This window comes from Pogonomyrmex barbatus, unplaced genomic scaffold (assembly GCF_055798465.1).
Source record: "Pogonomyrmex barbatus isolate J1 unplaced genomic scaffold, ASM5579846v1 scaffold3, whole genome shotgun sequence".
In the NCBI taxonomy this organism is placed as follows: domain Eukaryota; kingdom Metazoa; phylum Arthropoda; class Insecta; order Hymenoptera; family Formicidae; genus Pogonomyrmex; species Pogonomyrmex barbatus.
This window is the reverse complement of record NW_028297127.1, coordinates 7,872,060-7,944,148: the sequence shown is the minus strand read 5'-3', so window position 1 is coordinate 7,944,148 and position 72,089 is coordinate 7,872,060. Positions and strand designations below refer to the sequence as shown.

Sequence of the window (72,089 nt, the reverse complement as noted above, 5' to 3'; positions counted from 1 at the left end):
AAATTCAGTTTCGTAATAAACCTTTGTTAATTCAATTAAGAAGGAATTTCTTAATTTTACTCGCTTATTTTCCCATGAAGTTACGATTGCAATAACTTGGCGATCTCGAGCGCGGAGAGGGTGACGATTTTTCCGCATTGCGGAATTATTTGCCAACATGACGCACGACGTGTCGCCTATTTCTGGCCGATTGTTTCAACGATACGACGTATAACAACTTTTGGCCTGTTCGGATTGTTGTGACGGATTCATCCGCGATAGTTAAAACGATGCGAATAGACGGGGCGACGCGCCGAAAGTGTGTTGTCGTGTAAATTTCAATCAGCACCTCATCTGCATGTAGCGAAATATTTTTGACAAGGCGTTGCATTTTTTGACATCTGTCTCTAGACAATACACCCCTGACTCACGATCCTCGAACTATAATTCAATTCGAGAATGTTTCTCGATATAAACGATCATTGCGCTTTACACTTCATTTACGATTGTTTATCGCGTGCAATTTATGTATCACAAGATACAAAGTTATAGTTTGATATATATATATATATATATATATAAAATACAAACGTGAAGATTTATTTTCTAGATGTTTCATAATTCCTATCCGCAATATGAAACCACTTATTTAAATCACTGAAAAAAAACTTGAAGAAAAAAGAAAATTCCGAAAGTGTCCATATAATTGTATAATAAATAAGAGGAATTCATAATTAATTAAACTGATTTTCTTAGATTATTATTAATAGAGTCAATAATTCCTGTCCCCTTGATTGTAATTGATTACCCACCGGTTTGACCTAGTTTCTCCTGACAATTAGGCGATTAAATGCCAAGATATAGTAATTGAATACGACAACTACCTTGCCAGTTAAGTCGCTAATTATAGAGAGGCAGTATGATCGATCGATCTCTCTCTTTAGTGAGAGAGATTTATAGAAGAAGGATTTTTGATAATTTCACTTATTTTTGAATTTTCTCTTACAAAACAATTGTGCAATAATTGCCGCAATAATTTATTTTACTAAAAAAAATATATATATATATATTTGATTTGCCGTTTTTACTCTCCTGAAATCTTCTATCTCCGCTTTCCAACTCTCGCGATTTTCCACGCGTTTTCAAATTTCTACGTCGTGCGACTCTCGCTCGCCTTCCTCTTTCTCCCTACGTCTCTCTCTCTCTCGTCATCCCCGACGTTCCCTTATCAGCGCTCCCTCCGCACCACCTGTATCTTCGGTCTCCTTCCCACTTTGTCTCCTCCCGTACCGTTCTCTCGTTTCTCGCGGAACGCGATCGACGACGGCGACGAAAACGCGGCACCTACCTTCGCGCTGATATACGTGGAGCACGCGGGTTCTCCTCGGGTGGCGAAACACACTGGACCCTCGGAAAAGCGAAAGCACCGGAGAGCGGCAGAAGGCAACCGTCTTCGGCCCCCTCCCTCACCCGGAACCGCCGAAATTGTTCTGTCCCGTCGGCACCTTCCTCCGCCGCGGTTATTTTCGATCCCCGAGATGCTCTCTTTCTCTCCCTCTTCGATGCTCGTGATATTCGACGGATTTCCTGGCAATCGCGGGGAAAACTTCATCCGCACGTTTTCCTGCATCCGTCGTTTCCCGCATGTGGATTGCGAAAATCTCGTCGCAATCTACTTGAGGCTGATTCGGCGAAAGCGCACTGCCAATCGGGCAATCGAACGCGGTTTATTTTTAACAAAGACATCGCGAAAAACGAGCTTGAGAAATTCTTCTTCTCTTTATTTTTTTTACGCAAAACGCTCAACCGACCGACGTCGAGAATTTTATCGGAATTGTCGCGAAACAAATTTTGTAAGGTGACCGTGTATTATTTGCCTCGACCTAATTATTTAATTAATTTCATCGATTCTTGGTGAACATTTCGAAAATTACAAAATTATTTGAATATTTGAAATTTTCTGCATTCCATATTCTCAACATGATACATTTCTTTTTTATGTGCTAGTATCGTGCTTCAAAATAAATATAAAAAAATTTGAAGCACTTGGAGAACATCAGAGCATAAATCATTCATGAATAATTGAGCTTCAACATTTCCGCGAGTAATAAAAATGACAGATCTGCGTAAACTTTTGTATTTTACGAGCGAGTAAAATTTGAAAACTTGAGGACAACTTCCATAACTCAAAATCATCCATTAACAATCTTTTTAAAAATATTAATATTAATATTAATGTGTATATTATAACATATAATTATTAATAATTAATAATTAACATTGTGCGTAAGTGTATCAACTTTTTATACGCGCATTTACATACATCTTTAACGATCTTCATACATTCGTTCGTCGAAAGATCAAATGTCGAATAATTATCCTGGGATAAGTGTTTCTTATCCCGCACGGGATATTTAACGGGACAAAGGGGAAATTGTCCGTCTATCTACCTTTGATAACTCGAAGAAGTTACATCCGTCGAATATCCGACGCAACATCGTCGAGAATTCTACGCCGCAGAGAATTGAAGGCATGCCGACGCTCGCAGCCGATAAATCGTTCGCTTTGTGTAACGTATCTCTCGTTAACGAAAAACAAAAATAAATCAGTCCGAAGTGGTTCGACGCGTTGTGCCTCCTCTTGTTTCCACAATTTTGTTCTGGTTTGTTCCGAGAAGAGATGTGATCACAATTCTCACGTTTGCGCCCGGCGTTCGTCGATGCTGTCGTCGAAAGATGCGCAGGATCGTTGCTGTAATACACGGTATTATCAGTAGATAATCTATGTTTATCAGCAGACACATAATATTAATCGCGAAATATAATTTTATCCGTGATTTGGAATGCAAAGCATTGTTGATAATAGTGGGGAGATTTTTCGAAGTAGGCTTGATACAGTAGAGATGAAGATATTTCGAAAAGAAATAATTGCGAAGATTAATATATTCTCTTTCTAAGAGATATATTAAAAGATTTAATAAATAATCAATATATTGTAAACCGAGAATACATTTAATATGTATGAAAATAGAATATACCGACAATACCGTTGAGACAAGATTGTTGACACTTAATAATTATTGTTTTTTTCATTTATATATAAATTCAAGATCTTTATCGAATTGATAAAGAGACACCTATCTCAAATAATCAAGATTCAAATCCCGACTGAGATGATATTTCTCGCAATAATAATTTCTTGTGAGGTGAAGGGAGTTAATCGATATCATTAATTTGATTATTGATTTATTGAAGGGGAAAATTTTAGCTTTGGCTTTAAGCCGCTAAATTTCAAATTCGTTAAAGATAACAACGTTTGGTTGACGACATAAGCAATTATTTTGAATTTATATATAAATTCAAAAATAAAAAAGAGATTATTAAGCGCTAAAAATTCTACCTTACTGAGTATTGATATTCTATTTTCATGCTAAAAGATTTAATATATTTTGAAAAAAATTACATTTATTTCACAATTATTTATAAAAACAAATATTTATTAAAATAAAAAAAGAAGAACAGAGAGAAAAGGAAACAGATAAAATGATGTATTCTCAAAGAAAATACAAGATGAACGTTGATTTGTTGTCTTGTGTGCCATATTAAAATATCCAATAATATTTTAAACTTTATCTTTGAAAAACAGGTGTTCGCAACGAGTGCCGACAATTTCCATTTGAGAACGGAAGCGATTCGGAGTGTGACTTCGACTTAATTAATTTAATCAGAGACTAATTCAATCAATAGAAAAATTTGTAGCTATATAATTTAATGCTCTTCACTTTCTTTATAATAAATTTAATAATCTTATCTATATCAACAAAAACTTTTTCATTACATATATTCTCTCGTTTCTTCTTCGTCGATGTTCTTTTTTTCATCTATTTCGTAGATAATTGAGATAATTGTACCCCTCGATTTGGACAACTCAATTCGTTATTATACGATTCATTATTATGTCGATATTATACGAAAGCCACTAATGAAATCACGCTGTTCGATTGTTAGCAACTTATTCGTGCCATCTCGATCTCTGCATTACCGTCTCGAAAAAGAGATCTGCGTTTACAACCAATCATGCGCGGATTTGTAATCTCATCCCTAAACACAATTTTTTAGAAATGTCCTAATATTGGAAAAATCATACATTAATTGCAGAATGAAAATTATGTGGGATCACATATCTCGCAAAGGAGCGTTTCTAAGTTATTTTATTGATATTGACTTTAGTTTTCACGAAGAATCGATGATAGAATCTGTCATGTTTGATTATCGATGCGTAAGAGTGAAAAGCAACGCGTTTTTATAAAGAAACAAATTATTTGTGATGTCATTATTATCATCGTTATCTTTTTCAGTAATGAATCGGTAATAATGTTAAATCTTTTTTTTAGTAACAGAATAATGATAACGCAGTTATATTTTTTGGACAATGATAACAAATCGTTACTTTTAACATTTTTTAGCATCTATTTTGCAGTTATTACGTTCTCTGGATATATTTTTTCTTTATGTCTTGAATTAAAATGTGAATTAGTTAAATTAAATTTCTTTTGAAATTACTTAAATATTATTTTATTACCTACTTTTTCTTTTGAACTCGAGAAATGAATATTATCCGAAGACAATAAGAATCAATTCTTGCAACTCTCTGATTTATAAGTAATGTTTGTGCTCTATCAAGTTTACCAATATTCTAAAGATATATTATGTCGTTTAATATATATGAAAATAAAAACAAAATTAAGGCCAATTAAATTGCATGTTTTTGCGGAATTTACACAAGCTTGCCTTTATTAGATTCATTTCAATGAAATCATGCTTAACTTGATTGACGATTAATTTATCCGATAGAGTTGTTTAAAACAAAACAATCTAATTAATTCCCAATTCAATCTTTTTTCCTAGATGTATATAAAAAAAATTAACGCAACTTACGCTAACAAAATAGCGCAGATATTTGTTAGATTTTTTATTGATTAAATCAATTGGAGTTTATGCTCAAAGTCGCCCTCAGTTCGATAATGAAGTTCGATCCGCTCGCGGATTAAATAAATTCAACCTATCCGTCGATATACGTCCGTCCGGACGACCGTGGAATGCCGCCTTCATTGTCCACGGCGGTTTTAACCCGAGTCGAAGAGATGGAGATGGAGATGGAGATAGATGAAAGAGGAAGAGAGAGGAAGCGAAGAGACTCGCGATAGCGGGAAGAACCGTCGCCGCCAACGCGCGTTTGCCGGGCAGTTCCATTTTTCTCCTGAGGGAAGCTGGGCAGGGCTCGCATTTCCCGCCGTTGGGAAGAATGGAAAATCAATAATCTCGCTATCGCCCTTACCGACTCTCGCGCGCGGGGCTACGGCGTCCGAGTCTCGGCGTTGCTTCCCTGCTTCTCCCCTCCACACCGCGCGCGCCACCGCCGCACCATTTTGACGCGCGCTCCAGAAATCTCTCGGAGGTCGCTCCCTCTCGCTCCCACTCGCGTCGGCGCCCATCGCGCATCTCCTTCGCTCTTTCGTGCGCGCGCGCGTGGATATCGTTTCCTTCGACGAAATGTGCAGTGCTGCCAGTCCAACGTCGCACGCGCTCGCCATTGAGGACAACCGCCATTATAGATTCCGTTGTGAGTGACCGAGTCCGTTGGCGATTGCGAATCTTCCCACGGAAAACTCCGATTTGCGCTCCCCGAAACATCACGCGCCGATAGTGCACTTGTCGCATATTCGAAAACAGGGATAGAGATACAATACCGAGGGGAAAGAAAAGGGGGGGAGAGAGACGAAAGTGGGCAAGAAGCCGTGATATAGACAGGTCGTGTACGGACGAACGACTGCCCACGGCCGGGAAAAGACGCGCGATGAAAACGTACAGCAGGAAAAAGGGCGACAGCCCGAGCAACGTAATCATCCATGTGAACGAGCTGTGCCGGCTCTGCCTTGCCAAGGAGGAGGAAATGGTGCCGATCTACGAGGATGAGACCGTGCCGATGCCGCTACGGATTCTCTCCTGTGTCAACATCGAGGTGGGTCGGAAGGTTGAGGGAAGCCACGCGTAACGTCGGCGAGCCGCGACGTATTCGTTACCGTCGTCATCGCGAGTCGCGAGCACGTACGACTCGCGACGGGGCAATAGTAATCAGCGGCCGGGGGGGCCGCTCATCGAAAAATAGGAATCTAGTTTATCTCTCTGCGCGCCGCGCCGCACAGCGTCCGTCCTCTCGCATTATCTCCCTCCTTCGCGTCCTCTGATGTGGCGCACAAACACCAATTACATGTGAATGCGCGCGCGCGCGCGCGCGCGCGCGCGAGCAAATGCGTCAAATCCAGTTGCCTCGACGTATACGTATGTGTGAGGTAATGAGGTGGTGTGTGCGTGACGTCATCAGCGGTACAACGTTGCGCAAAGCAACTACCGGCTTTACCGAGTTATCGACGAGTTGAATGCGATAGGTACGACGCCTTTTACTGCGCGCCGCCTTTCGTCGTCTCTCATTACAGAGACCTAGAATCGCGCGGAGGCGTCTCGGTTTACCCTACGAATTTATAGAGATCTGTAATGCTATGTCGGACGTGTAGCGTCCCTGTGACATGTTTCCTTCGACACAGTCGCAGGCGAGCTCCGAGGAATTTGATGATTTTCTGGCTAAAGTCGTTTCCGGATCGTTATCTAGGATGGACAAGTTTTTATTTCGCATCATTGCGCATTTCTGCCTTCACTGTCCAATTTCGATTTTGTTTAGTTAATTTTCGACATTCTACTACTGTTGCGCCTATTGCGTCCAGCGGTCTGTTTTGATCCAGTTAAGATCACGATCAGTATAAGGAGTGAGATGATTTTTTGCTGGCGCCTGCTTCTCTCGATCGTGGAGAACATCCCAGCTTCCGCATTTCAATTTGTATTATTGAATTGTTGAGGAAAATACTAGATGGATTTTGAATAATTGATGTTATTTTTTTAATTTTGAAGATTTATGTTTATCTTTGCTCACATTATGCTAGAAAAACACAATAGATTTGAAATACATTAAAGGTTTTTGTATTTTTTTTGTTAGATTTTACTAACATTATACCGCAGAAATGTTAAAATGATTTTGAATAGATTTTTTTAATTTCATATGCTTTTATACTAATTCTTACACTGTGTTACGGAAATGCTGAATAGATTTTAAATACTTGACATTAGAGATTTTTTAATATTAGATACTTTATATCTATTACTTTTATATTAGTCTTTGCTTTTTGCATTGCGTTATTGCATTTACTGTAGTACTAGTGTAAAACATCTATGCAAATATATGTATATAAATGATAAAATTTATATATTAATGTCAATTAAACTATCCATTATGTTCGAATTTAATCAAAGTTAACAAAATAAATAAATGTATTTAAATAGGAAGTAAGTAATTCAAATATTACTTGGTTAGATGAGATTTAAACACCATATATTAATATTTTAATTTTTGAATTGGTCAAGTAAATTCAAGCAGCATTTAACTTTTGTTATAACTATGTGACGTTTATTTATTATCTTTAGAATATAACAATAAAAAATTAATAAACTTGAAAGTCTGATATTTTTGATCTTTCAGGTTTATGAACAGGATGGCCTACCTAACATGATATGTCATCCCTGTAAATATCAATTGGAAAAGTCTTATCAGTTTAGAAAGAAATGTCAGGCCGCAGATGCCAAGCTCAGGAAACATATGAAGTTGATACAGCAATTAACTGGACAGGATGAAGAAGGCGAGAACCAGGATAGCAAAGATGAATCCATGGAATCCAATACTGGAAAATCTAAGCAAGTTAAGCAGCTATTAGCAGATCTAGTTTCGACAAAAGGTGAAATGGCAGATGGAAATCCCATTGAAGTAACGGAAGAGGAACTCGTTGGTGGTTATATTCTGGGTATGTTTTTTTATTATTGACGAGTAACATTGAAAAATGTTTATAAACATTTAATTGATATACGTGTATCGTCGTTATATGAATACACAGGAATGAATTCCGAAAATCCAGAGATGGAGGAAAATGTCTCCGAGGACCCACAGAACATCACACTGATGCCTGCTGAAGAACGAACAGCAAAAGCGCGATGCACAATAAGAACGTCGCGCATTAAGCAGGAACAGGAATCCGACGAAGATGCGGATGACGTGCAAAGAACGATCACAAACGTTGATCACAAAAACGTTTACATGATGGAGGTCACCAGCAATAATCCCGCTACGGCTGAATCGTTGAAGTTACAGCCTATGGGTGACACAATAGGTGAGAAATGATATCTGAAACAAAGGAAGAACGTGACTAGAATCGAAAATATGCGTTTTGTAAATATGCATTGCAGTTGATGCTAATCCAGAACTGAAAGTCTTTAAATGCGACAAATGCCCGAAAGCGTTTACACGGAGGATAATGTTAAAGAGCCATCAATCGGTGCATTCCACGCAGAGAGGGTACACGTGTCAAGCATGCGAAAAATGGTTCCCGACAAGATCCGCATTGGTTAGACACGAACGTACACATACAGGTTGATATTATTTTGCATTAATACAATCGTAAGAAAATGCAATTTCTTTTTGATTAAATTTATCATTATTTGTCGACACAAAATCCATTTTAATAGCAAAAACTATAACTAATTGATTTATCATTAAAAAATATGTAATTTGCGTCTCTATCTTTTATTTACAGGTGAAAAACCGTTTGGTTGCAACATTTGCCACCGTGCTTTCGCGCAGAAGGAGATTTTATTCCGACATTTAATGACGCATTCTGGCCAAAAACCATTCCAATGTCAGAACTGCGAAAAGAGCTTCACGCAGCGAGAAGCACTCAAAGTACACATGCGTCGGCATCAGAAATTAAATCCAAATGATATCCAATTGCATCATTGCCAGCTTTGTCCGAAAGCGTTCTGTCATGCATCCGGCCTCAGCAGGCACTTAGTTACTCACACTGGTAGAACATACAAGTGTGTCGAGTGCGAGAAAACTTTTACTGATAAGAGTTCATTGCTGAGGCATAGTCGTATCCATGCGCCCAAGAAAATTATAGCAAATTGAGCAACGTTATCGTTGCTCAGTTTGTTGTGATTCTCCTGAGATCTTGTGGATACAAAAGGATCCTTTGAAACAGAACGTACATCAGAAGATTAAACTTGTATTGTCGATATTGATGAGAAAATTTTAACAGCGATTTTCGAAAATTTATATAATTATTTCATTGACATAATTTAGTTAACTTTATCTGTAATTTGTATATTTAATATCAAAGAAGATTAAGTATATGTTTGTTTAGTCACTTTTATATAAATGTTATCAAATATTTGTACAATTTGAAAAATTACATAATTTGTGTATAATATACAGGGTGTAACATAAAAAGCGCCCACGAATTATATAGTGTTATTCCTTGTAAAAATCTGAGTCGAAATGTTCTGAATTATTTTCTTCTATTTTGCTTAATGAAACAGTTATTACTGAGTGAATCTGATTCAATCACCGCTGTCCTTTAGACATCATAGACGTCAAGTAACAGCATGCCTGGCAGTATGCGTGAGCATATGTCACGCCTGTCTAAAAGACGGCGGTGATTGGATCAGATTCACTCAGTAATAACTGTTTCATTAAGCAAAATAGAAAAAAATGATTCATGATATTTCGACTATATATACATACATGCATTATATATACAAATGGAACTTTAAAATATAAAATTATAAGTCAAGATTTAAAAAAATTTAGGACAGTATTCATAGTTTGTTTTTATATTTAAAATTATCTTAAGTAAGATTATATAGCCATCTTATCGATTAGAATGTAATGTTAAGATGATCTTAAACATAAGAACTGAAATTATGAATCACCCTTAAAAGAACTGAAATTATGAATCACCCTTGGAATTTTAATATGAAATTTTGAACGCAAATTGATTTCAAATAAACAACGACAAAACAAATGCAGCATATAACAATAAATTCAAGTACATATACATCAATAACGACTTATACAAGAGTGACTATAATAAACCTAATACTAGTTTTAACTTCTGAACATTTATTAAATTTATGAAATCTATGAAGTCTAAAGATTATAATCTATTCTTTTTTATATTAAGTGCAATTTGAATTAAACATTTGTAACGTATTAAAAATGTCACGTAGCCGAATATATGTTTAACAATGCTTGACATAATAATAAATACATTAGCATAATTTAGTTTTTTTGCATAAGGCAGCAATGATTATATTCTTATATTTCCATCTATAAATATTATATTCTTATATAATTTTGATATTTTAAGATCATATCATGTATTTCCTGCAATGTACGTGACTATTAATAATGTATATAAAGTTCTAAATAAAAAGATATCAATGGATTTATGTCATTCATGTACACAAAATACTATTTTATTATGACTATCGATAACTGTATGATAACTGTTCATATATAACCGTTCAATTTTCTAAAAAATCATTTTGTTTTATGTGCGTGCGTGCGTGTATATTAGTATGTAAGTGATAGAAAAAAACCTCTTGAAACAACAAAATTACTCTAAAAAAAAGTTGAGATATTGCGAAGTCTTACGTATATGGAAATAAGAGAGAGAAAGTTATGTTGATGTGTATCTTCTATGTTTTATTTAAATTTATTTTACTGGATACGCGCAATCTATAGTACTTTACATTGTAAAAGTATTGCTATAATGTAACAAAAATGCACGGCAAGGTGGAAATATGAGAGCTATTTGATTATAGAGATTACTCTACATGTTACAATTGTTTATACATTTTGTTATATCGTTGAATACTAAAGAGTGATCGTGCAAATGCATATAAAAATTGTCTATTACGCTCGCGAACTACACAGCCAGTCGCAGCGTCTTGTGCGACAGAGCTCATGTCGTTTGTCGGGGAAACCTTCACAGAAATGCAATATTGGTCCGTCAAGTGCAGATTATGTGTCGCTAAAACGTATAGGAAGATCGAGGATTAAATATGCCTTGCTTATGTAATGATGCGGTAGTACACAAAACGACAGGGAATGTTTTTATTAAAAAATCCGCTTTATTTTTTGTCTTTTTTCTTTCACGATATTGTGCACTATTACATATTACCGATATAATTAACAAATCGCACACATCAATTCTGGCAAAGAGCGACTAAAATCTTTTTACATTACTGTTTTGTTTCTTTAGATCCGACAATGTCGGACAGTCGGTACCAAAAAAAACAATGAAAAATTCTACAATATTTTCGAGCTCCGTCACACGATCTGTGCTGGACCTCTACCGGGATTAAATTTTCAATGGTTTCGTTTTCTTTAATCTGCCGCAATTGTTCTATTTAATTAAAATAATAGCAAAGGGGGAAATGACTGTACACTTTGTGGAACGAACAAACACGTTTGCATAGTTAAGAATATTACACCGTAGTATTCGCGTACTATAAAACGATGAAGTCTAATTTCATAACGAAGCTGTTCACAATTCGACTAATGATCTTTAAATATCCTAAAATATTTAACAATGGTTTATCTATCCGATAATGCATCCGGCTCGGTATTATATCGCAGCTATCACTCGCAAAACTCGTAAACCTGACACGAATGCGCGTAACGCACAAACGTCATTTCCTTCTTTGCTACACGTACATGCCAAGAGAGGACATGTTATTTTCATCAATTTACAGTTCTCTCCTCAACGATTAATAATTCTAATGGAGATACGTACACGAAAGATCGATTGACATTTCGATAAGCGTCACTAGCGAAATAAAACACAAACTTATGTAAATCTGTGGTATGTATCCGTATTCCGATTATAAAACTCAGCTAATTAAATTGAAGTATCGAACTTCCATGTACGTGGCGAGGGACTACTACTGATACATTTAAAAACCTATGAAATTGCAGTACATTTACATTGCAATGTAAATGTATTGCAGTACATTACATTTCCCAAATCTGTAAACACGCATACGCGCATATATCATATAACGCTTGTTTATACAATTTTTTTTTAGATGAAAATTTGTCACTGATTGATGAAGTTTCTTTTTCCCTTACTTTTTTATGTAAGCAAAAAGCATCAACATGCATCAGCGACAAAATGATTGATTGGCTGTTACTAAACAGGATTGCATTATCAGTTGACAAAAGCTTTCGGGTATCTGGACATGGAAAACTTGGACGAGTTCCATGGTCAACTCAGTTCGCTTTTTTTCCTCACGTGATGCATATTATATCTAGATATTTGTTGTGCCGTTTTGTTAAGAAATGCCACCACACGAAGAACCGAAAAGAATGAAGAAAGAAATGACTGTTCATACATAGAAGTTATGAACGAGATTTGTACTATGCCTGTCGTCACATATATATGTGTGTATATATATATATATTATAATGCAAGTATTTTACGGCAAAAAACAGAACTAGAAAGAGAACTGCCCATACCTAGTTTTCTCTATTGCTAAGTATTGGCGTGAAAAATCTATGGTCTCGATGGTGGCTGCGGCATGGAGATCGAAGTACCTCAAACGATATTCTTTTTTGTTTTTAATTTGTAATACACGCTTACTTCTCTGAGAGAAAGATAGAGAGGAGGAGAGTTAGAGAAAGAGAAAGAGATGTTCTATCGGATATCTAAAACCGAGAAACGCCAAGAGACCAAATTAAAATTCATCCTCTCATCAATCGAGAATCAATTTTTTTGGTTGCTCCCATGTGAAACCATCTCGTCCGAAGTGACCGTATGTACTGGTTTGTTGATAAATAGGATTGCGAAGATTCAACTCCCTAAAAAAAAATTATATGCCTTAATTCATTTACCTCTTCTTGTGTGTTTAGCTTATCAATAAATTTTCATTTATTGTAATATAAAAGCAAAATTATTATAAAATATTAAAATTATTTAACAAATATACGCACTTGACAATTTTTCCGGGTCGCAAATCAAAATTTTTGTTCACTATATCTAAGAGTTCGTTTTGAGAGCGCGTAGATGTACCATAATCGAAAACTGTGATTGATAATGGTTCCGCCACTCCAATGGCATAAGACACCTAATATAAAAAATAAATTTTTTTATATACAAAGATAAAATTTTGCATTATCGAAAAATGATTACAGAAAAGAATTGCTCCATTTATGAGGATAAGAGTACTTAGATATTTGTAAATCTTACCTGTACAAGACAACGTCTGCAAAGTCCAGCTTTTACAAGAGATTTGGCAACCCATCTTGCGGCATATGCAGCCGATCTATCAACTTTTGTAAAATCTTTACCGGAAAATGCACCACCACCATGTGCTCCCCAACCACCATATGTATCTACGATGATCTTTCGTCCAGTAAGACCAGCATCACTCTGAACATTTTAATAACAGTACGTCAAAGCAATTTATAAAATATACTTCTTATTTAAGATTTATGAATAATTTTATCGATTATGTCACGTAATTTGAGGTTTTAATGATACCTGTGGTCCACCGATAATAAAAAGTCCGCAAGGATTCACATGGAAGACTGTTCTTTCATCTAAATATCTCGCTGGTATCACTTCTTTGATGACTTTCTCCATGACCGCCTTACGTAGCTCATCTAGACCGATTTTTTCGCTATGTTGCAGCGACACCACAACAGTATGAACTCTTATAGGTACACAAGCTCCATGGTCCATGATATATTCGCATGTTACCTATCGGATATATAATTACATATGTTTTTTTATAAATTATGTTAATTTTTTGAATCATAAATATTGTAAGATGATTAAGTTTCATAGGTCATTCTCAGTTAGATTTTTAACATCATAGCATTCAAGAGTAGCAAATACAAAAAATACATCATTGAATGACTATTATTGTTTCTTTTTTCATAGATCTCTGAGCACGAAAAATATCGAAATTAAGTAGATTGGAAATATTTCAATTCTTCAATACACAAATTTCTTAGATCAATAGTATTCTTTCTTTGTTAACTTGTTAAACACACGTTTTACTGATTAAACAAGAATTTTAATTCTATATAGATATATAGAATATAGAAATCAAACCTGTGTTTTTGAATCTGGACGAGCCCACCATAATTCTCCGCTTCGTCTTAGCTCGGCAATTTTCTGATTCAATTTGTGCGCCAATACAACTGTTAATGGCATACATTCATCGGTTTCATCGGTCGCATATCCAAACATTAGACCCTGATGAAAAAATTTTAATTATTCCTAATTTTAAGTCTAAATTTTAAGCCATCTCAAATTTATAAAATATAAGCTTCGAGAATCAAACAAACTTTATACATATAATTTCAAATACGTGAATAAATCATTTGTAATTATATGTCGGAATAGTAAAAATAAAATTTTTTTATAAAATAAAAGAAAGCTTAATTGAAAGTAAAAAGGCTCTTGTGAAGACAGTAAATCGTATAATCATGAAATTAAATAAAGAATTATAATTATATATAATTATTATAAAGAAATATAAAGCAGTAAATCTAACATGCAGTAAAAGGTGCCACACAGAACATAATAATATTATAAATACGGTAGAAGGAATATTATTAACAATAACGATAAAAAAGCTTAATTTACAAACTAGTTTAATTATATAATTATGTAACATGATGAAAGTTATGATTTTACTCAGTAACCATCAATCTCATTTGATATTATTATATAAAAACAACTTATATTTTCAACTAAGGGTTAAAATCTCAGTACTAAAATCGTGGTTATTCTACTGGGGAAGTTATTGATCTACAGCAGAGTAAAATATATACATTTTCAAATCCACATCACATTCATGTACAAAATATACATAGCTTTATACATTCATTCGATTTCTCTACACACCTAGTATGCCAGATTCAGCTAAAAAATTAAATAATATCTTTGTAGCAACACATTCAAACTATCGTGCAGTATACGAAAGACACTTAATATGTCGCACTTCCACCTCTATAGTGAAGAAATAAGAAAAAGGCTAGCAGATTTATAAGTAAAATAAAGAACAACAAATGATAAATGTTATTTATACAGCTACAATAAAAAGATGTATTTAGTAGAGCAGGTGATAAATGGTCAAAATAGAGAAAATAGGAGACAAAGAGAAGAAAATAATTCAACGATGGCAGTGCTAATTGACCTGATCTCCTGCTCCCACTTCCTCGTCGCTACGGTTTTCATGAACGCCTGCCGCGATATTTGGTGATTGAGCATCGAGCGCCAACAGAACATTGCACAGCTTGTAGTCAAAACCTGTAGAAATCATTAGCGTGGTGAGACAAAGATATTCACTGCTACTTCGTGTATCGACATCCTTCTTGCATGAGATTCCATCATTGAATTTTTATCAGACTGTCGATCCCACTAGTCCTGGCTTGATTAGAATTAACACCATGGCTTGTATTTTGCATGTACGAGTTCGGACCGTGAAGACCGTACGAAATATAAGAAAAAGTTTTAATCAGATAATCCATGTTATATTTTTGTTATAGTTTAGAGAATAAAGTTATATAAGAAAAGAATTTTATGATTTTATATGTATATCCGAACATAATACATACAGTCTTACTTCCTAAATATTGCAACTAATATCAGTTGCAGTTTGTTGAAAATATATTCCAGTGCTTCATTGTAAATTCAATTCCAAGATATTTCTGCTAAATAAAAAAATCTGTCACGCAGGAATTCTTCCTGCATTGTTTTTTCAAGAAACGTTCGGCGATACTATCTTATATAACAACGGTGTTTAGATTCTTGTGCAGGTGCTTGCATTCTCCTCGCGCACACGCACGCATACAAACGTAGGTGTAACACACACTTGTGACATACAGAATAGCAAAACAAATTCGAGAACATCTGTACTTTCAAGGAAGATAGGAAAAAGGGGAGGAATATAAGAAACAAAAGCTTAGGATAGATCATTGACATTGAATTTTTTTGGCTGTTCTGTGGCACGGGCTGAGAATGGGTTATGTACCTGATCACCTGCACCCACGTCCATCTCTTGTCTGTCCACATGGACACCATCCGCGATATTTGGGGATTGTTGTTCGATCGCCACCAAAAGGTTCAACGTACGCCAATCGAATCCTGCCACGATACGCTTTACGTTACAGACTTTACGCATTTCTTTGTGTGATCTTTTTTTGACCGGAAGATAATGAGCAGGATATTGATTATTCGGTCGATCGATCGATCGAGACATAGAAAATTCAAGCCAAACACTTTAATGCACATACACAAGATAGAACATTTATTCTAACAACTATTAATATTCAATATAAAAAAAAGAAAACAGAAGTTGTAAACAAAAGTTGCAAACAATGTTTGACGCTTGAATTTGCCATGGTTCGATCGTGTATTCGATTTGACAAAGGAGAATCATATGAAGCGAATTTTTTGAGGACGAGGGAGCTGATTGTGTTTCAGCCACAGAGCATGCATGTGTTATTGTATGAGTAATGATGATTCGTTGGTTTGTCGTGAGAGTAGAGATTTTAATCTTTCTCGCGCAAACAATAGAATTAACATCCAACAAAGTGTCAGAAAAAATTTTAAGAGTGACGTGCATCTGAAATTAAGGACAGATGTAACGCGAATATCGCGTTGAATCATTGCTGTACCTTTTGAAGAATCGTCGTAGCCAATGTGTTTTACTGTATCTCGAACAATTTTTTGGTAGTCCACTACAGCTTTTGACGTAATTTCCCCGCACAGAAGTATCATTCCAGTTTTTGTTACGGTTTCTATAATAAATAAAAAAAGAAATTCAATAATTTACACATCTTGATGTATATATATATATATATTTTTTTTTTTAAACAATATATTTAGTACATAATAAAATAGTATAATTGATTTCAGATATTGATATTTAAAATCAATGTCAAGACAGTTACATATAATATGTATTTAGAAAAACTATTTTTTTTTTAATCATAATTTTCAAAAACTGCCCATTTCAACAATATATTTGTGAATGCAATAAATGCAGAAGTCAAAAGTTCCGGCCTAAAACTAGTTCAGGGCCGAACAAACTAATTTATAAATAGACGCCATAATACATATTCAAGTGCTTGAAGAAATCAGCACCGTCTTGGCGAAACTTACCGCATGCTACTTTAGCGTCGGGATCTTGTTTCAGGTGTGCATCCAAAATGGCGTCGCTTATTTGATCACACATTTTGTCTGAAAAAATAAAATAAAAAGGATATAAATGAATGATATAAAAATGAATCATTGATCACAATTAAAGAATTATTACAGCTTTAAAGAATTCATAATTTTAGAATGTTAATTTTAATTGATCTATTTAATTGATTTAATTGATCTATTTAAATCTTATATAACTAGTTATAATATTTAAAGTATATTTTATAAAATTTTTAAATATCTTTTATCTAATCTAAAAAATTATTTAAACAAATTATATAATAATAAAAAAAATAAAATTCAAAATTTTACAAAAATTTAATAGAGGATAGCAAACATCAATTTTATTATATAAAAGAATTAATTTATATATATAGTAATTTTTATTTTATCTGTATTGTATTATAAATAGTATTATAAGAAAGGTAGCAAATCGCTACCTTTAGGTAGCAAATCCAAAATTAGTTCACCTAAATTGTTCACGGGACTCGTATGAACTTTCTTTCTTTATCTTTGATATAATTAGCGCCATGATCTAGAGAGGGAAATTGAATTGTTAACCATGAAGATAATTGTAAATATAAAACAAAACAAATTATTTTCAAAAAAGTAATTAAAAAAATGTAATATTTATAATTAAATTAAAATTTTCAAAAAGAATTAAATGTATATCGTTCTAAAATACCGGTAAGTTGTTGTGATAACTATTTTGAATTGTCCATCAGAAAAAAAAGTTATATAAACATTTGTTAGATATATGCAATAAATGTAACAAATGCATTTTTAATGCTTGTGTGTGTAAATAATTTTTCCTTTAAATAAAACTATTCTAAAGTATTTCATAAAGTAAATAGAATGCGACAACTTTATTATTTCGAATTGATATAAAAAATTTTTGTATCATTTTTAAATGTTAATTTGTCATTTTGCATGTTGCAAAATTTGTTTAAGTTGAAATGATTTCGTTAACGATTTATCACAGAGCAAAAGTCATTTGCGTGATTTCTCTCTTTCTAACATCATATTCGAAGATGACTATTATAAATATGCTGAATCGTGATGTTAGAAAGGAACTAAAAAAGAAGAGTAGAAAAATTAATATAAAAGCAAGAAACTTGATAAAGGATGGGGAAGATAAAAACGCCAAATATTGCTCGATGATCAAACACAAACGTTTTGTAATCACTGGCGGTCATTTCAGAGATTTCTGTCGAAAAGTGAGGGAAAAGAGAGATAGAAAAGAGAAGATATTATATACCAAAAAGAATTGATTCATAAAATGAAAATAGAACTTATTATTGATATATCCGAGATATAAAACGATCCATTTATACTATTTAATAGATATTCTTAAGATAACTATATAAAATATTTTTTTTGTATTTGATGTGAAATAATTTTTTCGTTTATTCCTCAAATTTGAAATATAAATATAACTATTGTCAATTATTTGTAATCGCTCGATTAGGACGTATCAATACTTCTAGTTATTAATTAAATAAAAAACAAAAAAAAATTTATATCTAATGAATATTAAAATGTATACTTTGATGTATTCTTCTTAAAAACAGTCCAAATGTATTTAAAAAGTAATATTAATAATGCAATATAATTAATAATTAAAATAGTCATATAACCAGTTAAAAATAAAAATAAAAATTAAGAAATTATACATTACAGATCAGATGATTTTATCCGATTTGTATTCTGATTCGATTGTATTGTTTTAAAAGTAAATTTTAATAGGAGCATTTTTCACTTTTAGCGCGTATGTTCTTTTCATATATGCTTTTGTAACTATCATCTTTACCATGAATCTATAATTATATACGCGATAAAGTTATTATTATTATTCATTGTCGGTCGAATGCTGCAATTTCAAGCGATATTTCTTACGAGGTTAATTCTAAGACTATTCTAACTAGCTAAGAAAGCCACGTAAAAAAAAAAAAAAAGAGCAGAGCCTGTAAGAGAGTCTGTAGAAAAGGAGATCTTGAAGTCAGTTTTGCTTATAATTACAACTTCTTCTTTCTCTTTCTTCTCCCTGTCTTTCTTTTGTAGAATTGTAACAGAATTTAAACGCTCGATGCGAATCGATTGGAATTTGACCATTAAAATTAATCGATCCTAAAAGAAGAAACATCAACAAACATTCGAGCGGCATCGACAAGAGAGCCGGTTACGCCATCTGTGTCGCGAATAGAACCATCTAGAAGTTCTAGAGGAAAATGGCGAACGGTTTTTCGCGCATGACAAACGAGCGTGCTGATGATGCATTGTTTTCGGATTCGCAGAAATAACAGTAGTAAACTATGAAGAAGCAAATTTATAGAACGATTGCATTCATCTTCCTCACTGCTTCTGACTTAGCCATTTCCTTTTTCTAGTTCACAGTCCTGTCTATAACATAGAGAGCGATAAATCTTGGTTAATTTGCATTAGTTAAATGTTAAATGATATACTTTCTATGTAGATTAATACGCGCGCGTGTGTGCCTATCTACATAATGTAATGATTCAGCATGATATACAGCATTGATCCAATTGCGTCTATATGTCAACATTCAACAGAACAATCTCGAAAGAATGTAAGGTCGCTACTTCTGATTCCGTTAGACTTTGAGAAGACAATAATCCTATTTTCGTCTCCATTAAAACTTTCTTTCCAATTTCCGTTAAAGTTCAAACATATATATCTACTTTAAATATGAAGTTACTATAATACTTTTAATATGAAGTTACTATATAAAATACTTTAATTATAAAACTTTAATTATGTAGATGTAGACTGCGTTCCGATATTCATTGCCAGTATTTAAAATATATGATTATGTATAATCATATAATCATATATATATATATATATATATATATATACATATACATATATATATAAAGCCTGTTCTTTAATTGAACTTTTTGCACAGGTCATCTTTTATTTTTTTTTCAACATAGATTTTCAATACTGGCAATGGCTGGAGATCGGAGAGCGTAATTCTAGTAAAGATTCTAAATTTATTCCTTGTATGCTATATCACGTTGTACTTTTTGCACTTAAGATGAAATAACAGATCTATTTTTTTTACAGAACTTCTTACACGAGTCGTCTTTTCTCTTTCTCTTTTTTTTCCCAAGAAAAAAGAGAAAAAATAAACTATACAAAAAGTTCAGCTAAAAAGAACAAATCTAAGATAGATCGAAGAGAAAAAGAAAAAAAGAATGAATGAAAAATATAACTAGTGAACAGAAAGACGATGAATAGAAGGCCCAGCTACAAGATATAACTTGTTGAGACAACGATAATCCCGCTTCTGGTGAGAAATCGCCTTCCTGCGGCAAGGAAGTTTACCGCATTTCATGCGTGCATTTCGGAGCAATGCTTCGGGTCTCTCTCGAAATGAGATCACACGACATGAGAAACAGAGGATGGAGCTGAATGCCACTTGACGTTAGTTCAATCAGAATGCTAACCGGTGTCCACCCTCGGCCGACAGTGCCATCGGCCATTGTTGCGAGCGGTTCGCGCCGATCGCGCTGCGATCGGCGCGAGCACATGGCGGCGGCGCGGCCATCGTGGTCTCCGCAAGGCGCGCGGCCAGGTCACCGTGTCGGCCGAGAACTCACAAACTCACTGGGACAATGACGAAGAGAAAAAACAAGAATTAGAAAACAAGAATTAGACAACGAGAATGTGATCACCACGATTCCATGCTATCTGTTGACTCGAGAGCGGCACGCACGAAGGCGCCGCGTATCTCGCCGTCCTTTTCTAGAACGCAATCTCAGCCGTTCATCCCGGTTGAGAAACAATCCGCGTGGTATCAGCAGAACGTAGGCGGGAAGAGGCAATCGAAGGCGATCGAATTTTCTAGAACAATTGGTGTCGATTAGAATCGTTTTGAAGGAGAGAACCGAGAGTGATTACAGAGGCGATCTTCTTCCATGGCGACGTACGCGGAACGTCGATGATGCTCGTGGTGATGATGATGGTGGTAGTGGTAGGAAAGCCGCAAAGTACAGGGGGGCGTAGGGCGAGGAGAGAGAGGGAGGAAGAGAGAGAAGGAGGGAGAGATCAGAGCTTTTTCGACCGATAATGCAGGGTCACCCGCTAAAGCCCGGCAAGGGGGTTGGGTGGTCTTCTCGGGGCTGCTCACCTGGATGTCCCTCGCCGACCGATTCCGACGTGAACAGGAACGTGGTGTCCTGCTGCAACTCAGGCGGCGCGTGACCGTTCGCGTAGCCGTTCATATGGTGTGCGGTCTCCGGCATCTTCCTACGTTTCGGGGTCGTCGCCGCCGTTGTCTCGAAGGCAGGTTCTCGCTACTCAGGATCGCTCGCTTCGCACAGATTCCACCGCGCTGTTGAGCTCCACAAGCGGTTTATGGCCGATCGCACCACGGCGAACAGACTTCTCCACGTGCCTTCTCCTTCTCCTCCTCCTTCTCGTCGTCGATGCGTTTTCTTTCACGTTTACGCGCGCTCCGCTCCGAATTACTATCTCCGTGCGGTCGATGCGGCGCAATCGGGCACAGATCGCGTCTCTCTTGCAGAGGGTTTGTACCTGTGGCTCCTTCGAGGGTGGACGCGAGCGGACGAGCGACGGCGTGCACGCGAGAGGGAGAACGGATCAGATCGGATCGGGAGAGAGCACGAGCCCCACACAGGCACACGGCACACCGCGTAATGATCGAGACAAATGGGCGAAACGACGCGCCGCGGCACGTAGCGGGAAGTGAAAGAGACTTTCCGCGGCCTGCCCCCCTCTATTTATAACCTCGGACGGTTGCCTGCGCGTTCGCTTCACACCACGATCATGTGATTCCCTTGGCCGTTCGGCGCGGAATTCGATTCGCACGAAGCCCGCGTGTGCTTGTGTCTCGTCGCCGGCCGCTCTCTCTCTCTCTCTCTCTCCCTCTCTCTCTCTCTTTCTCTCCCTCTCTCTCTCTCTCTCCCTCTCTTTCTCTCTCTCTCTTTCTCTCTGCTTCGGTCGCCTTTGTCAACTCCACGTATTCCTGTAAAATAAAGCGCTGTTTGAGACAGGATCGGAAAATGATTCGAACGGGAGCATTCCGTTGTGAAATTGTACCGTGTCCTTTTTCACACACACACACACACACACACACACACACACACACACACACACACACACACAATTTCGGAAATGAAATACTTTCTACAAAAACAGTTTCTGTCAGATGCAATTTTTTAATGAATTTTAATAACAAAATGTATATTCTGATGCTATGTACGCGATTTCAACAAGACGAATTTATCTTTTTCATAAATAAAATATATTATATATTATAATATATTATATGAATTTTAAATATATTATATGAATGAACAAATAAATAAATTGCATTGTTACAAAATTGTGTGACAACTGTGCTGATATTAATATTTTTTTAATATTAATGATTTATATATTTCGTTATAACTTCATATATTTTATATATATATAAAATACCTAAATTATTAGAAAATTTCGAATTCAGAAGATTTAAATATAAATTATATAATATTAACAATCTTATAAGTTATATTTCTCGTTAAAAAAACAATTATTTCTTTAAAGTAAAAAGGATGCATTTCATTTCACGCACGCATACATAATTTTACAACAAATTTAATTATATTATTATTAAAAAGTTATGTTATTTAACAATTCGATTTAAACAAAATTTTCGAAATTATGTGAATTTGAAAAAAACTTTAATTTAATTCAATTTGTTATAAAAAATCTTTGATTCCTTACATCCTTGCATATTTTTAATATTACCTTGTATCGAAAAATTTATTTAATTCTGTGATAAATATTCTTGATTTCTTGTAGGCATCATATTCATAAATAAATAAATTTATTATTTTTCAATTATGTTAATGTGTTTTTGAAGTATTTTATTATTTTAATGTATTTTTAATTTATAATCACTAGCATTATTTGCAATTTGCTTTAATTAAATAAATGTATTTTCACATGATTTACTGTATTATTAACTAAATGTATTTTCGCCTATTTTAACTCTCAAATATCAAAAATTTGAAATTTCTAATAATAAACAAATATCTGACGATAGTTCAAAGGTGATGACATTAGAATAAATATATGATTTATTTATTTTGACACGCTAACAGTTTTTCTGGTTTATCAACATGACACTATGATCTCCTCGACGAATATATATCACTTAGGATTCACTCTGTCATATTTTACGCTCGAAGTTTTTAATATTGCGTCATGCGAGATGATCAGTAACAGAACGTTGCGAACAGAAAGTTGCGAAATAAAAAAAAAAATCGTTCGTATTAAATGCTAAGTAGAACCGTTCTGGTCCAGGATTTTACTTTATATGTATGCGAATATTGTGGAATCGAAGGTACATTTTACAGCACCTTAATATCTAAAATAAAAGACCAATGTGTCTAGTTTGGATACTTACCGATAATATCAAATGCTTATTAGCACGTGATTCTAAGCCACGTGTGCCGCTATCTCTGAGAGTCCCAGCTCCAAAAGCGTCGAATTTCGCGTTGTCTGTTGTATCGTAGTCGTGTTCTCCTGACACAGCTGGAAATCTAATTCGTCCAAGACACAACGGAGCCGCGATTGCGAAACTCGATGCGAAACAAGATCGGGAGAGACAATCGTTATCGTCACTCGTTAGAATTGCACTATGCCACCGCGTGCGAATCGGTTAGACTTTTATATATCGCTCGGTGATCGAGAAACATTTGGAATGGAGTGGGATCGGCGAATACAGTTGTGTTATGGATGTTGTGAATGACATGTCAGTTTTGTAGGAAATTTTTACACAAATCTTTATGATCTTATTTGCTTTCTCATGGTGATGTGAACATAATTTGGGGCTTACGATATAGAATTCCAGTTCTTATGGTATAGAATTGGATTATATAGCGTAGACGAATAAAAAATATATTGAGATAAAATAAAATAAATATAAATATATTGCTAAATATATTGAGAGATTGTTCGAGGTTCGTAGTATTCAAGATCGCATTTGGCCAAGAATTTGCAAAGTAAAATAATTTTTTAATCAAGCGAGTTTGAATAAAAAAAGATCTACGAAGCAATTTTAAATTAAAGAATCTATAGAAACAAGAATCCATCTAAACAAAAATTTAGAAAGCGAGATTATAATCAAAAATTTGTGAAAAGCTGATAATGAATAATAAAAAAAAAGATGTGCAAAATTCCATATTTAAAAAAGCATGCATAAATTCGCAAAAGTAAAAACTTTAAAATCAGCAGTTCAAACATTTGTGGGCGAGTATAATATTTGATTTGTAAAATATTTTTTTGCAGTTTGTGTGTGTGTGTGTGTGTGTGTGTGTGTGTGTGTGTGTGTGTGTGTATGTGTGTGTGTTTATATTTAACCTTCTTATCATACATTTGTTTTTTCAACAATTCGACTCGCGGGCAAAATAATGAAATACATGAATAACATGTCGTAATTATAATCGAAATTGTCATCATTCAACACTATAAGTGATACGTTAATGATGTTAAACTTGTTGATCATTTCATACGTCACACATGACTTGTAAGTGATGTTATGAATCAGGTTAATGAATGCGAAGTGATTGCGCGATTGATACTTAAGTTTACGCGCGATACTGATTATCATCTATTTCTGATAGGCGATATAAATAGAAATAATCTTTCCTTCCAGCCATTTCCTTTGATAAACAACGCCCGTTAATTATAAATATAATAATCTAATTGATGTATTATCTATAAATTCGTCCAAATTTAAGAAAATTTTAAAGATGATCGTAATTTCTTCCCGCATCTTTCTTTCTCTGTCATATGAATGAGTATAAAAACATCGTACTCTTTTAAAGATAACCCAAAGCATCTATAAAGTTCAGAAGCTCGTAAATTAACGTAATAATTTATATGCATTTATGAGTTATTTATCACAATTGCAAATTGTTTGATAACTTGATAATAAATAGCTACATTTGTAAATATTTGATAACTATTGTTTTCCATAATGCTATACTAAGCTTAATAAAGCTTTATAAATTCAAAATTAACTATTAATATGATTCAAGCTATGCAAAAAATTGCAACTTTTTGAATACTTAAAGCACGTTGTAATCGTTCTAGAATACATCTTGAATAGATTTTATTTGTGATAATATTAAAATTTGTATGGATTGATAAAATTTGTATGGATAAAATTTGTATGGATTGATTTGATTTCAATTTTATGAAAGACACTAATTATTTGATAATTAAACAACTTACATATATTGTTTTTTTGTTGAAAAGCTTCGGCGGCCGATAGAAAGGAAATTTTTATCTCATTTACATTACACAAGTGACATTGAGCCATCCGATGATAATTCGATAATTCTTGAATAACTACGGAGATTTAACAAGGAATAAACCTGAGAGGTATGCGCATTTTATTTCTCGCCGATGGCGTCAAAGGTTATAAAAAAAATACACACATATATATATATATATATATATATATATATATATACACACCCTGTTTATCGGCATCCTTTTACAAACAATTCTTCTTTGTCGTTAATCTCATAAAAATAATACGCCAAGGTTAATAAGTCGCGATTTTGTAACAACATTGCACACGTGGTGTTGTAATAACGTCGCACTCATTATATCTTTTCTGTATTTTAATGCAAAATAATCTTCGGAGGAGGTGGGATATAATCAGCGTGATGAAATTCTTCATTTTTTTTTGTCATTTCAATGTAAAATGATGATCGAAGCCTAATTCATTAACAATGGTTTAGTTAGTCGGTATCACGTTGTGCATGGAATTGTTTTTATATGTTGTATTTTGCAGTTTCAGATAATTTTTTTATCAAAATAAAATATATTATTCTGTAGCTAGTAGCTATAATAAAAACAAGTCGTAAAACCAGTGACCGGTGAATCAGTGTTAATATTTTTAATGAAAAGTGTTAAGAAGTGTTGTTTTTTAATCTTAAGTTTAGTTTTTCATCTTACAGGGACACTGTTTCATAAAAAAAAAAAAGATAATTGATGCAGTTCTGTCGTTTTTAATCTTGCCGACATACAAATTTTAAATTTTAAATATAAAAGGAAAGTTCAGAAAAAGATTTCTTAAACACTAAACACATATGTCAAAAGATATTTCTCACAATATCCTTTTAAATATCAGAATTTATTATATAAAGTTTTTATTATATAAAGTTTGAAAATGTTAATCCCATCACATTATTTAATGATGACGTAAGATATTCATTGGTACAGTCCTTGGTGTTATAATATTGAAAATAAATTATTTGGCATTGGCATAATATCGGTAAATTAACATTTAAAAGGTGACGTAATATCAGCAACAATAGATAGTGATAATTAAAACTGCTGATTAGCTTGAAAATTATATGTGCACACGTGCGATAAATGTAATAAAGTTGAACTCATTAATTCTTCTATTCAATGTTGACATTTGAGAGGCTCAAAGAGCCTTTAAAAAGACAATCTTAGAAAATTTTTGTTGCAAAACTTATAATAATCAACAAGAAATTGATTTTTTGATGTGAAACAAACTACATTTATATTATTAGAATATCATTAAAAAAATTATCTTTATTTAATTTCCTAATGACACAATAATTAGTATAGATTATGTAAATAATCTCAATTTAAAACTAATAATAATTTGATTTCTTTTTAATACATTTTGTGTATTTGTAAAATCTTTAACAGCAAAACATATAATTTGAATGTGAATATTAAAAATAATAGGATAAAATATGATAATCAATCACTTGAAATAAAATTACATAAATACATAAATTATCATTTTTAATGGACATTATTAATAAATTAATAACAAATGTCTTTATTTATTCAATTCCAATTAAAAATTCAATGACATTGAATTTAGATATTCACAATGAAATTCGTAATTGGAAATTTTGAAACATTCATAATTTATACTAATTAATGAATGAATAAGCTACTTTAGGAAAATTTCGATAATTTTGACATGTCAAATTGCAAAAGTTTAATTTTAACAATTTGATTATGAAATATCATTATGTTTAAAATATCTAAAATATCGAAATTTTTAAGCAAATTATCAATTCAATAGTCGGTAGTCATCAATAGTAAAAATTTTTGCGAAAATTTTCAAAGCAGATTGTTGAAGAGAGAAAAAGAAAAAAAAGAAGTATAATTTTGTGTTTGTAAAAAAAATAATTCTGAAAAAAAGAAGAAAATGTAATGGCATATATGAATAATTAAATTCATTACTATCAAATTTACATCATAAGATAAAATCAACTAAACAATTAAAATCATTATAATGCTTGATCAAATATGAGATGTGAGAGTTTCAGAATTATAGTTTAATACTATTTTTTATTGTAAAATTTTTATTGACATTCCTATTAACATTTACATAAAGTTTCTTTTTATTTCAAGATGGTTAATGAAATTTTTTATTTGGCTTTTTGATATGTAATAAAATAAAATATTAATAATTTAAAATAAAATATTTTTTTGTGATAATAATTTCTACGTAATACATTTGACAAGAATTTGTTCGCATTTTCACATTCGCAAAGAATATTTCAGAATCTGCTGATAAAGAAACTGCTATTAATATTTCGATGAATTTAATGATAATACTTGGCTGCAATGTATAATTCGCAGAAAGTTGTTTGTCCAGATTACTTGTAAAATAACTCGCAAGATTAATGGTAAGTTTGACGCGAGCTTCCTGATTGAATATCGCATTTCACTGTCAACTCATGATAGATGAAATAAATGAGTGAAATGTATTTATTGCAAGATGTTTGGCACACATACATGTCTTGATAATTCCATTATCGGTACTATTTTATATTCGTTATTATACTACATTATATGCAACACGTCTCGAAACTACCAAATGCTCTTTTCATAAAAGTCAGAGCGTATTATTTCTAATTATAATTATTCTAAGTTACAAGCGACTGTAAATTAAGAATTTCTCGTAAATTAAACTTGAAAGTTGTTAAAAGAAGAGTAAAATTACATTCCACAATTAATTTCAGAAGAGAAAAGATATATTAAAAAGATTTTTATGTAAAATATTTACAAAAGAGAAAAAAATTTTTTAATTGTAATAATGATGACATTAATGATGACAAAAAATCCTTGATTTGTATCACAGTACATATAATAAAAAGCTAGATAGCTAGCAAGATAACTTTTAAAGTAATAAAACTTCCGCGTCTATTATTTTAATGAACATTATTACAATTTATCTCATTATTTATTCGCAAATACAAGTTTTTACCTTGTTCATCAAGGATTTTTATGGAAAATTACGTTTATAAATGTTTCTTGATCATAAATTAGATTAATATCATTTGTTTAATATCATTTGGGTTCATTGAACGCGCGTGTGTAGCGCGTAGCCATTGGTGGATGCTAATTAACGTAATTTTTTATCGCGTTATTACGCATAGATACATCAAAGTCGAGTAGTTGATAAAGTAATCCTTTGTACTCGTATCATTGTTACATGTGATCAACGTAAATGTTATATACATTACTAATGTTTATATTCCGGGCTAACTAGTTCCGTTGACGTTTCTTTTTTTACAGAAATAACAAACGAGGATTTGCGTTTATATTTTGTTTGTGTTTGCATGTCGCGATGTAAAAATGAGCGTATTTTGTGTTACGATATGTAACAGGAAAATATGTTTAGTCAACATAGTTTAGTGTTAAAATAAATTTTAAGATTTAATCGTTTCATTTCACATTATATTTATATATATATATATATATATATTTATAATATAATATAATTAATGTAAATAATAATTAAAATAATTTTTCTATAAACATAGAAACAACGGTTTTCACTGAAGTATTCGAAAAATTCGACTGAGACATTAAATTTGAAAATTTTGTTAGGCCATCAAAATAATTATTTAGGACGCTTAAACAAAATTTTTTTATTTTAACAACCAATTTAAACATGTGTAATTAGTTGAATGGCGCAACAAAATTATTTTAGGATCTATTAATTTCATTTTTAGATATCACAGCCAGACTATTTTTTCGTACGTTTATTATGTACGTTTATATGCAGATATGAAAGACAAGTTTTGTTAATTTTTTTAATAAAAATTGCACATGAAGCTGATTTTTTCTCTCATGATCATCTGGAGGTCAATTTGATCTACGTTTTAATTTATTTATATTTTATATTTAAACTTTTCATCTTTATTTATAATAATTATAAATTGAAAGATTTTAAACATAAAATAATAATTTTTAGAAGTAAAAGATCTATATTTTAGAAAATATTTCTTTATTTAACGTTTTGATTAAATATAAGTAGTTTATAAATCTAGGTCAGTTTCACTCTTACATGAGCACTTACGAATTAACAATGTTTTATATAAACTCTTAAATATTTTCAGAAATATATTACGCTGTCATTGGTGTTCATATCTGTTAAATATATGGCTTTGATCGCAATGAATATGTACATATTTTATGTATATATTTTATGTATATATTATATGTATATGTTTTATGTAAATTCTCCATTGCTCATTGATTCAAGAAGCGTGTTTTGTAATTGGATTGATTATTTCACGAGTAAGACTCGAAGAGGAAGAGTGAAAAACATATACGATATAATTATGCGACTAAACAAATGTCATTTTTTTGGCTCGTGTCTAATTCTGTAAATTATTCGATGAGCCAAGGGGTAACGCCTAACTGAAGAAATAATCAAGAAAGGCATCTTGTTCTATCATTCTATCTTGTTCTATTAGCTCGCATGACCGGTTTTACTGATTTAGTAATCACATCAACTTGCATGATATCAATAGCGATTCCGCGAATTTATAACGTTTTTTACGGAAGATTTCTTTGATCCCGAGTGAACTCGATTTCAACAGTAGAATGAGATTTCGATAAAATCTCGTTTTCGTCCCCTCGATAGCGAAAAATCTGAAGATCATCGCTTTCGTGACTTATTACGATATTGACCACAATATTGATACTCCCTTTGCATAAAAGTTACGCATTCTACTGTAGCCTTGTACTCGTTGTAGCCTTGCAACAATTACATTATATCTATAATAATAAATTTACAATAACATTATGAGCTAATTACATTGTCACTATCTATCATGTGAGTATCATGTGACGTGCGTGTCAGCGATACGTATAATAGTTATGGAGTTCGTGCGCAACATTGAGTCACATTTCGTTTAGCCGCATAATTTGACCCATTCGAGAAGTATTATATAACAATCAACACGTGGCTTTTATGTAATTTTTTTTTCGTACATTCTACATAATTTTTATAATTTTTCCTTTTACATCTGAATGGAACAAAACATGTGAGGAGATAGTAGCCTTTGTAGAATTGCAATGTAAAGAATAAACAGTTTTAGTATCTCCTATTTTCGTCCAAACCGCGCATCGAACAATGGGCTTTGTTATTATGATTAACTTGTTTAACAATAGAAAGATTTGAAAGTAAAAGATTTGTAAACTTATATTAATACTACTGATAAGTATATCTGCTCTTATCTTATTTAAGCATAAATTATATAGGTTTTTTAGAATAAAATAGTTCTATTAACATTAACATCAGCTCTATTTAAATCTATTGAACATTCAACATTGTATGAGAATTATAGCAATATTATTATTAAAATATCAAGCTATTAATATCTTTTATTTTTACAAAATTACTAAAAATTTAAGCACAATATTGATACCCCCTTCGCAAAAGTTACGCATTCTATTGTCGTTGTAGCCTTGCAACAATTACATTATATCTATAATAATAAATTTACAATAACATCATGAGTTAATTATATTGTCATTATCTATTATGTGAGTATCATGTGACGTGTATGTCAGCGATACGTATAATAGCTAGGTATAGTAGTCGAAAAACATTTTTAGGAAGTTTTAAATTTTGAAAAATGTCCGATTTAATATTTCAATACTATACTATTTTTGGTAAAATGCAAAATTCTTTTTTATAATAAATTTTAAATTATTAAAATTGCAGAACTTATGATTTAATTAATTTAATTTGCAATTTAAAATGTCCATAAAAATTTTAAGGATAACCCTATGAGAGCTTTGATCTGTCACAGATTGTAACGAAAATGCTGCGCGATAATTCGTTATCTTTGGAATAGAATTTCAAAGAGATAAAATGAAGAGATTTATCGTTACTGGTCATTAATTACTATGATGGTTTCTTTATAAAGTTATGATAATTCGATGACGCCAATAAAAGTAAACGTTACAAGAAATTTAAAAAAAAATCGTTAATATAATTGCAATTGCAAACGTGGTTTCACAACCGTTTAATTCTTGCGATTTTATCCTACCAATCAGATCAATTCGGATATTCACGTCTGCAATTTCCATATATATATATATATATACCAGAGACGCAGAATAATTTTCGACACTTCATATTTCAAGCGAATCTCACAAATTACGAATTCAATATCGCGCTCCGAAATAGCGATGTAGACTACGTCGTATACATAGGGCACGATAAGTAAAGCGTCTCAGATTAATCGCCACTTCTCTCTTCACCTACAGACGTCCCTAAAGAAGTCAGATTACGAAATAATCGATTTCTTTCGTCTTGCACTGTCGTCATGTAAAAATCCCGTTGGTTCTATCGGGCCGCGATATTAACTTTGTTGGATCAAAAGTTCGGCGACCCTTGACACCAGCTTAGAAGACAACATTCGACAATCCGCGCTTTTGGAGACAATCTGGAGATGAAAGAGGGACGGACCGAGAGAGAGAGAGAGAGAGAGGAGGGGGGGAGGAAGATAAAGAGAGAGATCTTACTGCCTCAACCTTGACCTCTAACAACCTCCTTTTTCCACCAACCCTCCTTGAAAGAGAAAGAGAGAGAGAGAGAGAGAGAGAGAGAGAGAGAGAGAGAGAGAGAGAGAGAGAGAGAGAGATTCTCTTCTCCCCTCTATCTCTCCTTCTCTCTTTCCCTGTCTTCCCTAACTCACATCCTCCGGTTCCAATTCCTTATATACGTCTTACCTACGCGGAAAAAACCAACGATCGATGCTCAACAAGAGGCGCACACCACTGCTAAAAATAGAAGTCTCCTAAATGTTGAAGCAGACCCCTCTCGTTCGTGCTCCCGTCCTTAAATTACACTCGGCTGAAGACTGAGAATTCGGGTATTGCGCAAAAAGAGAATTGCGATGGAGCCCTAGAGAGAAATACATTAATCCTTTATCGCGATACTGTCTCGTTCAAACTGTCTGATTCCAATTCAAAGTGTATCGCGCATCTTATCTATAATAAATACAAAACAATAATATCTTAACTAGTGCAAAATGATTGATTACAAACTTTAAACTTTAAATACATAAATAAATATAATATTATGTATTACAAAATCAATGTATAATTAAAATTTTTGTTTATTTACTCAAATAACTTTGAAATTTATTAAATTGTGTGTGTGTGTGTGTGTGTGTGTGTGTGTGTGTGTGTGTGTATGTCTGTGTGTGTAAAATTAATGATAAAAAATGATGTTTCTCTTTTATTGCTAGGAAAATTAAATTTGTATTTTTTTAAGAAACGATATTACGTTTCTATTTTTATATTTTTCAATGCTGAATTCAAAATATGTTGTGCATTATTTTATGCCATATACCCAAACAATAATTTTATGAAAGTTTTTGAAAAATAGTACTGTTATAAAAAAAAGAATTCACATTTTAATTTAATATCTAATTTGTCACTTAAATAAAATGAGATTAAATATATAATTACTTATTCTTCTCACGCGCACAAGTTTGCCGATAATAATCATAAATTATATGCATATTTTTCATAAAATACTTGTTTCAGATAGAAATTTAGAAAAAATATTTGTAATTGTATACTTTATTCAAAGTTCAATTAATAAAATCTAATTTGGTTAATTAATTTATAATCATTAATAAATAAAAATTAATCTTAGATAGATACGTGATTATAACGCTAAATTATTATTAAATAATTTTAAACTCTGATGTTAATTTTTTCTTAAATACTTTACTTTAAAATTTAACTAAAAATTTAACTTCAAAAACAATTTTATAGGTTCATTCAAATCTTATCATAATATATCTTACATAACTAAATCATTTGTCATAATATCACATAAATAAGTACAACAAATAAATTTATTTAATAACATGTTCAAGGATTTAAAAATCTGCTTTATCCAATACATATTAGAATGTTCATACTAGAATTTTAAGTCATTAAATCGTTTTATATATTTCTAAATCACTCACTCAACAAAAACGACGAAATAGAGATCTATCTTTTTTTCATTTTCATGATATCAACAATTCTCGTTTTTTCTTAAGAAAGATAAAAAGAAGTTTCCGCTGATGAATCTTACTTTCGTATTTTTTTTTTTTGGATTATGTCTTGCTTTTCTACAAATGTTTGTAAATGTAATTCGTAGAAGTGATATTAATGATATTGATTTATATGACGTAGTATATGTAAGTATCTATGGTATATTGAGTATCAGTCTGTGGATTCGTTGAATTCAAATGATTATATGGATCAATCATCCTTACGAGGAATGATCCATATAATGAAGAATGTTAGAAAATTTCTTTTTCCTTTACGAACAAAAATTTATATAAAAATTTTTTTATATAAGATAGAAAACGTAAAACAAACTTTCTCTAGCCATCTATTGAATCTTGTATTAAATTGAATAAACTTGTATTAAAGAACAAATAAATATAAGGATAATAAAATAATAATAAATGTAATAATTAAACTACGAACAAATATCAAGAAAATAATGTATACATATGTTTTCTATATTGAAATAGTTAAGAATTCCATAAATTATTAAACCTAATCATATTGAGAGAGAAAAAGATAAACAAATTCTTATATGACTAGTTGCTGTAAAAATATGAGGAAATAATCCTAAAAAGTTTCTAAAAAAAAATAAAAATTATTAGACTTAAAAAAATAATAAATTAAGTTTGAAAAAGAGTATGAGATTAACACTTTAAATTCATTAAATAAATATTTAATAATTGATGATCATAAAAAGGTGAAGTGGGAATGTTCAAATCAGAAATTATGAGGTAAATAAAGAAAAATTAATATTATTCTTAATCAATTTAAAGAAAAATTTATTGATGTAGAAGGATCAAATACTGAAAATAAATTTATTATCATATTTATAAAAAAATTAATTTTTTTAAATTTATTAAATATATTTAAAAGTTATTATCATTATCATATTCTCTTATTTCTGTATATAATATATGATATCTTGTTATAATTTCTATAATATATTTTATCTATAATATATTTTATTAAATATTGACAGCACATGATTTTACTTGTGACTGTCGCAATCTCGCGGCAAGTTATGTAAGCGATTCATACACGTCTAATCAATCAAGAAATGCAACAGAAGATAAGTGATAGTGTATCGTACGATTCGTACATTTCCAATAAATTTGTGATAAATTATTGATAATAATTTAATTCAATAGGAATCAATTGATTATAATACAATTGTATTAATACGATTGTATTACAATCAATTGACTCCTATTGAATACAATAAAAAACTGATATATTATTTTAATAAGTCAATTAATTGTATTACAATCAATTGACTTAATAGAATAATATATCAGTTTTTTATGAAAAGTGATCTCATTGATACTTTGATACTTTTGTTTGAGATATAATCTCATGGATATTTCATGGATATTATTTAGATTAACATAACATATTAATTTCATCAAATAACAAGATATTAAATATAATAATAATAATAATAATAATAATAATAATAATAATAATAATAAATCTTTAATATGTTTTTATGTTTTTAATGGCTCTGTTAGTTAAATAATTATTTCTGTTATTTTTCTATTTTATTTACTTTAAATTAATTAAAAAAAATTCTTATTTTATGTCACATTAAATTTTACTTTCTGTTTACGCCATGTTTCTCTGATTATATATTTTTTCCGATTAAGCTAATACGACTCTAATACAATTGTGTGATAACTACTTTATATACGAGAATAGACAGCAAATAGATTATACAAGCTAATAAATGCGATGCTAATTGCACATAAATTATATTTGAGAAAAGAATAATTGTAAATTTGAGGTGCTCATTACAAATCTTTCATCGTTAGAGTGCTACGCGTTATCTGTTTTTATTGCATAATTGGCAAATCAAGAAACTGAACACCTTGAGCACTGCAGTATGTAGATGCATTCGGGACTGTGTATGCCAACGCTTAAATGCATTTTCTTTCTTTTAAAAAAGACAATCTGATACAGATAATCTTCTCTAAAATTCTCAGTGTTTGTCCAAACAGCAAAATACGTATAATTTCGATGTATTATATTGCAAATACTTATTCATTTTCAGTTATTATTCAGTTCTTCAGTTATTATTCAAGTTTCAAAAGAATTTTAATGTTGACTTTTCGTTTCACAGTCTGCTTACGATTTCAATGAAAGATCGCAGACGAATTAAATTTAACATACTCTAATTGTTTTCAAAAATCTATTAATATTGTGAAATATATGTGAAATATATGTATATGACAAATCCTTCCTATCAATTCTATTGCTTTTCTCCGTTGACAAATGGCTTTGCAAATTTTGTTTTCAATCATATAGTCTGCTGTAGAGTTAAAAAATATAATTTTTTATTCAATAATCTCAATTTCGAATTTTTTTATTTTTTATTTTTATATACTTTAGTTTTTATAGTTTAATAGTTTAATAAAAATGCTTTAATGAAGATTCTATCTACTAGTTTATTCATTCAATTTTTTCTTTATATGAGCTATATGCATCATTTATATAATAGTTATATTTAAAATAAATATCTTATTTAAGTGCATTTTAATAAGTATACATACTTTAAAAAAGAATGGATCTTGCAGCTCATTCCATATGCTTTGTTGACACACGGTGCACGTTGCACATTAAAATGAACTGTGATGCGATTTAGCGTTTAATTGTAAGCTAACAATAAGACAAAAGAAGATATTTTTTATTATACGTAGAGATATTTGATTTTTTTGATCAAATAGATAATAAAAAATATAAAACAGATTTTTTTGAAACATAAAAGATGCAGACATAATAGATGTATCTTTAAAGCAAAAAATATATAAATTTTTATTTGTAAATTACGATATTTTTTCTCTTTAGAAAAATGTGCTAAAAATCATACATACAAACAATAGTATTTATGCTAAAAAGATTAACTTTTCATTCATTTTTACAGAAAAATGTATAAAATTATAATATATTGTGTAATTAGTCACTGTCAATAGTTAATTTTAATTTTAAATAATTTAATTGTATACACGTATTATTGAATATATCAGAAGAATGTCATTGAATATATCACTTGACATTTACATTATTATAAATCTTTATCCATGCTTTTGCATAACAGATATATCTTTCAGCTATGATGATCCTGATTATATGAGCACTAAACTCTCTAATCGCTTAATTAAAAAAAAACGCATGATCAAAGTATTATATGCAAATAATGTTGAAACGAAAGAAGTTTGCCTTGTTTCATTGAATTCAACTTGATTTTGAAACGATCATGGTTCATTGTTTTTTATTTCCAAGGAAAAAAAAATTTCCAAAGAACCACACACCACACACAACACACACACAACACACACACACACACACACACACACACACACACACACACACACACACACACAAATGAATTATAAAATTATTTATATCTTTAATTAAAATTTAACTTTTAATAAATAAATAATGAATAAAGATTGTTTTAATATAATTATAATTTAGAAAAAATTAAATTAATAAAATATTAAATTAATTTCTAAGTTAAAATGATAAAATAATTCTATATATTGCTCAAAAATTATTTATAATAAAAATTAAAATCCAATGTCATTAATAAATTCATTATATTTTCATTATTTTAACATTTTTTTCGAAGAAATAAGTAATATTTTCTACTTTTCTATTTCTTACACACACACACACACACACACACACACACACACACACACACACACACACACACACACACACACACACACACACACACTTCCATGTTAGAATTTTTCCATAATCTACAAAATTGTATAATCAAAGCAATATTATGTATTAATTGGTATTAATTATATCACTCGATATAACACTTTCTTTTCTATAATTGTAAATATTATTGACCTTTTTATTGACGGTAACGTAGAACAAGACGACCTTGCTTCCGATTGTCGGACGACGCGACCAAGGTTTCAGATTCGCTGCATCCGAGTCTTCTTTGTAAGTTCGATCTCACGATGGATCATTGAATACTGTGTTCTCGAACGATACAACACGTATCTGCTGCAAAACACCAAGTTCCACAGCTCGGGTGTGAGCCATCAGAGCAGCTTTGCGTCTCATTATTGGTTTCGCATCTTCGAGTACAATGTGGAAGTGGTGGTTTTATTGCATTTTGCTGCATGTATCCTTATCGACGTCGAGAAGGACTGCCCTTGATACTCCCTTTAACATATTGTTTCTTCGTGCCTTTCGAGATTGGACTTTCGATGTTTTCGGTATGTATTTAATCAGTGATATACAAAGTAATAGCTTGCATTTTTCTTTGCGGCGATTAGTAATGCACGATATTTTTATCTTGTCACGATGATAAGATCTACGCTTTTCATTTCTTCTTTCGAAATAAAATTAAAAATGCAAGTATGAATCACGTCTTACTTGGTAAGACAAGAATGCAAGAATTTAATAACAATGAACATTTTCTAAATTTTTTTTTTATACTAAGAAGTTTTATAGATAGTGTATGCAAAATATATATAAAAGATCTTCAATTTATTTAAATTTTAGAAAGCAAAAGATCTTTCATCAAAACAAATTTATATATATATACGGATATATTTCAATAGTTTATATTTTAATTTTCTTACACATACTTGTACATATATATCTATACATATGTGTATATTTAAAACTTCTTTTAAATAACTTTGATAATTAATTAAAAAATATTTTCTACAGCTAAAATGATTTTCTCTAAAAATACATATCAAATTTGTCTTACAATTCGTATACGAAATGGATAATATAATATTTTATGTGTAACTTAGATCGGTCATTCGCGCTGTGCATTCCGTGTAGATGAATTCTGGAACATCTGCAATATCACTAGAAAGCACATAGCATCTCATGCGGATATACATTGCACTAATATATTTTTATCTGTATACGCGAGTGCCTAAATTTATAGTTAGTATGAAATATTTTTTAACACATAAATTATTTTCAAAAGAATTATTTTTGTTGTAACTTTTCAATAAAATTACTATAGTGTATACCGACTCAGAAATTATTACTAAACATTAATATAATCAACTTCATATTAAGAGATAAAAATTGGAGTATAAAATAAACTAAAGGAGTATAAAATAAAATAAACTAAAAATATGCTTTGATTTGCATAGTGAATACTCGTGCAAGTTCGTGTCAATAAAGCCTTGAAAAACTTTCGAATAGATACTAATTGATATCTAATTGATATTATTTGGCACTTGTTCTGGTTTCTAAAAATATTGTGACAAAGCAAAATAAGCATAATAGGCATAATAAATAAAATAAACATAAGAGGAAAATGTATATACTAGATTCTCTCTCTCTCTCTCTCTCTCTCTCTCTCTCTCTCTCTCTCCTCTCTCTCTTTAATTTATGTATATATAGATTATTACATTTTTTTATGTAATATTTTCGAACAAATTCTTTAGTCATTTTGAATCCTATTTTTTCTTAACAAGAATATCGAAATCTCAAGTTCGAATCATGACTAAAAAGAAAATCTCTTTTCACATATCAAATTTCCAAGAAATCACATACACACACACACACACACACACACACACACACACACACACACACACACACACACACACACACACACACACACACACACACACACACACACACACATTTCCATGTTAGAATTTTTCCATAATCTACAAAGTTGTATATATGTCAAAGCAATATTATGCATTAATTGATATTAATTATATCACTCGGTATAACATTTAGTTTTTTTCTGCAATTATAAATACCTTTTTATTGACTTATGATCAAAAGAAAATATTTTTATTTCTTATAGATTGCATAAACTGAGCATGTTAATTAGAAATTAGTGAGAAAATTAACTAGAAAAATTAGTTAGAAAAATGTCAGTTAAGGAAAGTATCATTAGTTAGAAAAATATCAGTTTTTTATCTACATAATATCTGGTGCATATAGATGCAAATTGTCATTAATTTTCAGTCTTTACATAAGTATAACTCGAAACAATGCGAGTGCTATATAATAATAGATTTATGTTTCCAGAAACGTCTTACTATTATAATTTAATTATGGATAAAAATATATATAATTACCTTAATTATAAACTTAAAGTATTTTAAGTATTTCAAATATTATCTTTCAAAGCAAAAATATTTATGATTAGGTATAAATTTTAATAATTTTGCGAAATTGCAAAAAAATGTTGCATACGATTTTCGTATATATACTCGGAATATATTACTCGTGTATTATAATGATCAAGAATTTATCTATAGACATTCATTTACCGCGTTTATCAGAAAGAAATTTGCTTTCTCTGGTATTAAAAATTTACTTATATGTATTTACATTTAATTATATGTATTCACATTTAACTTATATATTCATTTATATATATTCATTATTTTTCTATTAAACTTAAACAAAATATGAGATAAGATATTAATTTCTTGCAGTTTAATAAACATTTAAAATTTCTTGCATTTCTTGCATTATTTTTTTAATGTTTTCTTTGAATAATTAAATAAGTAAATAATTAAAACTGCAAAAAATTAATATCTTATCTCGTGTTTTGCTGACTAAGTTTAATAGGAAAAAAATGAATATATATAAATGAATATATAAGTTGAATGTGAATACATATAAATAAATTTTTAATACAGACCACAGGAAGCAGTTTCTTTCTTATAAACGCGGTAAATAAATGTAACTCGCGTTTCTGCGATACTCCTTCCTACTTTGTTTACTTGCTCTTGTGCATAATTCATCATTTTGTCTGGTATGATTCCATGCACGTATTGCATAACATTAAGTTCGTGTTATTCTGTACTTTGTTATTATTTAGCAATAATATTTTAACTTGTGTTGTTAAATACTTTTCATTTTTTTTTTATTACAGTGAGCGATCTTCGTCTTTTTTTGTTTATTGCGTGATTCATATAATTTAAACATTAAATTTCATATGATTTAAAATATTAAATTACATTATTTTCTTTGTAAATTATAATTATCTTTTGTTATATATATTTTGTAATTATTTAATTTTGCAGGTAGGACAGGAACAGAAGAAAGATTCCTGCGAATAGCAAGAAACGCAAACAAAATACAAGAAACTATTCCTGATTATGTTCCTTTTCCTTGCAATGTGACAGGTAGGACTTCAAAATCTTATTACTACATTTTTCTAATATTTATCCTTTCGGTCATACTTGTCATATTTAGCACATATTTTTATGAGAAATATATTCATTAAAAATTACAGATTTAAATGGTAATGTTTTTAGTAATAAATAAATAAAATATTCTATTCCTATTCAATATTTTTAAATATATTTATATTTCAATTTTTATTACTTGGATTTCTCTTAATAGAATCAAAAGTCGCGATTATTTTGTTACTTTTTTTTATTTCTTTAATATTTTAATATTATATATTTATATACAGGAATTCTTCACATATGTGATGTCTTTTATCTAATTAAAGGAGATATCAAATGTAATATTAATTAAGTTGTTTAAACTACATTTTATTACATAAACACAATGCTTATAAAAGTTATATATATATATAAAGTACAAAGAGGCATGCATATAATTTTTTGCAAATGTGGACTTCGATATAATAAAAGTTATAATATTCTTCGTTATTATACGGCACTCTCAGTTATTAAGAACCTATAAAAAATAATTAAGTAAAATAATAAAGTAAAAATACTGTGTATTTACAAAACACCATATGATAATAAATTTTAGATGGCCGATCGCCAAAAGTGCCAGAGTCAGTGCATAAATTAAGGCCGGGTGATATCGATGTCATCGCCGCGATGGGTGATTCCCTTACAGCTGGAGCTGGAGCTTTAGCAAATAATATATTGCACGTCGCCATAGAAAATAGAGGAGTTACCGCGACTGGTGGAGGCCAAGGCACATGGAGACAATATTTAACTCTTCCCAATATTATAAAGGTAGTCCTCGAGATAATTACGTCTTGCAACAATTCATAGCGAATATAGCATTTATCATTAGCAAATTGCTAAATATAAAATCTTCATTAAATTTAATCGGAACATTAAAAATTGATAAATTTTCATTAAATATCCGTTTTATTTATATGACAATTATTTTTATGACGTTTTCTACATTTCTTTAATGTAAAATCATAGATCCACTATTAAAGAATTAAATATTTTTGCTATTATATACATGCATTTATATACATAAATATAAATATATATAAATATATATAAATATATATAAAAATATATATAAAAACGTCATAAAAAGAATTGTCATATAAATAAAACGGACATTTAATGAAAATTTATCAATTTTTAATGTTCTGATATATATATATATATATATATATATATATATATATATATTGTACATATATATATATGTATACATGTACAAAAGTTCGGATTTTGATATAATTTACTTATATGATATTTTACAAATATATGAGATTCTAGTCACTTATTTTTTAAGAATTTATATGATTACGAAACTTTAAATCATCTCCAATTCAACGATGACGAGTAGCGTAGAATATAAAGCTGTATAAAATATGAGCTGAAATTTCGTTAATTATAATTTATTTCTTGCACATTTTTCCATAAAAATTATGTTTGACGCGTGCTTAATCAATTTGAGATATTATAATTCATAGTCGGAAACAATGACAAGGTAGTCGACATTTTCTTCACAATACGTAATCCAACATGCTTGGCCTTTTATGATTTAAAGAAACTTGATGAACGTATTGTTGCGATAGAATTTTAGCATAACATTAACATAACATCACATCCTTGACCAATGTTAAATTAGCTTTTTTCACGGATTCTCATCCATTTGATTATTTTCGATCTTTGTGCGCGTCTCGTATTTTAAAAATTATATTAAGTATGTAATTTACTGCCTCTTAACTTTTGAACGGCAAATTGTCAACGTAATTCTCGATCATTTCTAACTCATTCTAAAGTTGTTATATGCCTATTTTAAAAATAATTTTTCATCGTAAAATATGATATTTACACCACATCTTTATCAAATATGTCCTTTTCAAAATTTGTATTGTATTTGTGTCTGTTATATAATAATTATATAATAAAAGGAAAAACAGATTTTTATATATTCAAACATTAAGCAATTCGCCGAACGAAAGTTAATATAATATATTCAGAATATCAGTTAATATCAATTAATGAAACCATTATTATGATCATCATTAAGCAACATTTAAAATTATGTCCTCTTTACTCTCTAATTTCTTCCTTTATTTTAATTAACATTGTCTATTCAACGAGTTTTATACGTTTCTGTATGTCACAGAAGAACTTTTTACTGTCATAAAGATATAATGATAACATTTTTATAATATAATTAAACATACATACAGGACTATATTTCTCCTAGAATTATATGTAATATTACGTATGAAAATAATGCATTATTTTATTTTACATTGTTATCTAGCTATGAAATTTTATATTTGGTAATATGTATCTTTTACAAGAATATTTAAAGAATTATATTTTAAATAATGTTTTAATAATGTTAATCACGGATTAAGAAGTAAGAAATAATCAACATTTAATAATCAACATGTTAAGTATATTTCTTACTCAAAATTCTTTTTCCTTTCGATTTATAAATGGCATATTACATTATCCTCGAAAATTTATGATTAAAATCATAGTTTTTGTAACATACTTTCTATAAATTATTAAAAAAATTAAACATTTGCTTAAAAAAAAAACAGTAGTATCATGACATTTCTGTATGACATAAGGCTAAAGATTGATCTAGCAACATGTATGCAAATTAGTCATCCAGAAATTTTCAATACATTAGGAATTCAACCCCAATTTGGTAGGATACGCATTGGGAGATTCTTTGACGACTCACCAAGCGTCCCAGTTGAATGTCGCTGAAACTGGTGCTGAGTCCGAGGATATGCCTTTCATGGCAGAGGTACTAGTCAAGAAGATTAAAAATGATCCAAGAATAGACCTGCAAAAACATTGGAAGGTTCGTTTCCGAGATAATTTGTTGCAATTTAAAATGGAAGTGAACAGCATTACGTGCTATTTCATCGTAATTAAGTTAATTATTACGTCTTAGTTTTAGCCGATCTTATCGGTGGAAAAATTATAATAGAACTCTTTTTTGTTTATTTTTAATTATTTTTAATGTCTCTTTATATTTCCGTTAATACAATATTTACAATAAATTATCTCACGTTACTATTGAAAATTCAAGTTTTACTTATTAATTATATTTATAAATAATTATATTTATAAATAAAATCTAATTTACAGTTCATCTCGATAATGATCGGAGCCAATGATTTCTGCACTGAAATATGTTGGGTTTCGTCACCTTGGTCGATTCTCGAAAAACACAAGGCCGACTTACTTCAAGTTTTGCGGACACTAAGAGACAACTTGCCGCGGACTTTCGTGGCATTGATTCAACCACCAAATTTAAAGGCTTTGGTTGACACTCGTAAAGGAAGATCATCATTCAATTGTTTCATCATGACGGACTTTGAGTGTTCTTGCCTATTTGGTCTCTCATTTCGACGTTTTAGACCTATGTATTATGACATCATGCGACGGTAAGCATAGTAACATAAAACGAAAAATTATTTAGTACATATTATCTATTAAATATTAATTTTTTTCGATAATACGAATACTCCATGCTTGAATTATCACAATTACATGCAATGTTAAAAATATTTAATAACATGCGACATGAGAAATTAATTTGAGAACTTGTTTCTTATAAAAGTATCATATTATTATCGCTGATAACAGAACAGGATTAATTAAAAAATTGAAAATCTGGTTATTGCGATAAATATCCATCACATCACTTTTCAGTAGTCAAATTGATAAAGCCATCCGGCACGGATAATCGAGAGGCTCCAAGCTTTGGTTGTAGTGATATTTTTCGCAATATTTTCCATGAAAGAGAATAATTAATATTATATTTGATTATCAAATTTATTAAAGGAGAAAATTTGTAGTTTTGAGTTACAAATTTATTACAAAAAATAATGATACATAGTTGATAATATAAGTTGTTATCTTGAATTTATATATATATATATATATATAAATTTAACAAGAATTATTACGCGCTACGATTCCGCCTGCCAACGTCATCTATTACATTCTGTTACTTGAAAATATATTTTAGGTGGCAGGAAATAGAAATGGAAATCACTACTTATCCTGAATTTCAAAGAGACGATTTCACAGTTGTAGCCCAACCTGTTCTGACAGAAGCGCAGATTCCACTTGCTTCAGATGGATATACCGACATGACATATTTAAGCACTGATTGTTTTCACATTACTCAAAAGAGCAATGCTTATTGTAAGTTGATTAAGGGTGCGTTCCTTTATTCACTCCGAGTACTGTCAGTACTACGAATAGCATTCCGATATAAAGAGTAGTGCACTCCGAAAGTACTGCCTTGAATTCTATGACGTCATTGATTTTGACGTACTTCCTCTTGCGGCTACTGCAACTAGTGAGGTAAAGCAGTTAGAGCACAAAGATGGCTGTTTCCATAGAGACTGAAATAACCTTGATTGATGCTGAAGAAAATAAAGCGTATAATATGAAATAATATAATATAATGAAATTATTATGATATTATATAATATTATGAAATTATTTATTATTATTAATTATTTTTTTATTATTGTTATTATTGATATTAATATTATTATTAATTTTTTTACTATTTATTATTTATTTTATTATTATTATTAATTATTATATATATATATATTATTTAATATATATAATAAAATTATATTTTTTTTTAATATTACATATAGCCAGCCATTTTCAGTTGGAGCTTGAAAATATACTGCAATTGCGTTCTGTTTTACAATCTTGAAGCAGTTAGAAAGCGCACGAAACTAAAATGGAATGATAGTCACAGTACACTTTCATTACGTCATAGCATGAGCACTCGGAGTGAATAAAGGAACGCACCCTAAATATTCCCTAAGACTACTTATAAAATAACGGTCCCAATTGTAGAGTTCGAATCCTGATTCCGAGTCAAACTTACGAAAATAACGTTAGAGAAATAACATTAGAGAGATACATATATTAATAAAATTAGAAACTTTTTATATTCTTTAGTTGTTTTATTATTAAAATTATTATAGTATAATATAAATTATTTTTTCAAATGTTACTAATAAAAAAAAATGTTATTTTTTTTAATATTTCTTGAAATTATAAAACTCTTAATAGATTGTAAGAGAATATACTATTATATTATATAAGTTGAAATAATGTGAATTTAAATATCATTAAGATGAAAAAATTTTAACATTAATTAAAAAAATAAAAATAAAAAATATATTGATTTATAATTGGAATATGCATAAATATTTTTCAACATTTTTTATTGTGTGTTATTATAAATTTATTAAAAATTAATAATTTTTTAAAATTATTAATTTAAAATTATATTTTAAAATTATATTTTGTTTTTAATTATATTTTGTTGCTTGTTACTAATTTTTTAAATGTTTGATAGATAAATAAATAAACATTATTTTAACCTTAAATGATCCATAATTGGGACTGTATCGTAATTAGAAAGAACTAATTTTTTATATTTAAGATAAATTTTTTTTATACAAAATGCGTTTTTTTTTTCGATTTACTGTTTTAATTCTCATAATGGTGTAATAATGTGAGAAAGTGTGATAACGGTGAGAATTGCGAATGTTATCTAGTTTGACTGGTTTGACCAGTTTGTCAGAATTTAATTTACCAAATTATTACATGACATTAACATTTCTGTTGACATAGATCTTTAATTAGTACAAAAAGTAGCGTGAAACGTAAAAATTTTCAAGTACGTCTTAGATGGAACTAATTTAATTTTAAAAGTGTAAAAAAATACATTTATATATTATTTAAAAAACAATTTACAAAATATTATTTATTTTTGCAGATGCATCCAGTTTATGGAACAATCTATTGGAACCAGTAGGTACTAAAATGACAAAATGGCACAAACCTTTCGACAATTTTCATTGTCCAACGCCAGAGAGACCCTATCTAGCTACAATATTAAATTCAATGTAACAAAATGTTATTTACAACACTCTCGTTGCTGTTCAAACGAGAAATATTGGCACTTAACAAAGAGAAAGTATCAATAGCATTATTAGGTCATCAGTCACATATAATTGCGATGCCGCGATCTTTAAATGTAGTGTCATAATTTTTTAAACATAGCTAATTATTAATAATGTTTGTTAATTTTTTACAGAACAAAAATGAAATATGAATGGAAAATGATTTTGTGCAAAATAATTATGTCAATTATTCCGTAAAACTGTAAAGGATTAAACAATATGAAACTGCCAAATGTAATATTATTATCTCTGTGTGTGTTGTGTGTGCCATTTTCTAGAGTAGATTTAATATATTACAGTAATTAAATGTAATACATTTGATTTAATTGTGCTTATATATTGTTAGATAAGAATTTAGAATTATATTGCGAACAACAAGACGCGTGATGCGTGACTTAATATAATTTCTAAGAAATAGTTTTGCAAGAGGTTTTTCAAATAAAGATTTAAACAAATTTCTCTTTTTATATATGTGTGTGACATAAAACTGTAAACGGGTTTAAGAAGCAAAGGTCTATCGCAACATTAGCTGTAATCTCTTACTCACTCTTGCTCACGCTTACTTTATCTACCGCATAGGAATACGAAAGAATGCAGGGGAACCATGAATATGTCCATAGCAAAAGTGGGGATCACATCGATGGGCATAGGAGCCCGTCTTTCTTCGACACGCTTCATTCATGTTTAGTGGTGTTATCCGGTAGTACAAGCAAAGAGAATCGATCTCTTTCTACAATCGACATCCGCGAATCCATTTCAAAATTAGTATAACTCGTTAAGAATTAATTTAATACGCTAATTTGGCGTTTACATAATTATGTAACAGTTTGTCTCATATGCGAAGAAAACGATAGTTTCTTAAAGAGGGGAATGCCAATTATTGAATTAAAAGTTCCAGGCTCTGGAAGGATTAATTTTAGACGTAGAATTATATACAGTGATAATTATATACAAAAATATAATTAAAGTGAAAGATTCTTTTCAAGTTTCCAATAACAAAAGTTATATGGCGTTTGACTGATCTCTTGATTGTAACGATGCGGGATAAGAAATCATCGGAAAGTAAGGTATACATTTATATTATATCTATTTATATATAAATTACATTATATAGCTATATAATATTTATAAGTTGACATTATGTAAATATATTTATTAAAAAATATTCAAATAACATTATTGAATTAGTAAAGTTTTTTATTACGTGAAATTTGCGAAAGGAACTTGTCGTAATGTTTATATACACGTGTCTTTTTCGCGCTGTCAGTTTCCCATATATATTCATATACTTGTGTATGCATATATAACCCAATATTCTGACGACGTCGCGACGTTCCTACTCTTTTTCGTGTAACAAACGACAAATTGCATTTTCTAAAGCTGTGAAGAATGATTTATGAAAATGCCCACGGGGCTGGGACGCGAACTTAGACACTAGCGAAAGTGTGCCTGTGTGATGTCTCTTAAAGGGGATTCGGCGGGAAGCGACGTTTTCAAAGCCTTTGTCAATTCTTTCGTTTCGTTTTTACATCTTTGCAAAACATTATTTGCGGAAACGTTGCTCGTCATTCATTCCTATTTGTATATTCTTGAAAAATTGAACGATCGCAAGTGATCTTTTCTCTTTTTTTTTTATAAAAAACAATCATTATCGATATGTTATTATGTGATTAATGACGCAATCATAAAAAGTGTGTTGTAATTTAAAAAGATATGCGAGTTTAATGTGTCTTTAATTGAACGGGAAATTTCTGTAGGGCCAAACCTGATTTGAGCCAGGAAGACACTCACTTTCTCCGAATCGTAGAGAACTCATTGAAGTTAACGATGCTAAGAAGAATAAGAATCACGATTAGTACAATATCGTTGTAAAAAAAATTGTTTTTTATTTTTAATTTTAATTTTTATTTTATTTTTGTTTTTAAACACAAATCATGTTTTAAAATTCACGAAAAATAATTGCGCACATAATTTTTATCTATTCCGAACCAATCTTGCTGCCGATATAAATAAATATATACAAACAAAAAACTCAAATGTTTTCTAGGATTTATAATAAAATTAACAAAGTAACTGTCTTTTATCTTAAAATTTAATATCTTTTTATTTCAAAATTTTGTTTTGTAAGTTTTCTGTTAGTGAAGATTAGTGAAGAAGTCAGGAAATTATCTATCATTCGGAAAATTATGCGAACTCTCTATGTCGCGACGAATGATTACCGTTAAATAAACGAGAATCTAGTCTCGGCTTTATCGATATGATACGCTCTCGCTGTATGCATGCGTAAATAAGGCTTATATGTGTACGTCAAAGTTTGCAGTTCTCTTCAGTTGGAGACGCGGAAGCTCCATCAGAGATGCTCGCGTTGTAGAATTGGAGGCAGAGAACCGAGCGGAAGTCTCGTTTGACCAAGTCAAAGGCCGAACAAGATCTTCCAACATGGAATGATAATCACTCGGAATACAGAAAAGGTTGAAGAAAATTAAAAAGAAGCTTCCTCTGATAGCCAATTTTTGAAACGCTAGAATCATGAGAATCGAAATAATCTGCTTACTTTTGGCCACCATTGGCTCCCATCCAAGCAAATGTGATGTCTTTACGGAGTTCTTGCATAGCATAATTCAAACGGGAAGGGTAAGTTGTCACTAAAACCGCAAAATTAATTTAGTAGAATTTCACATCGATTATTTATTATTTATTTGTTTTCACAAAGTCATTTTTCAAATTATATGTAGTAATATGCATTTCGATATTAATCTAATTTTGCATTATATTAAAAAATACATAAATCTTATATTTAAACATTCTAAAATTATTTATATACGCATTTATATATACAGAGATATACGAATATAAATTCCTGTAACAAAAAATATGAATTTATGCGTATAGAAAGAAGTTTCTCGATAATGTTAATTTTTAAAACGAAAGTAAGAGTTATCGATTTTACAATTCGTTTCTAAGTTTGACAATAAAATATTCCTACTCGTCAACCTGGTTGACGAGTAGGGATATTTTATTGCAAAAAGATTACCGAAAATGTTTTGGCATGCAGGAAACAATCCTATGCGAGAAATCGTACGTGATTTGCGAGTCAAAATCAGATCTTGTTTTATGAGACGATTTGTAATTTCTCGCCAAATTTATAGAAATATTATTATCTCATGAGTAAAATAAACGCGATACTATCTATCAAATAGATTTATTGTGCATTAATTCTAGAAACTTGTAGAAAAATAACATTACATGTAAAAATCATTATGTAATTTTATTACATAAGGTCCATGTGACATTCCAGTTCGGCTACCAATGAATTTGTAAAATAAATGTAATTGTTAAATAATTCCTAAGAGAAATTAATTACGCTGTTAAGTGTTTAATGCTACGTGAAATCAGAAGGTGCGAACACAATATGAAAAGCAGAACGCTTTGCATTCCGAGCAATCGGAGAAAGGCCGGAACGTTTCTTTTTGTCAGCCTTGTGACCTGTAGAAAGACCTCCTGCAATGACAGATATGTTCAGGGCCGTTTTTTAATACATTCAAGATCTTATAAATTGCACTATGCACTTTTTAAATTATTTTTAAAGTTTTTGATTGATTTATTTTTAATTAGTACATTTTATAAATACTAAAAAATTTTTTTCTTCGTGAGAAGGAAAATTCAACACAAAAGACATTCGGAATGCACAATACAAAATGCTAAATATTTAAATTTAAACGTTAATAAATATTTTTAATTAATAAATTAATCTAAAAATATATTGGCAAAACTGTACTCTAATACCATTGTGATAAAATATCATATGTTTTAATATAAAATAATTGATAGACTCTGATATCTTAAAAGCTCGACAAATAAACTATAAATAATAAACTATTTGACTGTATAGTTAAAGGAATTCCGAATGCTTTTTTTGACCAATGGTATGATCGAGAAATATATATATATATATGCGTTAGTATTTAAGTTGTGACACGACGCAGCGGAATGCAAATTGAAGAAAGCAAGAGTGTAGACGCGTGTCGAATGTTAAGTGCGTTAATCGACACCGGCTTAAATGTCTTGTCAGAAAAAAATGTCTTGCAGAAAAAAAGACTTATTCTTCGTAGACGGAATATTTTTAGGATTTAAATAATGTATTATGTATGTACTTGCAAACAACGTTTGCAAAATCGAGCTTGTTTAATTTAATACAATTATCTCTAAAAAAAAATCACTTGTTCCATTCCATTCCATTTCCATTTTTCATTAATTACGATATTTTTTATTTCTACAGCTTTAGATATTTAGATTTAACAATTTTACTTTCATAAAGATTTAATAAAATTTCAATCGTTTAAGAACGTTTAAAATTATTACAAAAATAACGATAGTGACATAAAAATAAAATCTTTATTTCAAAATCTTTTAATATCTTCTTCCTTTGTTTTCTTCAAGATAATGTTTAATGAATTTAATGTTATCTTGATAGTGATAAGAAAAATATTTTAACATATAAGAAAAATAACGTATTGTTGTCAAGAATCGAAGCTATCGTGACAGTTACGACAATCAAACTGTAAATAGTATTTATAAGTTGCGCAAACTTAGGTTACCGAAGCAAATGATGATGAGTATCACTTTAATGAAGATACGAATCTCGCGTAATTAGATATTGTGGTCGGAGTGGCATTAAGGCGCATCGTACTCCATCAAAGAGAAATTACAACTTATGACTTACGACCATTTGGCCGGGCAAAATTTATAAAAAAATATGATTAACTAAACGAAATCGTACATTAATTTTTGTATTTTGTTCCGAAACAGTTCCGTATCGTCAGCGGTCAATTTATTGTGGTCAATACGTAAATGTTAGCATCTAAATAAAATTTATATAAACATTTTCGCATATGTGTGAAATAAATTAATATGCAAATTAAAACGTCATATTTTTAGGATAAGAGTGATGCAACAGGAATTTCATATCCTGTGGAATATGGAGGCATACGAAAACAACCAATAATTCGTGACAACGTCCCGTTTCCTTGCAACACACGTTTCGGCAGGTATAATTCTGATTATAATCAATATTCATATCTTTTAAAGCAAAACATTTAAAAATTAGTAGCTATTCCTATTTCTCTTTCTCCCTTTCTTTTTATTGATACCTACGAGGTCTATAGATATTTATTTATATTTATTAAATAAATAATAAATCTCGGTGATAAAAACTTTCCTTTTGCACATTACAGATCTTTGTCGATACCAGACAATGTCCATCGACTGAGACCAGGCGACATCGACGTGGTCGGTGGTCTCGGTGATTCCTTGGTCGCCGGAAATGGCGCAATGGAGGAGTTCGCTGTAGGAACCCTCATCGAGGCGCGCGGAGTCAGTTGGTGCGTTGGAGGCCAGGGGAATTGGAGACGATTTCTTACACTTCCCAATATTTTGAAGGTATATCGTAAAGTGTGACAAATGTCTCAAGGCCCCTTTGTCTGTCGGGTCTTTCATTATGTGTATTATCGCATATACGCATTATATAGAGCGAGTATTTTTGTAAAAGTGAACATTCATTTTTTTGTCCTCTAACATGACAGTTCTCTTTTACAAGAACCTGATATCCTTCATTATCGACAGGTATTCAATCCGAAATTAACCGGATATTCTACCGGAACGGGAGAATTTATCTCAACCGCGGCGAAATTGAACATCGCCTTTCCGGTTGCCGCTACGGAGGACGCGTTACAACAAGCGAGGATTTTAGTGCAAAGAATAAAAAATAATCCGAGAATAAATGTCAAGAAACATTGGAAAGTAATCATTGATAATTTACTCGTAATTTCTTTTTAAATCTTTCATGACGTAACATCAATAAAAAAAAAAAACATCTCTTTAAAAAATAAAATAAAAATTCTCTCTTGATTCTAATTAATTCGTATTTTCAATTTTTCAGCTAATTACAATTCTGTTTGGAGCTAATGACATTTGCTCGGCGCAGTGTTACGATCCGCAACAGTTTTCGCCGTTGCGTCACGTCCTGCATTTACGAAGGACCCTTGATTTCTTAAGGGTCGCGCTACCCCGCACACTAGTCAATCTTGTTCCAGCCATAGGTAATAAATTGATTAATATTTATTCATATAATTATAATTAAGAAAATATAAGTAATATTTAATTAAGTAATGTTGAAATAATAATTTTGCGCAAGTATACACAAAGAAGAATCATTACCGCGTTATATATTATTATTGCAATATTGCTAGATTCTCTAATAAACTAATATTATTTTTAATAATTAATAAATTTCTCGTAGAACCTTATTAATGTATTACAACGTTACGGATTAATTGTAGTGATATTTATAACAGAAGTTTACATATGTACTTTTATTTGTTATTTATTATTTTTCATGACAGATGTCACGGTCTCGGTTAGGGTAACGCAAAGTACCATATGCAACATATTACATCCCCTTTACTGTGCCTGTATGCACAAAGGTAGTCAACCAGAAATGGCAGCGTCAAAAATGTCACAACTCTATCAGCAAGCCGCTGAAACTTTAGTTTACTCAGGAAGGTATAATCAACATTCAATTGAATATTCATCCTACTTACGTTTTCATTTCGATCAATGTCTATTAATTTTAATCTCAGTTTAATTTACTGCCTATATATTTTTCTAACTTTTAGAATAAAAAAAGATAAAAAAATAAGTTAAAATTAATCTACATTGATAGATGGACAATTCGAATAGATTAAGAATTAGAATGGATATTAATCAATAAGATTAATTTTCAAAAAAAACTTTCCTATTATGTTCGATATGTCAGTTTATTCAAGTCGTATTTTTATATTTATGTTTTCATTGATACAAAATACTGTTCTTTTGCTTTTTACAGATATGATAACTCTTCAGATTTTACAGTGGTATTGCAGCCATTTATTAAATTATTCAATGCACCTAATGCTAATCCTAATCGTGCGCCGCCGATCGATTCCAATCTGGTCACATACGACTGTTTTCATTTTAGTCAGAAAGGACATGCACTCGGTAAGGGATAATTAACTTTTATCTTTCTTTGATATTTAATACTTATTCTTATCTTGAACAAAATAATAATTTAAACTAAACAATGTCGTAAATAAGACATATAATGATGTTATTAATTATAAAAACATTATCTGTTTTGATTACCGACTGATCGGCTCCTGTTGACAGTAAAAAGAATGTCGTGATGTGAAAACGGTTGCCTTGTACTAGGAGAAATCTTTTGTGTGTGTGTGTGTGTGTGTGTGTGCGCGCGCGCGCGCGCGCGCGCGCGCGCGTGTGTGTATGATAGAGAAATATGTTGGTTTTATAGGCGAAATTAAATATTAAATAGTTAAAATAAAATAAAAAAATATTCATCTTTACATAATAAAATTCACCCATTTTATTAGGATAAATTATTATAATATTTTATAAATTATAGCTTACATAATTTATTGAAATATAACTATTCAAATTTTATATATCTTCTGAGTATTCAAAAAACCGGACTGCACGAGCCAAACTAGATGTGTGGCTGTTAGTATAATTTAAGTTAACTAATATAAACAACACCCATGACCAATCAACAGTTGTTCTTGATTTGCACCAGACTCCGAGTTCAATTATGCGATAACGATTTCATTTATGGACAATCGTAAGGCGCTCTTCTTTGTAACAAAACCAATTTTAATTATATTAACGAATTTTATGGTAACGAATTTTTGTCATATACTGAAAATGACCATATTAAAGGTCAAAATGTTTGTAAATTGTTATTGTTTATATTAGTAATTATAATTTAAATTATATTAACAGTCGTCTACATCTAGCTTGGCTCGTACCGTCCGGTTTTTTGTATACACAGATTTAATATCTTCTGAGCCTTATCTTTCAATTTATTTTATGTATTATTCAAAGTGTATAATTTTTAAATTTTATGTAAATGAAGTAAAGCCAGTAAGTTTATCGTCGATAATATTAATACATTATTTCAATATATTCCATTATTTACCATTATTTATCCATTATTACTTTATTATACTTCACACGATTTATAAAAAATGAATACATTTCAATTAGAAAAAATTAGTTAAATCAGTCCTAAACCATAAATGATTAATTCATATTCTTGAATGATTAGTTGAATAATTAATGAGATGAGTTATATACATACAGTGTATAAAATGCATGTATAAAATGCACATTCAACTTGAAGACTCTGACTCGTTAAGTACAAATGTAATATGCGCTGTAATATGTGAATGTAATGGCGCGATGACACGCGTTTATTCATGTATCCATATTCATGGATACATTCATCGTATTGTAACGCGGAAACGACATTTCGGAGTTAATTCACATTACGTAAAGACATCTACACTTGCTGTATATACTCGAGCGAAGGTTGGTTTGTTAATGATTATTTGTCGGTTTATACGGTTAAAAGTGAACAATATCTTTACGGGCAATAAAATAATCGTCAATTTGATGCAGCTGGATGTTGTAAACCGTCCATTAATGGGCGAATGGTTATATCATTAAACGTATTTTATTGTTAGACGGTGTCAACAAGAGTCATGATGAGACAGAACGTCATTGCAGCTACTGTTTTTATGCGAAAATAGCAGAATAAATGACGTGCAGATGTTTAGTATCTTGTTTTCCTCCGCGTGGTATAAATGCGCTTCTTTTTCACTTTTAGGCGCCAATCTTTTATGGAACAATATGCTGGAACCGGTCGGAAATAAGACGGAAAAGGGATTGCCCCGAATATTGGAAAAAGTACTTTGCCCTACGGAGAACGCGCCCTACATTTTCACAAATGTTAACTCGCGCTTCTTCCGAATGACTGGCAGACAAGATGGAATCGAACCTAGATAGCTTAAGACTCGGCAATGATTGATTTTAATTTACCTGATTTATCATAGCGATAAGATGCCAATTATTTGAACAAATTGAGAGATAGTAATCTGTTATTAATGATTCACGTAAAACTTTCGGGAGAAAAAGAAACATAAAATATTTATAAAGATATTATAAATACGATAACAATATAATTTTAATGTAGATTAGAGATTTTTATTTATTAATATTTGTAAAATTGATATTAGAATAATTGACATTTTGTTGTATTAATAAGAAAATATAATTAAATCGTTATTTTTTCTTTATATATTTTTAAGAAGAATGTAATTGTAAGATTTAATAACAGAAATACTTATATAAACAAATGTAATAAAAATTAATTTTCTTAATTAATCGATTATTATTTTTAATATTATTTTTAAGAACAACTTAACATTTTCAAATAAATCTATAAAAAAATTTATACTAATAAATTTAATAAAATAATAATTTTTTCATAAATGGATATTTCTAACACGTGGCCTTTCAATGTATCAGAAAAAGTTTTTAGAAATGTATGCACTGAAGATAAAATGATACGAAATTCATTTGTCGCATTCTTCGCCGAAGTTATAAAAATTGCATTTGTGATCACGCAGGTAATTTGCATTAATTTCTTTTTTTGCAAGAAACACTTTTTTTAGCCGGAATGTCTACTTTCATCTAGGATAATTTCAAAGTCCATATAGTCTAGACTTTGATCAAAATGTCTGTTATGGTAAAGTCTAAAGTTCATATTTTACGAATATCCGGTTAATAATAAATTGGCAGATGGAATTTCGAGGTATATGTAGGTATGCGTCATATAAGGAAGTATTCCATTTGCATACACACCCAGAGGATTTCCCCGTATTTCAACGTCCCTTTTATTTCTGCGACGAATATATTATTAAAAATAGTAAAGAACAAAATTTATCGTTTCTAATAGTCAATTATTTTGAAAAATTTTCCGATTAACAGTTAAAAAATGTATATCATTGTAGTAGCATTAAAACAATGTCATATATTGACAGAAGATAAGGAAAATATAATGAAATAAATGATTCTGAAACAGTAAGATTTCTAGAATAGATCTTATTGACTGTTCTCTAAAAGTAGAAAATCAAATTGAAGGAATTTTATAAAAAAAAAAAAGAAAAAACAATACTGTATTGTTCTCATATTTGAGAGAAAAATTGTTTAATTTTAATTTGACATGCGCTTTAGTCTTATGATTGATAAATGTGATTGATGAAGATTCGACAAATCCTAAATTCATTAAAGCAAATGATCTACTTTTAGTAAATTATCTTACTTTTAGTAAATTAATTTATTTTTTAATTATTTGTAAATTTTCCATGTTTTTTTCATTTTGTCTCTGCCGTTTCGCAAAAATTCTTTCTTGAATTTCTTACTTTTGAATTTTCTTATGGCAATTCGATCCTTCAAAGAATATATAATTTGACATTATATTATCTCTCTTGTGTGAAAATTGTTGAAACATCGCCGAGAATTCATTAAACTTTCTGTGCCAAACTTATATTTATGTTTTCTTAGTTCGTGTCAAATGTCGATTTGATTGGTATCGAGATAATACAAAATTTACGCCGCCAACCAATAAACATCATAATAACACCATGTTTTCCAAATTGAAATGACTCTAATCGAGTTGGGCATAACAAAACACGATTATAAATAACGCTCATTTTTTACGCGTGCGACAATTAAAATTACAACTTCCTCATGTAATTTTACGAAGAGGAATATCGGAGGGAATTTCATGCATTCTTGGAAACTTTTTAAAAATATGGAATGTCGGTCGATTTATGAGCAGTTTTACTTATAGAATGCAAATATAGCACTCGAGAAAAGAGAAATATGTACGTTAAGGTCCTGTTAGCATAATCTTCGAAGAACTTGACCCTGGCTGTGAGATGCCGCCAATTAAGCAGATTCAATCCTCTGTTGATTTTGTTACGAAATCATCGGGCATTCATCTGCGCATTCGAATCAGGTTGCTCAGTGCAATTTCCTTTTCACTTTTCTCGATTCGCCATTTGAGAAAATATGTTTCCCCACGTGCGTTTTCTTGTTATGCAATTTATATCTTTAGTTTTGCTACGAATGTAGCCAATAAAATATTATCTCATAGACTAAATACTCGCTCGTGTGAGAACATGATTAGCTTTCCGAATGGAAACAAAGATAACGATAAGCCGTAAATAAGAGCATGATAACATTTAGAGAAAGAGAGAACAAGATCTTCTGTATTATGTTATATAAGCTACCGAGAAGCTTAATTGTTCAACAAAATTACTATACATAAAGGAAAATGTAAAATAATAATTATTTTTATTCATTATAACATTCAATTTTTATTATTTAATTTTTCTCCAATAAAAGAATTTTTAAATATATTGAAAAATTGTGTACAAAAAAATTGTTTGAACAATGTACACAGTTTAAATTAAATTGTTTTTAAATCATCAAATATATTTAAATTAGTAATTATTATTAATTTAGAAGAGATTTTAAAATGATTTTTGATGAAAAAAAATTAGATTGAAAGATATGTCCAAAGAGTTGGAAAGTCAAAAAAATATGTAAATAAAATATATGTAAATTTCTAATGCCTTCCGTACCTTACTATGAATTTTCTTGCAAAGATTACATCTCTCAAGGGGATTATTTACGGCGAAAAACTATACCGGGAATTTGTTTGTACCCGGATTGCACCATAAGTGGCGTGCATTACGGCAAGGCGTTAATATAAGTGGATGTAATCTCGACCCCCCATCTTCGTGATCGTCCGGAAGAATTGCTCCTGCGGCGATCAGTGGGAGAAATCTCCTCGCGGGCGAGAGGAACACGAGAAGCGAACTAACGCAAGGAACGATAAGAAAGCACGGCCCGAGTCCTTTCTCTGAGATCTTCCTTTGCATTTGCGAACGTCCATCACCGATCTTATCTCGCTTTACATACACGTGTCGCGGGGAAATCCGCCTCTCTATCCGTATTCTCTATCCGTAATAGATGCTTCTGCTTAAAACGATCGACGTCTAGCGTCTTTAGTCGGAATTAATATAGGTCAATCCGATTGACCTATTAAATTATTTCCGATATTTCAGATACCGTATTTGTATTTTCCGCACACGATATAACTTTAAAAACTTGCTTTTGACGTTGCGCACAGACAAAAATAATGTGATGTTGTTTGCTTCGTAATGTGTGCCGAATCAAATAAATCGAAAACTAAACAGAAAACACACCAACGCATGCAAAGATATGTCAAAGGTATATCTTTTAAAGATATATTAAAGATAATATAATAAAGTGAATGTAAATAATAGATTATATGTATATCCCGAAAATATATCGACAATTATTTAATTGTAATATCAAAAAGTAAAAGTTTTATATTGTAAATTTAAGCAAAAAATTCTTATAGAAATTCTTTTCAAAATATATGCAATACTTGTATCTTTTATATGTGCAAATGATATGATGTATAGCTTGCATAAATAGAAACATAAATTTCCCCTGAATCAATAATAAAAATTTTAGATGAAACATCAATAGATTACGTTTATGTAGAACAAGTTGAGTAATGTATAGCTATAGCATAGCGATTTTCAGGGAAATATAGCACATTAATACGTAATTATGATAACACGTAATTATGATGTATAATTGAGATCATTAGATGCAAAATCGTCGATATTGCGCCGCTATATAATCTTGGAATCTTTACAATTAGAATTCGGATCGAATAGAACTCTTTAGACTTCACGGTAATATTCTTCGAAAATTTTCCAAGACAATCAATCATATTTTAATTAACGTTGCTATCTTCGATTTATATCCCTTGGCACTCATAAATCAAATTAAGAGAGACCTCTATATTTCTTAATATATTTAAATGTATGAAAAAGCCTTAAATTTTTTGTCTTATGACTTTTATTTTTTAATTATTATTTTACGCAATAAAAATGTTTAATCAAAATCATTTGTTTACAGATTACTTTTAATTTAATTTTAATTTCAAATTCCATATTATATAAGAGCATACAAACAAATGTTTGCATTGACTGAGCATCATACTTTTTATATAATAATTATAAAATGTAATGTAAAGTTTTGGAAAACTAAATCTAATTTGTGAGTAATCAATCATCGCACGTTTTGCACAATTGCGTGTAATAATTAATCGATTTCAAATTGATTTTTACTGATTCTTTATTAAATAGAATTCAAATTTAAGTGAACGAGCGAGTGCAAACGAGCATGAATGAACAGCTTGTTCCAATGAGTGCAAGAGATATTCGCGAGAAAATGTTTGTTCTCCTCTTCATATTTGTCCTCATTCGCTCGTTTAGTTGGTCTGAATCCAACTTTAGACCATTACATACATTATTGCATTACTTTTCATAAGAAAACTTGGCGGAAGCTTACGAAATTCGAATCTCACAATAGATTTCGATTTCATTAAATCGTGAATCACGTGAGGGACACATCAATGAGAAATGTCGAAATACATATCGTCGAAAGTACATATGCAATTAGCATAGGCGGCTTTTTAGCGCATGCGGAAGCGGGTATTACGCTGTGAATATTAATTGATTTAAATCTATTTTCAGCCGCGTTGCGTTCGCGACGTATAAAATTATTTGCTGCAAAAGTTATACGGCAAAAATCATAAATAATTTATTTCGATTATCAGTTATATCGTATCATAAGTTAAAAATACCTTCAACCGACTATACATGGAATGCTAACTATAGCTTTCCACCGATGGTATCAGAATAAATTATCATCTTTGCGACAACAGATATATTACAAATAATGAGCCATTATATCAAGAATAAATTTATCAGAAGTAAATGAGGTACTTTAATGATTCCCTAAAGGGTAGGAGAGTCATATATATTTTTACATTATATGTAGTAAATATTAAAAATTACTTCCTCTGCAAAAAATATACATATATATTATTTTATATCAGCTTATATTATATTTTGTACACACACACACACACACAAACACACACACACACACACACACAAATTTTTTTAAAAAGTAAATAAATTTTATAATATAACAAATAGATAATAAAATATTCATAGAGAGGAAGTGTTCTATTAGTACCTCATGTTTTTTCAAATCTCCTCTTCTCAATTTTCTTTGTTGTTTCTTCTTGGCGGTTCATTTAAATATTAATTTTGATCACATACCATTTGATGCACATTAAATTCCAATAAGAGAATAATGCAAAAGATATAGATTTGCGCGCAAAGCTTCACGTTGTACAAAACAAAAGATTGGTCATAAAAGTTAATTAAAATTACTATAGATTAACAATAGTAGAAAATGTTTACGTTCCAAATAATAATATGATAATAGACGCGATTATCCATTGGTTCGAAACAGATATGAATAATGATGAATATCTCGCATAAGTATTCTATGTGCGTAGAGACAAACACTGAATGTTCGAAGAGAATACTCCTGAGAAATATTATGCCGAATTTTCCCTTATGTTTCAGATATATATTATTGTATAAACAATTGATAATATAAAACTTTCTGACATAAAAATAACTCGACCGTTACATCCATTCGTTTACATTGGAATAATTAATAAAAAGTTTATATACGATGCGAAACATTTTAATTTGAATATCGTCAAAAAGAAAATTATCGTTTGCGAATATTACAAAATAATAATATATTACTCTTTTTCTTCGACGCTCCAATTTTTAGGTCAAATGAATAAATCATACGATGCACGATTCGCTTTAATACTTTCATGAGAATTGAATCGGATTCAATTAATTCCGCGAGTAATCAAGAGGTCTAATAATAGTAGGATATGATGCTGTGACGTGATCTCTTTTAACACTTGTTCCAACTGAATTTCATAAGGTAATGCGACGCAACACGTACTGTATATGATCTGTCTGTTCAAGATTACAAAAGAAAGGACGATGACCTTGTGTAAACAAGCAAATAATACGGCGTGCTCTCAAAAACAAACGTCTAGCATGTTATTATTCTTAAAAAATACAACGTACGTTAAATATTATATTCTTTCTGTTCTATATAAAAATAATTCTTTCTGTTCTATATAAATTATCAATGTGCAAATAACCGATAATGACACAGCTTTTCGATTTAGAATTATTCTATCTATTTGCATATCAGTCCACGTTCTTCATTCGGAAATGATAAATTACATTTCTGTCAAGATATTAAATTAAAAGAAATTCAAAGTGCACTGACGTTTATTTTAATTTAAATATTAACAAAATGATCATCATCTGTAAGTATAATAATAAAAAATAACAATTTACAATTTTTATCTTTTATCGTCTCAATTTTCGCTTCAAATAAATTGCACGGAATCTCTATTTTCAAATAAAAGATAATAAATGAATATTTTAATCAACAAAAAATTCAAAATGTGCGATATGAAATATATTTAAATTAAAATATCGTCAAATAATAACAAATAATTACCGCAAATCGTAATTTAATATAATTTATAATATTTTTTTCTTAACTCCTTTTTCCTAATTAATTTCTATCTTAATAATCGTGTAAAATATCCTTGGTATGATCAGTGAATAATTATCACCTCGATATACTTATGAATTATTAATTATGGGATTCAATTAACTGTGTACCAACTGTGTACCAATTGATAATTAATAGTTATAATAACCGAATAATTTGATATTTTATCACGATTACGTGCTGAACTAATTCTGTGAAAACAAACAAAATTAATCATGATATTATCTATTTGCTCTTGTTTTATCACGCAAATAGTAAGTTAATTTAAATATTTTATGCTATGCATCGATCTGGTAACTATTATCACTTCATAAAAACTAATGTTTAATGTATTATAAATTTATATATATTATCATACTTGCAATTCAAAATAAGTTTTGTGTATAGATGATTATAAATCTAACATTTACTAAAAAATAAAATCTATCAGCTTTCAAAAAAGTTTCGAGAAAGTATTTAATCATATTTAATTAAATTATTTTATCATTTCTTGACAAGTATTTAAGTTTTAAGAAGAATAATATAATATTTCTTTTAATAAATAAAATAATCATTTCTCATAATTAAAATGTTAATAACCTGAAGAAATAAGATTATATTATCGCGCAATAATTTAATTTTTTTCATCTTTTTTAAATCTTTTATTAAAGTTGTATAATTATCTTTTTCTCGGATTTTGAGAATTCGGAATTTGAAAATTAAGAATTTTTTTAATGCAAACAAAAATATCTTTTTTGTTATAATGAAAAATATATTTGCTGGAAAAATTGAATACATATTTTTATTGTTTTTCCTTCCTCTATTCTTATAATACATGTAATATAAAAAGATATAAAAGAAATTCAATATTGGAAAATATAAATATGAAAATAAATCTCGAAATAATTAAAAGAAAAAAAAAGATTAATTTGGTTTATATCGAATTATCATTTAAGAAATAATAAGATAAGGGATAAAAAAATAAGTTTTTCATCCGTATAACGCATTTTTGACTAAATAGAAATTCTTCTTTTTCTTTTTCTTATAAGAAATATTCTTTTTATAATAAATATTTATTTCTTTTTCATATAATCCGTTTTATAGTTTTAAAAAAGTGAATAAATTTAAATGTACAATTAAGTATAATTTATATTACACACACATATATATATATATATATATAAAATTTGTTATTTTTATAATAAACAAATAAAAATAAATACATTATGAGAATATGTTCTTTTCATTAATATCTTTACATTTTTGACTATTAATTTGTATAAACAATTGTAATATTTATTCTACTTTTATAAAAACGATGAGATAGAAAACAGTAAAGAATCGTAATTAATATAAAAATTATAAATAATTATAATAAAGCGACGTTACATAAGAATGGATTTAATAGAGGTTATCGCAATTGACTAAACATCATAACTGTATGATTGAGTAATCGTCTCGTTTACATCTTCTTTTATCCGTCTGAAGATAAAAACCGCTCACGGCTATGCTCATCGGCCTGTTAAGTGTATCGATGAATTATATTATATACTTTAATAATAAAAATAAATTATATTGTATATTTGAATAATAAATTATCGTTGCATCACAATCAGTATATAATTATATTCACAATCTGAAAAAATGTACAAAGCGCATCTTTATTTTTGTTGTCGTTCAAGTCCGACAGAATAACCGATCAAACTGCAATCAAGCAATCTCTTCCTCCTTTTACTGTTGTCTATTGCGTTTCTTTCCTGATCTTTATCAGAAGGTCGACCGGAATATTTTCACGCAGCATCTATGCGTCTTTATGTCGTTGTCTGAGACATCAAACTTTGAACTCGTGGATTGCGATGCAATCACTTCCGAGATAATCAAGTTGATTATACATCACTAACAAGTGCAGAAAATAATACACAAAAGAACAACGAGAAATACTATAAACATAAGAAAAGAGACAATAAGAAGAAATAATAAAAATATATTACAAGTACGAATAATAGAAATAATGACATAATTACAAGAATTGCAACTATTAATAAAATATAAAATAAAATAAAATTATATAAAACTACGCGAATATACTTTGTTAACTAAATTAAAAATTAAATTTTAACTGAATTAAAGATTGTAATGAAAAAGTTATAATTAGACATAATTATATGATAATATTATATGATAATATTCCGAAATATTTGCTGTCTGTTTGAGTCGCACTTCAGAGAAAGAAAATCGTATCGCAGCGTGACTTGTGATTAATTATGCAACTAATAAATTTACACATAAATTTTGTGATGTAAATTCTTATGCAGTTTCGTCTGCCAAATTACGATGTTACGTATCACTAAAACGCTGGAACGGTAATTATCTAAAAACTGGAACGAGAAAACCTATATGTTAGACGGGCAATATTTATCTGAAAACTGGGACGGGAAAATCAATATCAATATATACTTACAACGGAATTTTATGAAATTTAATTCTTGACGTAGATTAGCTGAAAAAAACGTCCGTATTTCAATTAAGTCGAGCACACATACTGTGTTATTAATCACACGTAATAAACTAACGTGCACATGTTAATAAGCGGTAACGAAAATACAGCTAATTTGAGAAAAAAAAGATCTAATAGCTTTTATTATGTTTATTTAATCCAGCAAAGTGCAGAATAAATTTAGCTATAAACAAAAAATCGTTGAACTTAAAGTTTGTAGAATGTAAATAAAACTATCATTGTTTATGTACATAATAATAATAGCACTTCTTTTACTCTTTTACTTATATTTTTCCCATTCAATTAATAAATTAGTAAAGAACTACTTAATAATCACACAATAATAAATAATAAATAATTTATTTATAATACTGCAACAAGAACGTCGTAATAATTATAATAAATAAAAATATCGTTTTAAGAAAATATAAGATTGGATATTCCGATTATAAATCGCTATTAGTATACGTGAGCAAATACAAATGTTTTGATTCCTTGGATAATTTCGCGGCCTTGATCGTAGAATGAGATATCAATTAAACTTCGTGTTGACGATAATCTTTAATTGTGTCGTAATATTTTTTTTATTATTAAATTGAAATACGCATGCATATACGTGCTGCTATAATTAATCATAAGTATTAGCGTAATCAATAAGAATGCAATAATATGTCTAATGATCTTTGGATCGTCGCGAGTCGGGAACGGGAACGGGATGTAGATGGAATCAAAGTTCTTTCAAGCGGAGACATTTTATAAAATATTTGGCATTTATTTAAGCTATCATACAAAACGATCAAAATAAATTATATGAAAATGCAAATGTTGAAATGACATAGTGAACATCGATCCCATGACAATCGATAGCTAATACTGGCTTTTGACTAGTGTCTAAGATTGATGATTGTCATCCAGTAAAAGGAGAAAGTCCTGTTGTTTTATGTTTATCCTTCAAATCGTGGACATCCCAATGGATCTTAGAGCTTCTACTAATTAATAGAGTAATTATGGCACTGCGGTAGATGAAGTCCATTATGGGCTGTGGTATAAAGCTGGCATGAACGATGAGACATTCGCCAGATTCGATAGACAAGAGTAAGCCATTCCCGTTATATTTTTTTTAATAATAAAAGAAATGCGTCCCTTCAAAGATTCACAGAAGCGCTCCTCCCCAAGGCTGATCCGGTTATATGATTATCTTCGGATTCCTGTGGTTCCTTCGGAGAATCCCGAGAATCCCGGTCATTGAATTTCTCGAACTTTTTCTCGATTCTTCCGACGATGTGGCTTCTGTGTCGTCTCTTACTTAATTTTTCATCTTCCGGCTGATTCTTCTTGAATGGCCGCATTGCAATGGTGCGAGAAGAGAGTTGAGAAGCTAATCGTCGCCGGAAGTACGCTCTATGAGCGAAATTCAGTTCGTGAGCGAGATCAAACTCTGCTGCCTCTTCTCTCGTTCGCTTCACCGAAGGACTTCGGTTGTCCGACAAAAGGTGGAACGAGAATCTGCATGGCGGAAAGGCGCAGTGCGGTCGTTCGTAACTTAACTTAAACGTCGTAACTTGAATATCGATGGCACGGGGGAAATTGCACGATCGACCGTGCAAAGATTTTCCTTGCAACTGCGAGGAAATTACTTCCTGCCCCACGGGAGATTACCTCGATGGCTGTGCGTCAAGGTGTAGTATCGCCCGAAGGATCCGTGATTGCCCTTCGAGCTGTCGTTGCTGCTGGAGCTCGTGACGCTCTCGGATCTCCGGATGGGCTTCTTCGTAGGGTCCAGCAGGCGATCCAGCATCTGGCGGATCGTGCTGTGTTTGCGATTGAACGGATTGGTGTACATGGTCGACCTTCCTCTCGAGTTCTCTCGAGCGCAGAACCTGGGTTTTCGGCGGGTCTCGCGTCGCTTCTGTTTTCTCACACTCGAAGAGCTCGTTCAAATTGCGCCGATGAACTCCAGCGATTGTTGTTCCTTAGCACTTGGCACAATCTGCACACTGTCCACGTGACGGATCGCGCCGGAGATTATCGCGAGATCAGAGATCAGTGATGGCCACGCCAACTGGAACTCGATTTCCGAGCTCAAACAAGTCGAACACGTACTTGAACGTAGCACGTTCTGCGAATGAATGCGTGGACTATCGGCCGGCCTGCTTTATATAGCTCGGATGCGTGCCTCGGCGGCCTTCGGACAAGCTCGACTAACCGATGTCGACTCTTGGAGTTTATGCGAGTCGTTTCGAATGCGCAGGTATTCGTGCCGGCGATCCTGGTGCAGCTACTTCTGCGAGCATGCCTGCGTGCGTACGTGTATGTGTATGTGCGTGCAAGCATGCGTGTGTTTGTTAAGAATGTATAGGCACAAGAGGATCCACGTGGAGATCCTTAATCCGTCCGTCGCTATTGTCGCGTCTTACGATAAAAAAAAGTACGACGGTACTTCCCTGATCGAGAAGAGGCAACGTACTTGACAAACTGATGATGCGTAAAAAGTTACTGTGGCCATAATTTTTCATCAATGTTCGCCATTTCGCTTGTTGAAAAAATTATCAGAGAAATATGACGATAAAGAATGTGAAATGAAAATTTAAGATTTATTTTTACTTTGATCTGATTTTTTTTTTCTTATTCACGCATTTTATACGCATTCAATTAATAAATCGGATTAGAAAAATTTTATTAATTATTTACACAAAAAGTATCCAAAAAGCTACACAATAAAGTTTAATCATTTCCATGCCACTGTATTATTGTACTAAAAATAATAAAAAATTGAATAGAGTTAAGTTATGAAAATAGCAATAATTAGCAATAAAATATATTCTGTAATAGATTTTTCTAAACAATGTTCTATGTAATAGAATGTAAGAAAATAAAAGTTGCTTTTTACGGGATATTTTCTCGATTTTTTTATAAAAATCATGTAGAAATTTTGCGTCACAATCGGCGCGGGTAATTACCTATCGGACATTATACCAAAGATTTACATAAAAAGATGCGGAGTTTCCAGAAATCTGACGTCGTGGATTCCGGTTAAATATTGCGAACAAAAAATCTCCATGTTTTATGTAGCCAAGTCGTTTGATTACATTAACAACGACGTCTAGACTTGAATCTTAAGCAAATATGCTTTGCTTGCGCACGTTTTTATACATTCGTGCGTAAATGATACAATAAATGGTATATCAAAACAATGATTAAAAAGAGATACAAAAACATTGTTTAAAAAAAAAAATATATATATATATATATATATATATATATATTATTTTAGTACTTACTTTACATGAATACATTAAAACTGATACTTTTTTAAATACTTTGCAGGAGCAAATTAAATTTCAGAAATTTGTAGCTTCTTTAAAATAATGTTTTTATTTATTTGCTCTAATTACTACTTTAATTAAGTAATAATTGCGAAATTTGCTGGTTAAATAAACAGATTAAGAGATTGAAAGATGAAAAATGAATGCAACATTCTATTTCAGTCTATTCTTATTCTAATTACATGAATATAACGCGTCTGCACGTGTAAGTTTGTCTTCGTTTACAAAGCTGTTTTGACGCACGTTGCATGAAAATGGGACCGATACAAAGCGGTCCCACGTCACTTAGCCAACTATTCTTCTCGAGTAGTCAACAGAAAGCTCGAGCGAAGAGACACAGAAGAGACAGAGAAATGCAAAGAGCTTCACTCTTCGACAGTTCGAAGACCCATGATGATTACAACCACTCGAACCAGTCTACGAGGCAAATTATAGTACAAACATACTCTAGCTTTGAAAACTTCATTTGCGTGCTGATGCAGCGATTGCGAAAGTCAACGCAATGATTCAAATGAGATTTCGATGAGATTCACGCTTTGAGATGTCTTAACAAGATGCAAACTAATCTATCTCGCTAAATCTTATCATAGAAACCGTGTATTAATTTTTAACAATTCTATTTGTAACGCCGAATTTTCTAAAGAAATAGATTAACATTTTCAAATAACATGCAAACTATGTGAAAAATTAAAGATCCTCATAGAAATGATCGATCGAAATAAGACGGGTAAAAATATAATATATATATAAGAGATAATATCTAACATTTTTATCAAAATGAAATATACTTTAGAATCAGAAATATACTTTAGATCAGAATATTTTAATAAAATAAAATTTAGCGCATTATTACAATTTACAATAATAATATTTGCAACTTTATTAATAAATGCTCGATTGGAACGCGATTCATTTAATTTTTCGTTTATGACGAGTGTACGTTTGATTATCTTTTTAGATAAGAAACGAAAGATCGCATTATCCAATTGGAAGATTTTCAAGGTTAAAGATGTAATTTTCTTCTCTGGAAAGATCGAGGAGAAAGGAAAGGATGTCTATTACGTATTACATGTGAAGAATGACCCATGAAAAATTCCATCAGGCTCCGTCGTGAGATCCACGCCTCGAGATGTTTACTACTGCATGGTAATTAGTAGCCTGACTAAGCCGATCATTTTCGTGAATTAACGTGCAACAACGTCATCTAATATCGCGAATACGCATAACACGTATTTATCTTGTTGCAATTGTAATCACAAATGCCACTTGCTTTGCGTAACGCACATTTATTTACGATGTAAAATTTATACAAACAAAAATTTATAAGCAACCCGACAGGATTTCTAAAAAACACTATTAACGATATGGATTACAATTTCAATGAGTATTGAGAACGATCAATTACGATTTATTATTTGCGTCATACGCCTTTTTGCGGAAGAAACTTATTACATTAAAAAAAAATTTGCTATGGCTTTATTTTATATGGAGATAATTTCCAAGGTGAACAAAAACCACACTTTGCTTACTTACTCGTTTTATCGAAGTCGAAGATCGAAACTTTTGAGTCTTTCGAATCAACGAATTTTCTAGATTTATGTAGATTTGAGAATGAGAATTGCACGATTTTCGCGCTCTATTGCGTATACTTTTTACGATTTGTGTTTCAAACACTCTCTCTGTGATTAATAATATATACCAAATGTTTCGACATAATCGATATAACTACGTCACGTACATCGCGTGCCATTAATTAATGGGTCTATCCCAGACGCGAATCAGATGTTTGTTCATCATAGATCGTTTATTTGTCTTCAAATGTAAAAGTATCGTATGATCTCAACAAGGCCTCAAGTTGATACTTGAATGTTTACTGCCTATGATTGCGTCTCATCGCACAGCAAGATGTATTCTCGTGAAGATCTTTCTTCAAGGAATCATGCACGTGGCAATGATTCCTACATATTGACACTGTCTTGTTGAAGTTAGTTCGAAACACACGTAGCTTAAATGTTCTGTCTTCGTGTGCTTCTGGTGATCTTTCGCTCTTCAAACTGATTATTGTAAAAACATACAATATACAAATCGTTTGTGTTTCGTTTCGCGCAATATTTGACGCGAGTTTGTGATCGAATTTGTCACGAAATATTTTTATCTTCAAAATGGAGGAGAGCACAAAATTTTGAAACAAAAATGCAAAATGAGCAGAGCCGACATTTTAAATAACTGTCGAGCCAACGATACGTCATGTATGAGTTAGTATTTCTCAATTTTTATTAAAAAGAAGGAAGATAGCAAGTAATTTCAGTTGCAAGACTACGTCTCTAATTCGATTTTCCAGCCGGCTACCGCTGTTATTTCGTAATGCGCCGATTTTATTGGTTCATCGAATCACGCGTGGACGTTAGAAACACGCCTACGATGACATGGCACGCGAGTGCAACGCGGAATGCCGCGTGTCGATATAGGATTTATCGCTTGAACTTTAATCCGATGGTTAGCGCCGGAAGCCGACACTTCAGAAAGGGGCGAGGCGGCAATTGAAAATGTTGCAATCGGACCTGCTGAAAATGCAAACGGTCTAAGTCCGCCGAGAAACACAGTTCCGCAAATGATGTTAGACCTAATTGTAAGTATTATCTACACTGGCTCTAGCTCCAGGGTCACAGATTATCATCTATATAAAGCGAAAGAAACATGTACGTACAATCAAGCAATTAAATTCCCCGCTTAGATAACTTAAAATATATTGTAATTATAGTTTTAGCTATATTTCTTACATATTTTTACGTATTTTTTTTTTTTTTTTGCGAAATGATATTCATCAATTTTCTGCGAACATCCCATTCAGCAATATCCTTTTCTAGAATCTGAAAATCTATAGATAGGGACGATAACGAAGTAAAAAAAAAAACAAAAAAAAAATGATAAAACTTATAATAAATTTTCGACATGCACATATCGCTAGGGAGAAACCTGCCGGAAATAACTGTCTTTTATTATTGAAGTCACTATTGAATACTAATGTACTCTTACGCGTTAGCCTCGATGATACGCGATTATGACGGAGTATCTAAAATCGCTGCGAGCGATAGCGGCCTTATTCGTTGACCCCATTATTCGCGATGCAATCGCTACTAATGAACAGTGTGCTATCGTTATACAAAATTCAGACTGCTTTTTAAAACACGAGATATCTCTGTAATTTTAGTGAAAACCAAGAGAAGTCGTTCTGTCAACCAATCTTCGATTATTATTAAAAAACGTATCTCATCGATAGATATCTCAGCACTTTTGATTTTGTCTTATCGCACGAAGAAATATATATATGTTGTCATCAATAACACCAGGTTAATTAAAAATATATGCAGCTATTGCATTACTACTGATAATGAATTAACAAGATTGTTTCGAATTATACTTTCAATTACATTTTTAATTATGCTTTCCGTACGTCGTTTTTTTTGTGTATAAATCAAATTATTTTTATTTCAACGAATTATGAAGAGACACAAATTACAAATAAATCTCGAAGAGATTTTATTTGCGTTATAACTGTTTTAATGTTCGAGTTAATGCTAGCTTGCAGTTTTTCATCTTCCAAATGTATGATCTGATGAAGAAATACTGAGAAGAGACTTTAAAGATTAAAATATAAATTATATTAGTCATAATATAAATTATATTATATAAAAAAAAAGTACATATTCATGAAAGATTTTCTTTTTTATAATAACATTTTCTTAATGTTTAGTCTTTAATGCATGTATATTACTCACTGTTTCAGAGTTCGCTGCTAGAAATAAAAATCTTGTAACTTTGCCTTCTGCCTAACCTTCTATTTTATCTTATAAAAGTTTAAACAACCTTAATCTATGAAAACGATAATAATTTGTAAGAAATATGATTTTTTTGTAGCTTCTGATCCTTTTCTACTTATACTTGAAAATGCGGATTACGGCAGACGAAAAAGCAACGAAAAGCAACTTCGCGAATCGCTAAGAGGTCAATCGGCGCATTAAATACCTATTGACCCTCGTAAGTTCGTTTATTGGTTTAATAGCTTGCATAGACAGAAGAACA

General features: G+C 30.7%; 5 protein-coding genes and 2 long non-coding RNA genes across 12 annotated transcripts in view; 5 read left to right on the top strand and 2 right to left on the bottom strand.

Moving 5' to 3' along the window:
* Nucleotides 1–1,469, bottom strand: part of LOC105427082 (uncharacterized) — a 14,876-nt gene extending 13,407 nt beyond the window's left edge. The window contains exon 1 of the mRNA XM_011638641.2: nt 1,328–1,469. The gene's annotated coding sequence lies outside the window, so the exon portion shown is untranslated. The remainder of the gene's footprint in view (nt 1–1,327) is intronic.
* A 4,042-nt stretch (nt 1,470–5,511) lies between these two features.
* LOC105427081 (uncharacterized) lies at nt 5,512–10,363 on the top strand. 4 transcript variants are annotated; one of them, XM_011638638.3, is made up of 5 exons: nt 5,512–6,000; nt 7,570–7,888; nt 7,979–8,251; nt 8,328–8,510; nt 8,675–10,363. In XM_011638638.3, the coding sequence occupies exons 1-5, from the start codon at nt 5,836–5,838 to the stop codon at nt 9,043–9,045; spliced, it is 1,311 nt and encodes a 436-aa protein (XP_011636940.1). In that variant the 5' UTR covers nt 5,512–5,835; the 3' UTR covers nt 9,046–10,363. The 4 variants fall into 4 exon arrangements, with proteins under 4 accessions (XP_011636940.1, XP_088935476.1, XP_088935474.1 ...); XM_089079350.1 differs by lacking the exon at nt 5,512–6,000 and adding an exon at nt 6,287–6,427; XM_089079348.1 differs by lacking the exon at nt 5,512–6,000 and adding an exon at nt 6,525–6,873.
* A 668-nt stretch (nt 10,364–11,031) lies between these two features.
* Sam-S (S-adenosylmethionine Synthetase) lies at nt 11,032–23,809 on the bottom strand. 2 transcript variants are annotated; one of them, XM_089079352.1, is made up of 10 exons: nt 23,580–23,809; nt 21,294–22,151; nt 17,099–17,176; nt 16,612–16,734; nt 15,966–16,078; nt 14,039–14,182; nt 13,463–13,681; nt 13,169–13,351; nt 12,913–13,046; nt 11,032–12,780 (listed from the first exon to the last, which is right to left on the bottom strand). In XM_089079352.1, exons 2-10 carry the CDS (start codon nt 21,406–21,408, stop codon nt 12,675–12,677), a joined length of 1,215 nt encoding a protein of 404 aa, XP_088935478.1. In that variant the 5' UTR covers nt 21,409–22,151; nt 23,580–23,809; the 3' UTR covers nt 11,032–12,674. The 2 variants fall into 2 exon arrangements, with proteins under 2 accessions (XP_088935478.1, XP_088935477.1); XM_089079351.1 differs by lacking the exon at nt 15,966–16,078 and adding an exon at nt 15,129–15,241 and having other exon boundaries at nt 23,580–23,805.
* LOC148935976 (uncharacterized) lies at nt 19,384–21,739 on the top strand. Its single transcript, XR_016139808.1, has 2 exons — nt 19,384–19,727; nt 20,228–21,739. It is a non-coding gene; the product is annotated as an uncharacterized LOC148935976 (long non-coding RNA).
* Nucleotides 23,810–37,545: 13,736 nt separating the features above from the next.
* Nucleotides 37,546–47,188, top strand: LOC105427134 (phospholipase B1, membrane-associated). The gene is made up of 7 exons (XM_089079316.1): nt 37,546–37,794; nt 40,603–40,704; nt 41,306–41,517; nt 43,406–43,582; nt 43,873–44,171; nt 44,759–44,937; nt 46,547–47,188. The coding sequence occupies exons 1-7, from the start codon at nt 37,665–37,667 to the stop codon at nt 46,678–46,680; spliced, it is 1,233 nt and encodes a 410-aa protein (XP_088935442.1). The 5' UTR covers nt 37,546–37,664; the 3' UTR covers nt 46,681–47,188.
* Nucleotides 47,189–47,318: 130 nt separating this feature from the next.
* On the top strand, nt 47,319–57,996 carry LOC105427078 (phospholipase B1, membrane-associated). Of its 2 annotated transcripts, none has more exons than XM_089079317.1 (9): nt 47,319–47,800; nt 49,047–49,367; nt 51,672–51,781; nt 51,968–52,172; nt 52,356–52,553; nt 52,672–52,831; nt 53,135–53,294; nt 53,617–53,768; nt 55,450–57,996. In XM_089079317.1, the coding sequence occupies exons 2-9, from the start codon at nt 49,263–49,265 to the stop codon at nt 55,626–55,628; spliced, it is 1,269 nt and encodes a 422-aa protein (XP_088935443.1). In that variant the 5' UTR covers nt 47,319–47,800; nt 49,047–49,262; the 3' UTR covers nt 55,629–57,996. The 2 variants fall into 2 exon arrangements, with proteins under 2 accessions (XP_088935443.1, XP_011636937.2); XM_011638635.3 differs by having other exon boundaries at nt 52,356–52,532; nt 55,450–57,992.
* A 10,858-nt stretch (nt 57,997–68,854) lies between these two features.
* The window catches only part of LOC105427077 (uncharacterized), a 4,231-nt gene continuing 996 nt past the window's right edge, over nt 68,855–72,089 (top strand). The window contains exons 1-2 of the long non-coding RNA XR_016139789.1: nt 68,855–70,261; nt 70,348–72,044. This is a non-coding gene — a long non-coding RNA (uncharacterized LOC105427077). The remainder of the gene's footprint in view (nt 70,262–70,347; nt 72,045–72,089) is intronic.

Coding starts and splice junctions, on each gene's coding strand:
- LOC105427081 (XM_011638638.3), top strand. CDS start 5,836: ATGAAAACGTACAGCAGGAAAAAGGGCGACAGCCCGAGCAACGTAATC. Junction 7,889..7,978: donor CGTTGGTGGTTATATTCTGG/GTATGTTTTTTT, acceptor ATGAATACACAG/GAATGAATTCCGAAAATCCA. Junction 8,252..8,327: donor GCCTATGGGTGACACAATAG/GTGAGAAATGAT, acceptor TATGCATTGCAG/TTGATGCTAATCCAGAACTG.
- Sam-S (XM_089079352.1), bottom strand. CDS start 21,408: ATGCCGGAGACCGCACACCATATGAACGGCTACGCGAACGGTCACGCG. Junction 17,177..21,293: donor GGTCGGCGAGGGACATCCAG/GTGAGCAGCCCC, acceptor TTATTTTTTCAG/ACAAAATGTGTGATCAAATA. Junction 12,781..12,912: donor CGACCCGGAAAAATTGTCAA/GTGCGTATATTT, acceptor ATTTTTTTTTAG/GGAGTTGAATCTTCGCAATC.
- LOC105427134 (XM_089079316.1), top strand. CDS start 37,665: ATGTGGAAGTGGTGGTTTTATTGCATTTTGCTGCATGTATCCTTATCG. Junction 44,172..44,758: donor TATTATGACATCATGCGACG/GTAAGCATAGTA, acceptor AATATATTTTAG/GTGGCAGGAAATAGAAATGG. Junction 44,938..46,546: donor TCAAAAGAGCAATGCTTATT/GTAAGTTGATTA, acceptor TTATTTTTGCAG/ATGCATCCAGTTTATGGAAC.
- LOC105427078 (XM_089079317.1), top strand. CDS start 49,263: ATGAGAATCGAAATAATCTGCTTACTTTTGGCCACCATTGGCTCCCAT. Junction 52,173..52,355: donor CACTTCCCAATATTTTGAAG/GTATATCGTAAA, acceptor CATTATCGACAG/GTATTCAATCCGAAATTAAC. Junction 53,769..55,449: donor TCAGAAAGGACATGCACTCG/GTAAGGGATAAT, acceptor TTTCACTTTTAG/GCGCCAATCTTTTATGGAAC.